General features: G+C 48.1%; 1 protein-coding gene and 1 pseudogene across 1 annotated transcript; both read left to right on the top strand.

The window, feature by feature from the left end:
* Nucleotides 1-40,883: 40,883 nt before the first annotated feature.
* On the top strand, nucleotides 40,884-42,607 carry LOC142570247 (THAP domain-containing protein 2-like). Its single transcript, XM_075678649.1, has 4 exons — nucleotides 40,884-40,986; nucleotides 41,102-41,300; nucleotides 41,947-42,120; nucleotides 42,602-42,607. The coding sequence occupies exons 1-4, from the start codon at nucleotides 40,916-40,918 to the stop codon at nucleotides 42,605-42,607; spliced, it is 450 nt and encodes a 149-aa protein (XP_075534764.1). The 5' UTR covers nucleotides 40,884-40,915.
* An 835-nt stretch (nucleotides 42,608-43,442) lies between these two features.
* LOC142570798 (uncharacterized) lies at nucleotides 43,443-44,287 on the top strand (annotated as a pseudogene).
* The last annotated feature ends 27,802 nt before the right edge of the window (nucleotides 44,288-72,089 follow it).

Here is a 72,089-nt window from a genome sequence, read left to right as displayed (position 1 = left end):
ATCGATCCCAACATAAAGAAAATGCTTGCGACGGACGTGTCCTCTACGCAGGCTGAATACCTTTGCGATGTATTATTGTCCTACCGCGATATTTTCGACTTCGACGATCGCTCTTTAGGCCAGACGCTCGCGGTCAAGCATTGGAATCTTACCGGCGATGCTGCGCCTATTCACCGATGACCGTATCGAGTTTTGGCGTCGGAACACCGAGTAATTCAAGGCGAAGTGAACAAAATGCTAGATAAAAACATCACTGAGCCTTTTTCGAGTCCCTGGGCGTCACCTGTGGTGTTAGTTAAGAAGAAGGACGGCACGTGGCGCTTCTGTGTAGACTACCGCCATCTGAACAAGATTACTAACAAAGACGTCTACCTGCTCCCACGTATAGACGAAGCCCTTGGCTGCCTGCACGGTTCCAGCTATGTCTCGTCTATTGATCTTCGTTCTGGATACTGGCAGGTTGCTGTTGTCGATATGGACAGAGAAAAAACCGCATTCATGACACCTGATGGCCTATACCTATTTGAAGTAATGCCGTTTGGATTATGCAACGCCCCTGCCACCTTTGAGCGTATGATGGACACCTTGCTCCAAGGTTTCGAATGGTCCACATGCCTCTGCTACCTCGACGACGTCATCGTCTTCTCGCCAACGTTCGACACTCACCTTGAGCATCTAACAGCTGTACTTGATGTAAGTCGAAAGGCAAAGCTGCAACTTAACTCGTCCAAATGTCGCTTTGGATACCGGCTAATTACTCTTCTGGGCCATCTCGTTGACGGTGTCAGAGTACAGCCTCATCCCGACAAAACTCGAGCTTTCCGAGACATTCCGGTTCCGGAAACAGCCGCAGACGTCCGAAGATTTGTAGGACTATGCTCGTACTTTCGTCGTTTTGTTCCAGATTTTGCGACAATTGCTAGACTCCTGTCTAGTCTTTTGAAGAAAGGCGTACAATTCTCGTGGGCACTTCAGAAGCCGCCGCTTTCTCTCGTCTCGTCACTCTTTTACCTCACCAGCCATTCTCGCCCACTTCAACCCGGATGCCCCTACAGAATTACGTACAGATGCCAGCGGTCATGGCGTAGGTGCCTTCTTAGCCCAGCGTCAGCGTGGCAAGGATCGCGTTATTGCTTATGCGAGCCGCCTCCTAGCACCATCGGAGCGCAACTATTCCATTACGGAACGAGAATGCCTTGCTGTTGTCTGGGTGGTTGCGAAGTTCCGTCCTTACCTTGACGGTCGCCCTTTTTCCGTAGTCACTGACCATCATGCTCTCCGCTGGCTCTCATCGCTAAAAGATCCTACAGGCCGTCTTGGTCGATGGGCTTTGAGGCTGCAAGAATTTTCATATTCCGTGTTGAACAAGTCTGGCCGCCTGCACCAAGACGCTGACAGTTTGTCGCGTTACCCTGTTGACGACTCTGACTCCTCCATTATTGCCAATGCTTCTTGCGCATTCTCTGTATCCCAGCTGCTTCATTTCGTGGACGAGCAACGCCGTGACGCCTACATCAGAGCACTCATCGAGCGTTTTGAACGCTCTCCGGCCGATGCTGCTCGACGCCTCTTCGTCCTCCACGACGGCACTCGGTATCGTCGTAACCTTCACCCGGACGGCTCTGAGTTCCTACTTGTAATACCTAAACACCTCGGATCCACCGTTCTAGAAGAGCTTCACGATGCACCAACGGCAGGACACCTCGGCGTATCTAGAACCTATGACGGTGTACGTCGCCGTTTTTCCTGGCCAGGCCTTGCCCGTTCCGTACGACGTTACGTCGCCACTTGTGAACATTTCCAACGACGCAAGAAGCCTTCCCAGCTCCCCGCTGGTTACCTGCGGTCGCTCGACATCCCTGTCGAGCCCTTCCATCGTGTTGGCTTGGACATTCTCGGCTCATTTCGGGAATTCACATAAAGAAACAAGTGGGTTGCAGTTGCGGCGGGCTACGCGACCCGCTACGCATAACCCGTGCTCTTCCGAACAGTTGCGCTACTGTTGCTGCGGACTTGCTCCTACATGATATCATTTTGATGCATGGTGCTCCGCGTCAATTGCTTACAGATCGCGGCCGTACGTTTTTGGCCAAAGTCATCGACGACATCATGCGTGCCTGCTCAATACAGTATAAATTTACCCCCTCCTACCACCCCCAAACGAATGGCCTCACTGAGCGTTTGAACCGCACCCTTACAGAAATGCTATCCAAATACGTTTGGATAGCAAATACGTTTGGTAGCATAGAAAACTCTCCAATACTATTCACTGCGTGCTTGGAAGAAGTATTCGAGCTATGAAACTGGGAAGGCTTATGAGTAAGAATCGACGGCGAATATCCCAGCAACCTTCAGTTTGCCGATGACATTGTTCTATTCAGCAACAATGCAGACGAGTCACAACAAATGATTTAGGACCTTAACAGAGTGAGTCTCAGAGTGGGGTTAAAGATTAATATGCAGCAGACAAAGATAACAATAATTAGCCGGGCAAGAGAACGAGAGTTCAAGAACACCAGTCGGCCTCTAGAGTCTGCGAAGGAGTACGTTTATCTCGGTCAATTAATCACAGGGAACCCCGATCATGAGAAGGAAATTCCTATACGAATAAAAGTGGGTTGGATCGGGCATACGGCAGACATGGTCAGCTCCTGACCGGAAGCTTACCATTATCATTGAAAGGAAGTTGCACAATCGGTGCATTTCATCAGTGCTGACATATAGGGCAGAGACTTGGAAACTGACAAAGAAGCTTGAGAACAAGTAAAGGACCACGCAAAGAGCGATGGAATGAAGATTGCTAGGCATAACTTTAAGAGACAGCGGTTTGGATCAGAGAGCAAACGGGTATAGATGATATTCTAATTGATATCAAATGCAAAAAATGAAGCTGGGCCGGTCATGTAATGCGCCGGTTAGATAACTGTTGGACCATTATGGTTACACAGTGGGTAGCAAGCGAAGGGAAACGCAGTCGAGGAATGCAGAAGACTAGGTGGAGCGATGAAATTAGGAAATTCGCAGGCGCTAGTTGGAATCGGTTGGCACAGAACAGGGGTAATGGGAGATCGCAGAGAGAGGCCTTGGTCCTGCAGTGTACATAAAACAGGCTTATGATGCAAAACGAGTTCTTCTTGGGCAAGTTGGTGCTTAGATTTCCTAGGTATACGTTGTGGCGCGAAATTGGCGCGCCACTGTCTCCCTTTCTTCTGTCCCTTTTCAAGAAATGTATTTTGCGCCACAAAGTATACCTAGGAAAGGCTTATGATGATGATCATGATGATGTTGACGTTGATCATGATGCTTGCACGAATGGTTATGTTAACTCTATGCCACTATGATTTCAAACGTTCCCGTGCGAACTCTATGACGTTACGCACGCTCTATATTCCCTGGTACCAGTCGCATAGTCACATAGCTGTTGACGGCTGTAATTTCATGACTGCCATGACGTGGTTTTAGTTGTTGCTGTCGTTTATGACATCAAGAACCATGGTCGTCGAGGTAACCGCCGCTGGGGATGACACTAGGACCCGCGGACTGCTTGCTTCCTTCGAAGGACGCAAAAGCATTGCGTTTAAGAATGGTTAATTCCTGTTACTCAGAGGCAGCTGCTTGAGCCTGTTCAGTTATCCGTCAATGAGAGTCCCGAACCGCCCGAGGCGTTGACTTCTATCTTGAGGGCCAGAAGATCACGGAAGGCAATAAGACTAGGATTCTCGGTTTTTGGATCCAGAGCAACCTGAAAGCCTCCCACACCATCCAAACCCTAAGGTCTGCCGCCAACCAGATCTCGCGGATTATAAAACGAATTACAAGAAGCCGTAAGGGCATGCGAGAAGAGGACACGCTTGGCCTCGTCCAGGCTCTGGTGATCAGCAGAATAAGGTATAGCATGCCCTATCACTATCACTCGCTAAACAAACGCGACCAAGAACAAGTCGATGCCATCATCAGACGCACGTACAAAACGGCCTTGGGTCTCCCCTGTCACCACCTCAAACGAGAAGTTAGTGGCCCTCGGGATCCACAACACCTTCTCTGAGCTGTCGGACGCGGTTATGGCTTCGCAAAAGACCATACAGAAGACGGCGGCAGGCATAGCCATTCTCCACCGGACCGGAACGGGAACGGAGCTCCGTGCCCTCGATGGGCAACGATCAGTCCCGCCTGAGGTCAAAGGCGAGATCAAGGTGAACCCGATACCGAAGCACATGAGCCGTGAACTCCATGAAGGACGACGCAAGGCTCGCGTCGACAGTCAGCGCCGACAATTCAAGGGTGACCCGTACGTAACGTACGTGGACGTGGCGGCGTACCCTGTAGGGGGCCTCTTCGCGGTAGTCGCCGTGAACGGGAGAGACAACTCCTTGACCCTCGCGGCCTCCGTAAGGGCAGAGACCCCAACTGCGGCTGAGACCATAGCCGCGGCGCTGGAAATAAAAGAACAAGACAGGGTAGGCAGGGAAGTTCATGTCGGGACCGACTCGCAACAGGCCTGCCGTAACTTTACCAACGGACGAACACCGCTGCTGGCGGCTCAGATTTTAGTCCCGAGGCTGCAAGTATCCCATCAAATCACGTAGACGCCGGGCCACGCGGGTCTGGAGAGGAACGAAAGGGCGAACGCCCTAGCTCGAGCGCTAATCAACTGAGCAGGGCAAGACGAATCGTCTCATCAATCCCCACCCTTTACCTCCATGCCCCTGACGTCCAATTACTGCGACCGACTCGATATCCAGCGACTCAACCGCAGGATTTATCCTCCGCCTCACAGAAATCTCAGCACTGAAGATGCCGCAGCTCTCCGACTTATTCAGACCAACACGTTTCCAAACCTACACAGATACAGTGAAATGTTCCCACATACATATCGCAGCGTCTGCCCCCTGGTGCGGCGACACACACCCTACACTCTTTCACATCTCGTGGGGGTGCGGGGGCAAACCTCAACACTTAAAGACGCATAGCACGTCATTTCAGCGGTGGGAGGTACAGCTGACCGGCGATACCCTGGCGGGACAAGAAACTCTCGTCCAGCAAGTACGTCGAGCAGCCATGACCAGTGGAGTCCTGGAATGAGGACACCACCCACTCGACCTCAAGAGCAACCACCTCGATGGTTCGAATAAATGTTTTCTCTCTCTCTCTTTATTTCAGGAAACGACCGTTTACGTATGAATCACTGACAATGTGGCGGCTATGATATATTTCCAGCGCATCAATCTGCTTCCGGAGTTTGCAACACACAAAATCGGGGTCTTGACCCGCCGCGGTTGCTCAGTGGCTATGGTGTTACGCTGCCGACAAAAGGTCGCGGGATCGAATCCCGGCCACGGCGGCCGCATATCGATAGGGGCGAAGTGCGAAAACACCTGTGTACTTAGATTTAGGTCCACGTTAAAGAACTCCAGGTGGTCGCAATTTCCGCAGTCCTCCACTACGGCCTGCCTCATAATCAGAAAATGGTTTTGGCACGTAAAACGCAATAATTTTTTCTTTAATTTTTAAAAGCGGGGTCTTGAAGAGCTGACGTTTGGGGCTGTTGCTTCGAGGGGGCCTTCGGGGGGAGTGTGATTCGGCCACTGTCTATAACAACTACCGCTGCCAAAAGTAGCCAGAAAGTAGCCAAGTCGTCAAGCACAATAATATGTCGCAAGAAACCTCTAAAATTAGCCAATTTGGCGAGAAATCGACAAATCTAACAACCCTGCCACCGGCACACATGGAGAGCACCGGTGCGTCAGAGCTTACGCCATCATCAGGTTTAGCCAATCCCATACAACGCGCCTCCTCCGCCTCTTTTTCCCCCTCCCTACTTCGCCGAATGGAGTTTTTTGTTAACGTTTGGCACGTCCACAGCTCAAGCTTGGATAACTTGAGTGTCTCTGGTGCTGGCGGACGCTCAGTTTCCTGATTAGAACTCGGCTCGGACGGTCATCGCTTCTTTTTCGCTGTTCTTGGCCTTCTACCCGTGCACGATAGGAGGCTCTCGCAGCGCAAGATGGTTTTCGCCTCGCCCGTAAAGCGCCCGCCGCGCGTTCGCCACCGTCGCCACGCCAGTTTGAACCTGGTGGCACTCGGCCCCGCGTCCCTCGACGAACTCCGGGCAAGGGAGGACCTGGAACTTCGTGCCACTCGTATGCTGGGCCAGTGGCTCAGTCAACGGGCCACCACCATCGATCTCGCTGTGGATCCCCCCCCCCCCCCCCTGCCTACTACCGCTTCGAAGCCTCTCCAGGACGGCCCCGCCGTACAGGAGCCCCATGCTTCGGTTCCGCACCGCCCCCCCCCCCTCCGACGAAGAGGACATGGATATGTCCAGCTCCCGGAAACGCGCCCGCGAGACGGAGAGCGAGGACGAGGAGCCAACCGGGCGACGCAAGCAGCCGGCGAGCTCTCCCCTTAGCCCGGAGCAGCACACGGCAGCCAGCTGCCACGTGCAGCAACCGGACAACGGCGCCGTCCTATGCCAGCGTGCTGAAGGGCCGCAGCCCTGCACCCAGGCATCCGGTACCAGCCCCTCGTGCCTCTCAACGCCAGCAGACACAGGATATTGTCACGTGGTGGTAACGTTGAATAACACAGTAGCAATACTGTGAACGACAAAACTAACCTTTATTGGGCGAACCGGTGCCCACAAAACAGGCTACACTTATAGCACAACGATAGCGGCGAACACGGTCGGCGATCGTCGAAAATCTGATCAGCGGGTCAAGCGCGTCGGCTTTTATACAATAGTCGTCGAATGTTCGAGACTAATTGTTGGGACCCGCGTGCCTTCCACAGAGTTCTGCACCATTCGCGTCAGGCGATGAAATCAGATAACGCAAGGTTCGGCGAAAGCAGACAGCGGATAGAAGCATCGATAACTTTCCAGAAACTTCGGACACACGTAGGCGCGTCCCACGCCGTGCGACAACACCTATCAAGCCGCGAAACGCGGCCGCCGATAAAGATAAGTACACGTGTCAATACGCCCTTCTTAAATAAAGCATCGACCCGATGCCGCAAACAAACGAAAGTAATGAAGAAGCACTGGTAGCGAAGAAAAAATTATAAGGAAAGTTCATCAGAGTCCGAAACAGGGTTTAAGACGCACCATGTGGACCACTTCAGATCGTGCGCCGCGCCGCTGTGAATGCGAAATGCCGTCTGGCACGACCTCATAGTCCAGTGCGCCAATACGTCGAATGACCTTGTAGGGTCCAAAATAGCGTCGAAGTAGTTTCTCACTGAGTCCTCGTCGGCGTATCGGTGTCCAAACCCAAACACGGTCACCGGGCTGGTACTCGACGAAGCGTCGTCGGAGGTTGTAGTGTCGGCTGTCGGTACGCTGCTGGTTCTTGATCTGTAGGCGGGCGAGCTGTCGGGCTTCTTCGGCGCGCTGGAGATAGCTAGTGACGTCAACATTCTCTTTGTCGGTTACGTGCGGCAGCATGGCGTCGAGCGTCGTCGTGGGGTTCCTGCCGTAAACCAGCTTAAATGGCTTGATCTATGTTGTTTCTTGCACCGCCGTGTTGTAAGCAAAGGTTACGTACGGCAGGACCGCGTCCCTCGTCTTGTGCTCGACGTCGACGTACTAGCATGTCAGCGAGGGTCTTGTTGAGGCGCTCCGTGAGACCATTCGTCTGCGGGTGGTAGGCAGTTGTCCTCCTGTGGCTTGTATGGCTGTACTGCGGAACTGCTTGGGTGAGCTCCGCTGTAAAGGCCGTTCCTCTGTCGGTGATGAGGACTTCTGGGGAGCCATGTCGCAGCAGGATGTTCTCGACGAAAAATTTCGCCACCTCGGCTCCGCTGCTTTTCGGTAGTGCTTTCGTTTCAGCGAAGCGGGTGAGGTAGTCCGTCGCCGCGACGATCCACTTATTTCCGGAAGCTGATGTCGGAAACGGTCCCAACAAGTCCATCCCAATCTGCTGAAAAGGTCGGTAAGGAGACTTGATCGGCTGTAGTAATCCCGCTGGCCTTGTCGGTGGTGTCTTGCGTCGCTGACAGTCGCGGCATGTCTTGGCGTAACGGGCGACATCGGCGGTTAGGCGCGGCCAGTAATGCATTTCTTGTATCTTCGATAGCGTCCGGGAGAAACCGAGGTGCCCAGCGGTCGCATCGTCATATAGGGCGTGCAGTACTTCTGGACGCAGCGCTGACGGAACAAGAAGAAGGTAGTTGGCGCAGACTGGTGAGAAGTTCTTCTTCACGAGTAGGTTGTTTTGAAGCGTGAACGAAGATAATCCACGCTTTAATGCCCTAGGGACAACGTCGGTCAGCCCTTCCAAATACTCGACTAGGGCTTTTAGCTCCGGGTCACCTCGTTGCTGTTAGGCGAAGTGTTCCGCGCTTATTATTCCAAGGAAGGCGTCGTCATCCTCGTCATTTTGCGCCGGCGGGTCAATGGGGGCGCCTTATAGGCAATCGGCATCTGAGTGTTTTCGTCCGGACTTGTATGTTACAGTGATGTCCTATTCTTGTGGCCTGAGGCTCCACCGTGCAGCCGTCCTGAAGGGTCTTTTAACTTAGCTAGCCAACACAACGTGTGCGGATCGCTGACCACTTTGAATGGCCTGCCATATAGGTAAGGGCGAAATTTCGCTCTGGCCCTAACGATGGCGAGACATTCCTTTTCGGTTGTAGAATAATTTCCTTCCACTTGTGACAACGATCGGCTAGCGTAAGCTATCACGTGTTCATGTCCATCTTTTCTGTGAACTAGGACGGCACCGAGGCCTAGACTACTGGCGTCAGTGTGTATTTCGGTATCGGCGTGCTCGTCAAACTGCGATAGTACGGGCGGCGACTGCATGCGTCGTTTGAGTTCTTGATATGCGTCGGCCTGCGGCGTTTCCCACTTGAACTCGACGTCACATTTAGTTAGCTGTGTCAGCGGCTCAGCGATGCGTGAAAAGTCCTTGACAAGTCGCCTGTAGTAGGCAAACATGCCAAGAAATCTACGCACTGCCTTCTTGTCGGTGGGCTGCGGGAACTTTGCGATGGCAGCTGTTATTATGCGTGTCGGGGCGTACTCCGAATTTGCTGATGACGTGGCTTAGGAACAGAAGCTCATCGTAAGCGAAGCGGCACTTTTCCGGCTTCAGAGTGAGCCCTGATGATTTGATGGCCTCTAATACCGCCGCAAGCCGCCTAAGGTGGTCGTCGAAATTTTCGGCGAAGAGAACGACGTCATCCAAGTAAACAAGACACGTCTGCCACTTCAATCCTGCTAACACCGTGTCCATGACGCGCTGAAACGTTGCAGACGCCGAGCACAGTCCGAATGGCATGACCTTGAGCTCGTATAGGCCGTCTGGCGTGATGAAGGCTGTCTTTTCGCGATCTCTCTCGTAGATTTCTATTTGCCAGTAGCCAGACTTGAGGTCCATCGACGAGAAGTATTTAGCGTTGCAGAGCCGATCCAATGCGTCGTCTATCCGCGGAAGAGGGCATACGTCTTTCTTCGTGATCTTGTTTAGTCGACGATAATGGACGTATAAACGTAGGGTTCCGTCCCTTTTCTTCACTAAAACAACTGGAGACGCCTATGGGCTTTTCGACGGCTGGATGATGTCATCGCGCAGCATTTCGTCGACTTGTTGTCTTATAGCTTCGCGTTCTCGCGTCGAAACTCGGTAAGGCCTCTGGCGTAGTGGTCGAGCGCACTCTTCGGTTATTATGCGATGCTTTGCAACTGGTGTTTGTCGAATCCTCGATGACGTCGAAAAGCAGTCTTTGTATCGTCGAAGCACACTTCTGAGCTGTTGTTGCTTAATCATGGGGAGACTTGGATTTATGTCGAAGTCTGGCTCGGGAACTACGGTCGTCGGGGTAGATGCGACAGAATCCGAGAGAACAAACGCATCACTGGTTTCCTGAATTTTCTTAATGTATGCGATCGTCGTGCCGTTGTTGATGTGCTTGAACTCCTGGCTGAAGTTTGTCAGCAACACTTTTGTGTTTCCTCCGTGCAGTCGAGCGATCCCTCTTGCGACGCAAATTTCACGGTCGAGAAGTATACTTTGGTCGCCTTCGATGACGCCTTCGATGACGCCTTTCACGTCGGCGGGTGTTTCGGTGCTGACCGAAATAACAATGCTGGAGCGCGGCGTGATGCTCACTTGATCGTCGAGCACACTCAAGGCGCGGTGACCACGAAAGCTCTCTGATGGTATCGATTGATCTTACGATAGCGGTATCGATTTCATCTTCAGGTCGATGATTGCGCAGTGTTGGTTCAGGAAGTCCATGCCAAGAATGACGTCTCGTGAACACTGTTGGAGGATAACGAAGGTGGCAGGTTAAGTCCGGTCATGAATGGTAATTCTTGCCGTGCAGATTCCAGTCGGCGTAATGAGGTGTCCTCGAGCGGTCCCAATTTGGGGCCCTCCCATGCAGTCTTAATATTCTTCAGCTGAGCGGCGATGTGTCCACTCATTACGGAGTAATCGGCCCCTGTGTCGACTAAGGCAGTGACTGCGTGGCCATAGAGAAGCACGTCGAGGTCGGTGGTTCTTTGTCTGGCGTTGCAGTTGGGTCTTGGCGTCGGATCACGGCTGCGTCGTGTTGAACTGAAGCTGTTACGTCGCGTCGTCAAGTTGTCTTTCGTCAGTGTAGTCTTCGCTTCCTGACTTCGTAGGGACGGCGGCGTGTGGTCATTAGGTCGTCGAGATGGTTTCTTCGTCATCTTGGTCGGTGGCGGAGGATCTTCGTCAGTTCGACGAACAGCAACCGCACCTCCACCGGTTGCTGCTTTTAGTTTTCTGGATATGGGCTCGCTGACCAGCCCCGGGCCGGGCCAGTGTATGGTCGGCGCTGCGGCGACAGGCAGCGGCCTGGTGATGGCGAACGCGGCGGTCGTCAAGAGCTTCATTGAGTAGCGGCGAGGTAGTCGGCGATGTCACGTGGGCGCTCTCCAAGCTGTGGACGCGGCGCGTTGACGGCGAACCCTCTAAGTCCCAAGTCGCGATATGGGCATCGGCGATACATATGGCCGGTTTCTCCGCAGTGATAGCAGAGCGGGCGGGGGTCGGGGGCTAGCCAAATGTCCGTCTTCCTCGCGTATGTTCGCTGGGCGAAGGGTGGGCGTTCTGGCGGCGGCGGCGGACGACGGAATTGCGGCGTTACAGGGCCCTGGCGCGGTCGCGGATGAGGGCCTTGACGGCGTGCGATGGCGGCGTAGGTCATCGCTCCTGGCTAGGGCTGCGATAATTGAGGTTGCACCTCAGGAACTCTAAGCGATCACTGAACCTCATCTTTCACGATGTCGGCGATCGAAGCCACTTGAGGCTGCGACGAAGGCAGGACCTTGTGCAGTTCTTCGCGCACAATGGCCCTGATGGTCTCTTGCAGGTCGTCGGAACCCAATCCTTGGATGGCGTACTGCTGCGTGAGTCCCTCGCGGTTATATTGCCGGGTGCGCATCTCCACAGTTTTCTCGATCGTCGGTGCCTCTGCAGAAAACTCAGCTACGGTCTTTGGCGGGTTACGAATAAGACCGGCGAAAAGCTTTTGCTTGACGCCCCGCATCAGGAAGCGGACTTTTTTCTCCTCCTACATTTCCGGGTCGGCGTGCCGGAAAAGACGGGCCATCTCCTCTGTGAAGATCGCGATCGTCTCGTTTGGCAGCTGCACTCTGGTTTCTAGTAGTGCTTGGGCTCGCTCTTTTCGCACAACGCTTGTAAACGTTTGCAAGAAGCCGCTTCGGAAGAGGTGCCACGTCGTTAAGGTGGTTTCTCGATTCTCGAACCAGGTCCTGGCGGCGTCTTCCAATGCGAAATAGACATGCCGCAGCTTGTCGTCGCTGTCCCAACTGTTAAACGTACCGACCCCCTCATACCTCTCCAGCCAGGTTTCCGGGTCCTCAAATGTGGAACCGCGGAACGTCGGTGGCTCCCTGGGCTGCTGCAGAGCTATTGGGGCTGCTCCGGCTACCATTAGGGCTGTCTTCTTGGTCGCCTCAGCACGAACTTCTCTGACGATCTTCTTGGTCGTCTCTGGTAGAATTCCGTGTTCCGGGGGCAGCTGCTATAGCCGGCGGCTTGCTCGATGTTCCGGGACGGCGCTGGTGTTGTCTTTGCGGTCCGGGCTTGGATTACGGCTTGTCGGGGGCGCCCGGTACATGAACGTAAAGCACCTCCACCAGATGTCACATGGTGGTGACGTTGAATAACACAGTAGCTATACTGTGAACGACAAAACTAACTTTTATTGGGCGAACCTGTGCCCACAAAACAGGCTACACTTATATCACAACGATAGCGGCGAACACGGTCGGCGATCGTCGAAAATCTGATCAGCGGGTCAAGCGCGTAGGCTTTTATACAATAGTCGTCGAATGTTCCAGATTATTTGTTTGGACCCGCGTGCCTTCCACAGAGTTCTACACCGTTCGCGTCAGGCGATGAAATCAGATAACACAAGGTTCGGCGGCAAGAGACAGCGGATAGAAGCATCGACAACTTTCCAGGAACTTCGGACATACGTAGGCTCGTCGCGCGCCGTGCGACAACACCTGTCAGGCCGCGAAACGCGGTCGCCCGATAAAGATAAGTACACGTGTCAATATTGCTGCTCCGTCCGCCCGAACTACTATGGATCAGCTGGCAGAAAAACCTGCTGATCACCATGCAAGCAGTCAGCGCCATGCTGCCAGCTGGCTATCCGGTCCGGGCCATCTGCCTGCAGGCAGTGGCATGTCAACAGCGACACAATCACCACGGCTAGTCGCACAGCAAAACGTCGGCCGCGCATCCTGCAATGGGCCGTGCGCTCGCTGCGCCGTCGACACACCGAACTGTCCGAACTCCTTCTCCTGCACGAGTACGACTTCCTCGAGTTGCAAGAGACATACACGCGCGATGGGGAGTGCAACCTTCCGGGATTCGTGGAATACCACAGTACGACCACCTGCGAGTTACGGACTTGCGCCCACGTGCCGTGCTGTGATCCGCTCCATCTACCCGGTCGCTCCCGCGCGTCTATTTACGTCCGTGCGCGCCTTGCACAAACCGTCGTTCGTGTGGCCGACATCGTTCCCACCTCCGCAGAGTGCGTGGCTGTGACTGTGCGCGTTGGGGGGGCCGACACTTGTGTCGCCAGCGTGTACGTGCAATCCGTACGACGGTGGGATACGACCTTCATCGAGAGCCTCACCGCGCGCATCGGTGGTGACTGTGACGTGTGAGGTGATTTCAACTCCCACCACACGGCGTGGGGCAGCGCCCACAGTGAGCGGAACGGCAGGGAACTGCTGAATTCCATCCATGCTTCGGGCCTGCTAATCATCAACACCGGAAGTCCCACTTTTGTGCGTCGTAACGTACACGGGAGTGCGATAGACTTGTCGCTCGTGAGTGAGCGATGCCACTACGAGTGGGTTCGCAGCCCTGGCACGCAAGGATCGGATCACTGTCCGATCTCCCTCGACCCGCTCAGCCTGTACCGCACGAGGACATGTATGTATCGCGTCATGGACTGGTCCCAGTTGCGGTCCCTCTGTGCCATACCCCCTCCGGCAAATACAAACTTTCTTACGCATCTTACGAGGTGTTTGGATGCCGCTACAAAACCGTGCACGATACCTGCTGGAACGCCGGTCCCCGATATCAAGCTTCTCAATCTGCTCGCTGTCCGTCGTCGCGCGGAATGCCGTGTCATCAAGAGCGACAAGGTGGAGCCTTGGACTTTATATAACCGCCTTGACGTTGTGTGCCGCCGTCACACCAGGCAGCGCCGCAACCAGAGCTGGCAAAGTCTCTGCGTGTCGTTGGAGGACACTCGCGACAAGTCGCACCCTTGGCGCATTCTCGCTTCCCTCCTCCGTCCCAGGATCACCGCCATCCTGCACTCTCCATCGCGGTGGCTACGGGCTTGAGCACAGAGCAACTGGCCGAACTCTTCGCCGATGCCTTCGCTCCACCGGCACCGTCTGTGCACCTCGTCAATGCGACCTGCGAACTACCGCCGCACAACAAGGCTGAACTCCTCGCTCCCCTGCGTTACTTTCCTACGAGTGCAATCTTGGAGCACGTTGAGGTGCTTTGCTCGGCCGAGTTTACCCTCAGTGAGTTGCGCATTGTTTTGAACACGCGTAAACGACGTTCAGCGCCTGGTGCCGACGGACTAACACATCAGGTCCTCAGGAACGTTGTTTCAGCGCAGCTCCCTTCCCTATTCGAGGTCTTCAACGGCGTCTGGCGCAGTGGCGTCTGGCGCAGTGGCATTATTCCTGGAGACTGGAAAGAGGCGATCGTCGTCCCTATCCTCAAGCGCCGCAAAGCTGCCACGAGCGTCATCTCCTATCGCCCAGTGTCGCTTACTTCGGTAGTCGCCAAGAAGCCGCATATCTCGTGCTGTTCGATGTGCAACGTGCATTTGATGGTCTCCCTCACACCACCATTATTCATGCACTTCGTGAGCTACGTGTCACCAGCCGCCTCTTTGACTACATCGCGGCCTTCCTCAGTGACCGCACGCTCAGAGTGCGAGTTGGCGACACGCTCAGTGCCCCTCGCAGCGTGACTTCCAGGGTTCTCCAGGGGAGTGTGATCTGCCCATTCCTATTTAACTTGGCTCTGGCAAGACTACCCTACTACATCCCCAAGATGACAGCCCACGAAGTCCGCGTGGCGATCCACGCCGATGACATTGCACTGTTCGCGTGCAGGCCCACGGACCTCGGCTTCCAAGTTCGAGAATCCCTGCAGTCGGCGATCAACGGCGTCGATGAATATCTCGCCAGCATAGGGCTCCAGCTCTCGGCGTCAAAAACTGAGGCGTTGTTAGTACACCCCCGTGCTCGTGCGCGCTTCGAAAGGCCTTGTCTCATGCTGCGCGGAAGCCCCCTCCTGTGGCCGAGAAAAGTGCGTTATCTCGGACTTGACATCGACTGCCGGTTCAACTGTAGCGCCGCCGTCTCTCAGCTATGCAAGAATTCTAAGAAGGTGGCTGGCGCCGCACGCTCCCTGCTCGCCCGTGGTCGTGGTTGTACACCGCAACTTGCGCTTCGAGTTTACAATTCGGTCGCCACAACGCGAGCACTCTATGCGCTTCCCCTCACGAACGCCAGAACCACCAACTGGAACGGCATCGACATGGAGCGCCGCACCGTAATCCGCCAACTCTACGGGCTTCCTCGCAGTTCGCAAGTGGGAGCAACTCTCGCCGAAGCCGGAGACTGGCCGCACTCACTACGCGCGCGGAAGCAAGCGTTGCACCACATCGAGCGCCTCCAGCGTTTGCCACGGCCAGCGCTTCGTGACGGACTGCCTCTCCTGTGGCAAAAGCCATGCGGCGAACATCTCCTGCTAGACTGTACGCTGCAGGAACTGCCGGGGCTCCCACAGGGCGGACACTTCTGCGTGCCCCAAATGGCAGGAAGAACGCAAGGCGGTTACAATCATGGCTTCCTCCACCTCGCCATTGTCGAGGCGCAATGTCAGTGCAGCAATCCGCGAGGAGCAGCGGCCGCACCAGTCCTCACCTCCGGCACGGTCCTATGCCAGCGCGCTGAAGGGTCCCAGCCTGGCACCCAGGCCTGCGGTACCAGCCCCTCGTGCTTCCCGCCGCCAGTAGGCACAGGGCACTGCTGCGCCTCCTGCCCAGACTACCGTGGACCAGCTGGTAGCGAACCTGCTGCTCATTATGGAAGCAGTTAGCACCATGCTGCCAGCTGACCATCCGCTCCGGTTCATCTGCCTGCAGGAAGTAGCTTGCCATCAGCCAGCCAACCACCATGGCTGATCAGCCAACAGCAAGGAAGGGCCGCCGCCGCCCGCGTGTTCTCCAGTGGCACACTAACTCACTGCGGCGGCGACATGCATACCTTTCCCTGCATCTTTTGCAGACCGACTACGAAGCGCTTGCTCTACAGGAAGTGTACGTGATGGCCGAGGACCTGCGACTCCTGGCATACACCAGTTACTGAGGCGCGAACACCTGCGCGACACGCGGCTGCACGGACACATCATGCCTTAACGACGCCCACCAGCCCGGCAAGCCGCGGGCAGCCATCTACGTTCGGTGCAACCTGGCGAACGCTGTGGTTCCAGTGGCCGACGTCGTAGGAGGCCCCTGGAGTGTTGTGCTGTCATGGTACGTCTGGGCAGCCAAGACACGACCGTGGCGAGCATATAAATACAACCAGGAAAGCGATGGGACACCTCCATCCTTGTCCAGCTGGCTCTACGCATCGGGAGGCAGGCAGTCCTGTGTGGCAACTTCAACGTCCACCACACAGAATGCAGAAGCCGCCGCTGCTCCAGCGGAGGTCGAAGCCTCTGCGACGCCATCAGCAGAGCCGGACTGGTGATCCTGAACAGCGGAGGACCCACCTATATCTGGCGAGGGGTGAACTCACCCATCGATCTGTCCCTCAGCACAGAACAGTGCTCCTACTCCTGGGACACAACTCCGGACACTTGGGGTTCGGACCACTTCCCCATTGTGATCACCTCTCTGCACGGAAGGAAGAGTACCCGAACTTTCCACGTCATATAGTGGTCTCTGTTTAGAAAGCACTGCAGTGAGGTGGCCGATCGCTGTAAATTCCTTGACGCCATCGCGGAGTGCGCCCAGGCGGCTACCGGTCATTGCTTTGCCCCACCGGTCCACCCCTGTCCCGGATCTCCGCCTACTCAATCTCCGTGCCTCCAGGCACCACACGGAGCGCAGAGCAATTCTGACAGGGAAGGCAGAGCACTGGACTGAATACAGAAGAGTGAACGCCTGCTGTAGAAGAAAGGCCCGGGGCAGGAGGAACCAGAGCTGGGTGAGCATGTGCTCTAGCTATCAAGGACCCTTCAAGGGGCCCCCTAGCCTGCCGACTACTCAAGTCACGCACCGACAAGAGGACGAGCAGTCAACCCGTCCTCGCTGTGGCCATCTCGCTAGGAATCAGCGAAGAGGACCACGCGGAACTCCTGGCGGACCGGTTCGCCCCTCTAGTGCCACAGAGCGCACCCATTTTTTACGGTCGGACATCTTCCTAGCCAGCTGCCCACCTGTCTACACAGGCTCCACCCTGCTTGGACGTCCAGCCAGCTCGCTGCCCTCTCCCAAGACCCACTTGCCCTGCACGAGCTCCAGGCGGCTCTAAGTCGTGGGAAATGCCACAGTGCACCAGGAGGAGACGGTGTAATGCCAGAGATGCTCCGCAACCTGGCCGCCAGTGAGCAACAACGCCTGTGCGAGTGTTTCAATGACATCTGGCAGTCAGGGTAGGTGCCAGAGACATGGCGCACAGCCATTGTGGCACCCATTCTCAAGGCCAGAAAACCCGCTGGGAAACTCATCCTATCGAACGGTCTCCCTCACCTCCGCTGTCTGCAAGGTGGTGGAGGCTATGGCCCAGGCACGACTGGACTGGGTGGCCCGCACTCGCGGCTTCTTGGCAGACCAATAGACGGGCGTCCGGTGGCGGCGGTGCACTGCGGACTCCATGGCTGTCATGGCGTCCATCCTGGAGGACACCAAGGCCGGCAGGGACCTCGTAATCCTCTTGCTGATCAACGTACCGGGTGCCTTCGACAGCCTCCCTCACGCATTCATCCGGCAGGGCCTGGACCTCCTCAGCATCTGTGACAACCTGCGGGAGTTCCTCTCGTCGTTCCTGCACAAGCGCACCCTCAGAGTACGTGTAATCATCATCATCAGCCTGGTTACGCCCACTGCAGGGCAAAGGCCTATCCCATACTTTTCCAACTAATCCGGTCATGTACAAACTGTGGCCATGCCGTCCCTGCAAACTTCCTAATCTCCTCCGCCCACTTAACTTTCTGCCGCCTCCCGCTACGCTTCCCTTCTCTTGGAATCCACACCGTAACCTTAATAACTATTGATTATCTTCCATCCTCGTTACATGCCTTGCCCGTGCCCCATTTCTTTTTTCTTGACCCCGCAGGGGCGTCTGCGTGAGCAGGCGTTTGGTGTGTTGCGACACCACGGACCCGAGCACACGAGGGTCGGACCCTCCCGCGTGTAGCCGTGCGCGGCTTAGCCGTGTCCGGGGAAAGGGGGATCCTGGGGGTTGAGCCGATGCCGGGTGTTCGGACCTTTAAGGCCCCCCGGCGGAGGCAACACACCTCTTTGGCCTGTGCTTCACGTAGACGGCACCCCCGGACTGACCCACCCGGGGGAAACCGGTAGTCGCCTTTTCCTGTCTCTCTCTTCTCAAACCTTCGCCTTTATCTCTAACTTTACATCTTTCCTGTCTTCTTCTCTCTTCCATTTACTTCCTTTCTCCACGGCGGCAAGGGTTAACCTTGTGTGGATATCCTACCTCGGGTACACCATATTGGGTTATAGTGATGGCGTACGGCTGGCGTCGTGCAGGCTTGTACACAAGCTGTGCCGCGTCCCCTCGTTGGGATCCGTGGTGGGCGGTCGGCGCTGTTGCCGAACATACACATTTTCCTATGGCAGCGCAAGCCTCTGTTGTTTATGATCGGCGTCTGAAGAGATGCCGCACCGAAGTACCATTTCAATTTTCCTTTCAAAGCAACGCCCCAACATTTCCAAAGTACTATGTAGTGCATAGTGAAAGCAACGTTCCGGTAAGGAAACTCTCTCCTTTCCTGGTAGCGAAGTGTCTGAAAGACAAAATCGGACCTACATACAAAGCATCCAAAATGTCTAGCGGGGACCTTCTCCTAGAACTGAATAACAAAGATCAAGCAGATAAGCTCTCTGAACTTACCAGTATTGGCGAAGCGACAGTGACTGTTTCAGCCCACAGAACACTTAATACAAGCAGGGGAGTAATATCTGAAGAAGACGTCATTGGTTTAAGCGACGAGGAACTGCTGGAAGGCTTCCAGGAACAAAATGTCACCAAAGTACAAAGAATAGTAATCCGAAGAAACGATCAAGAAATCCCCACCAAACATGTTATACTCACCTTCGGAACAAGCGTAATGCCTACCTCGCTCGATGCAGGTTATGTTAAAGTCAATGTAAGACCATATATTCCAAACCCCAGACGATGTTTCAAGTGCCAAAGGTTTGGACACGCTTCACATGCATGTCGAGGACAAACAACTTGTGCTAAATGCAGCTCCAACGAACACCAATCTGAGAATTGCACTTCTTCCCCACATTGTGTTAACTGCAAGGGAGATCACGCAGCTTATTCACGGTCCTGCCCTTGCTGGAAAAAAGAAAAAGAAGTCATTGCTCTAACTGTAAAAGAAAAAATTTCGTTCTTTGAAGCCCGAAAGCGGCTTTCGTATCTTCCGCGAAGAAGTTATGCCGAAGTGACGCAGGCGGGGGCAGCGTCACAGAGGCCTCCGGAGTCCTCCGAGCCCACGCGCAGTGGTGCCGCAGTGACTCCTCCCGCCCCCGTGGTGGAAGCAGTCAGTACTGCACCACCCTCTTCGACGGCCCTGCAGACACCAGTCCCGCAGGGCCCTAAGATCAAGCGAACCCCAAGGCCCGAGACGCGTGTCTCGGCGCCTAACTCTCGATCCTCCAGCGCCTCAGAGAGAGCGATGGAGGTCGACGCAAAAATCCCGGTGTCATTGACACCGAAGGACAAGCGCTCTCTTGAGCGCGGTAAGAGGGACAAGATCCCAATAACCACCCAAAATAAGAAAGCGATAACCTGAAGGTTATCGCTCATTTGTAGCCTTTTTATCCATGTCACCTATAACCCTACCTCTTAGTTTTTCGTAGTGCCATTTTTTACCTTTCAATTTCAAGATGGCTTTTATTATTCATTGGAATTGTAGAGGCCTTTTAAACAACTTAGGTGACATCAAAGACTTGTTAAGTAACTTCTCTCCTGTGGCCTTGTGCTTACAAGAAACAAACTTAGGCGAAAAGCACAAAAACATTTTAAAAGGATTCACTCTTGTACGGCGCGATCGCACTCAGGCGAACCGGCTTTCGGGTGGCGTAGCTATAGTTCTACGGAACGGCATTGCAGCTAGAGAAGTTACCATTAATACTCACTTGGAAGCCGTTGCTGTCACGGTTTTAGCACATCAAACCATTACCATTTGTTCAATGTACATTCCACCACATTCCCATTTTACTGTAGGAGACCTGGAGTTAGTTTTAAACCAGCTACCCAAACCTTTTTAATAGCAGGTGATTTTAACGCTCATAACATATTATGGGGTAGCAAAACAACTGACACCAGGGGACAAACACTTGAAGATTTTATCCTGACTAACGAAGTATGCCTTTTAAACACTGGTGCGCCAACCTACTGCTCCCCAAGCACAGGAGCCATGAGCTGTCTTGATCTGGCGCTGTGCACTCCATCTCTGTTGATCGACTTTAAATGGAGTGTTATCAACAATCCTTATGGTAGTGATCATATGCCCGGCATTATTAAAAACACATCTCCTTTCCCTACAGTACCATTAAGACCACCCCGTTGGAAACTCCATCTAGCAGACTGGCCTCTCTTCAGCGAGAAGGCCAGTCTTGATCACATATCAGATCATCAAACAATAGACGAAATGAATGAAAAGATTGTTGCCTCCGTACTTGCTGCAGCAGAACAGACGATCCCGCAATCCTCCGGCTTCTTAAGGAAAAAACTAAAACCCTGGTGGACGAATGAATGCACTCAAACCAAAAAAGCACAAAACAAAGCATGGGGTATCTTTCGGCGATATCCAACACATGACAACCTCCTGTATTTCAAAAAAGCTAAGGCGAAAGCCAGGTACACGCGTAGGCAAGCCGAAAGACAGTCTTGGCAAACATATGTATCCTCCATCAATAGCTCAATAACATCCAAAAGAATGTGGGATCAGCTTCGAAAGTTTAGAAGCGAGTACGCTCCCTATACGATCCCCATACTCTCACCTCCAGGTACACAAACGAATCTAAAAGAACAAGCAGATATATTAGGACAGCATTTCCATAACATATCAAGCTCACTAAACTACTCCACTGAATTTCAAAAGTATAAACAATCAGCAGAAAAACAAAAGCTTCCGACAGCAGGAAGTTCCGAGAAACCATATAATGCCCCCCTAACACTTTCCGAAATTAACAGAGTACTCAGTACTGGCAAAAAAACAGCGCCAGGTCCGGACAGAATACATTACACAATGCTCGCACACCTTTCCTCAAAAGCAGTTAAGACATTGCTCCGCTTCTTTAACATAATCTGGGAAACAGGAAAAATGCCGAATGCGTGGAAAAAAGCCATTATAATCCCTTTCTTGAAAGCTGGAAAGCATCCTACAACAGCTACCAGCTACCGACCTATAGCACTCACAAGCTGTCTCGCCAAGTCATATGAATCCATTATAAACATCAGATTGGCATACGTCCTCGAAACTGAGAACCTGCTCGATAATCATCAGTGTGGGTACAAGAAAGGCTGCTCCACAACAGATCATCTAGTTCGGTTAGAACACGAGATACGTGCGGCCTTTCTACAAAAGCAATATTGTCTCACAGTTTTCTTTGATCTTGAAAAAGCGTACGACACAACATGGAGGTTCGGTATTTTAAGGGATTTAGCGGATTTAGGGATCTGCGGCAGAATGCTTAAATGTCTAGCTGATTTCATGTCCGATCGAACATTCCAGGTGCGTTTAGGAACGATGCTGTCCAGCGTATTTATTCAGGAAAACGGAGTACCTCAGGGATGCGTATTGAGCACAACACTGTTTGTGGTAAAAATGAACTCGCTCAATAATGTAATTCCATCTTCTATAATGCATTCACTATATGTGGATGATCTTCAAATTGCATGTCGTGCATCGAACATGGCAACCTGCGAACGACAAATTCAAATTACACTAAACAAACTAACGCAGTGGGCATCTGAAAACGGCTTTCGCTTCTCAAGTGAAAAAACGATTAGTGTTGTCTTCACACAAAAAAGAGGCCTACAACCAGATCCCATCCTTAAACTACAGGATGCCACACTACCCGTGAAACAAGAACACAAGTTTCTGGGTGTTCTGTTTGATAAAAAGTTGAACTTTCTCACACACATCAATAGTATTAAAATCAAAGCGAACAATGCACTTAACATTCTAAAAATCCTCTCCCGGAAACGGTGGGGCTCTGACCGTAAATGCCTCCTACACATCTACCGCACTTTGGTGCGTAGCATATTAGACTATGGTAGCATTACATATGGTTCAGCCAGACTATCTTACGTCCGACGACTTGATCCAGTCCACAACTTAGGACTACGACTAGCATGCGGTGCTTACAGAACATCACCTATACAGAGCTTGCATGTTGAATGTAATGAACCTCCTTTACAGCATCGCAGAGCGCTACTAACTTTTTCCTACATACTCAGAATCCGATCCTCACCACAACACATATGCTACAACATCGTCACAAAGTGCAGCTTACGCTTACATTACACAAATAAACCAAACATGATTAGGCCGCTTATCTTGCGATACGAGGAATACTGTCGGGATTATGACATCCCTCGGGAAGTCCTCCAGGTTGCCAGAAAGCCAGAACGTTTACCCCCGTGGTGTGATTTCACAGCGTTATGTGACTGGACACTAACACATCTAAAGAAAAGAGACACACCACATCAACACATTATACAAGATTTCCGCTCTCTTCAAGACAAGTATATAAACTACATAGAATTTTATACTGATGGCTCTAAAACGGAAAAACACGTGGGTGTAGGGGCTGTAACAGAAAATTGGGAAACATGTATTCGATTACCTCAGCATGCCTCTGTCTACACAGCCGAAGTGTATGCGATATGGACGGTAGTTCAAAAGATCATTGCTGACAAACTTGAAAACACTGTCATATACACAGATTCATTAAGCGTACTGAAGGCTCTACACATGAAATTCCAAAGTGAACCCTTGTTAGGCGATATTTTGAATGCATTAACGTCAAACAAATATGGCAGATCAATTAAGTTATGCTGGGTACCAAGCCATGTTGGAATATTGGGTAACGAAGCGGCGGATAGATGCGCATCAATGGCAGCGTACAAAAACATTCAAAATACAGCACTTCCATATAAAGACAGTGTCAATGCAATTCGGAAGGCCTTGATGTCAAAATGGCAACGCGATTGGGACACTTGTTTAAGCAACAAGCTTCATCTAATTAAACCTGTCATTGGAGAGTGGAAATCATGCAGTCACCGGCAACGATTCTACGAGGTGATCTTGTGTCGACTTCGAATTGGACACACACATCTGACGCACAATTTTCTTCTCCGAAAAGAAAACCCGCCAACTTGCGAAAAATGTAATGAAGTTCTTACAGTCATGCACATCTTAATAACATGTCCACACATCGATACACTGAGACGGAGGCTTTTACACAGCCTGTATAAATTGCACATCCCATTACACCCTACCCTATTACTAGCAGATGACCCCCTAGTGCCATTTCCTAACCTCTTCGAGTTTTTAGAAAAAACTGGTTATTTACACCAACTATAATGTAATGCAGGTTTACCTGCCATAACGGTTCTCTTTATTTGGTCTTGTGACTGGCGCAGCATGGCCTTAGTTGCCTTTGTGCCACTAAACCCAAACTAACTAACTAACTAACTTTTTTCTTGATTTCAACTAAGATGTCATTAACTCGCGTTTGTTCCCTCACCCAACCTGCTCTGTTGTTATAGCTTAACATCACACCCATCGTTCTTCTTTCCACAGCAGGTTGCGTCGTCCTCAATTTAAGTAGAACCCCTTTCGTAAGCCTCCAGGCTTCTGCCCCGTACGTAAGTACTGGTAAGACACAGCTGTTATAAACTTTTCTCTTGAGGGATAATGACAACCTGCTGTTCATGATCTAAGAATGCCTGCAAAACGCACCCCAGCCCATTCTTATTCTTCTGATTATTTCAGTCTCATGATCCGGATCCGCGGTCACCACCTGCCCCAGGTAGATGTATTCCCTTACCACTTCCAGTGCCTCGCTACCTATTGTAAACTGCTGTTCTCTTCCCGAGACTGTTAAGCATAACTTTAGTTTCCTGCAGATTAATTTTTTGACCCACCCTTATGCTTTGCCTCTCCAGGTCAATGAGCATGCATTGCAATTGGTCCCCTGAGTTACTAAGGAAGGCAATATCATCAGCGAATCTCAAGTTACTAAGGAATTCTCCATTAACTGTTATCCCTAATTCTGCCCAATCCAGGTCTCTGAATACCTCCTGTAAGCACGCTGTCAACAGCATTGGAGAGATCATACCTCCCTGCCTGACGCCTTTCTTCATTGGGATTTTTCTGCTTTTCCTATGGAGGACTACGGTGGCTGTGGAGCCGCTGTTTATATCTTTCAGTATTTTTACATTCGGCTCTACACCCTGATTCCCTAAAGCCTCCATGACTGCTGAGGTTTCGACAGAATCAAACGCTTTCTCGTAATCAATGAAAGCTATATATAAGGGTTGGTTATATTCCGCACATTTCTCTATCGCCTGATTGATAGTGTGAATCTGGTCTATTGTTGAGTAGCTTTTACAGAATCCTGCCTGGTCCTTTGTTTGACAGAAGTCTAAGGTGTTCCTGATTCTGTTTGCGAATACCTTATTAAATACTTTGTAGGCAACGGACAGTAAGCTGATCAGTCTATAATTTTTCAAGTCTTTGTCGTCCCCTTTCTTATGGATTAGGATTATGTTAGCGTTCTTCCAAGATTCCGGTACGCTCGAGGTCATGAGGCATTGTGTGTAGAGGGTGGCCACAATTTCTAGAACAATCTGCCCACCTTTCTTCAATAAATCCGCTGTTACCTGATCCTCCCCAGCTGCCTTCCTCTTTGCATGGCTCCCAATGCCTTCGTTACTTCTTCCGGCGTTACTTGTGGGATTTCAAGTCCCTCTAGACTATTCTCTCCCATTATCGTCGTGGGTGCGACTCGTGCTGTATAAATCTCTATAGAACCCCTCAGCCACTTGAACTATCTCATCCACATTGGTAATAATATTGCTGGCTTTGTCTCTTAACGCATACACTCATTCTTGCGACTTGGTGTCTTCTTCAGTGATTTTCGGCTTCCTCCGTTCCTGAGAGCATGTTTGATTCTATTCATATTATACTTCCTTATGTCAGCTGTCTTACGCTTGTTGATTAACTTCGAAAGTTCTGCCAGTTCTATTCTAGCTGTAGAGTTAGAGGGTTTCATACATTGGCGTTTGTTGATCAGATCTTTCACCTCCTGCGATAGCTTACTGGTATCCTGTCTAAGGGAGTTACCACCGAGTTCTATTGCACACTCCTTAATGATGCCCATAAGATTGTCATTCATTGTTTCAACACTAAGATCCTCTTCCTGAGTTGAAGCCGAATACCTGTTCTGTAGCTTGATCCGGAATTCCTCTATTTTCCCTCTTACCGCTAACTCATTGATCGGCTTCTTATGCACCAATTACAAGGGTACGTGTTGGTTGATTGTAAAGCACCCCCCGTCCAGTCACTGTAGGTGTGCCACAGTGGTCAGTGTTGAGCCCCTTCCATTTCAACCTGGCCTTGGCACGGTTGCCTGCTGCCCTGCCGATCGACCCTCACTTCACCGTGCAGTCCTCAGTCTACGCAAATGACATCGCCCTATGGGTGCGGGGACCACCACAACACATCCGCAAGGCACGTGCTGCGCTACAGAGATCCCTGGACACTGCGGCTGCCTACTTGTGATGCATCGGCCTTTTTTTAATATTTGGGGTTTTACGTGCCAAAACCACTTTGTGATTATGAGGCACGCCGTTGTGGAGGACTCCGGAAATTTTGACCACCTGGGGTTCTTTAACGTGCACCTAAATCTAAGCACACGGGTGTTTTCGCATTTCGCCCCCATCGAAATGCGGCCGCCGTGGCCGGGATTCGATCCCGCGACGTCGTGCTCAGCAGCCTAACACTTTTGCGTCGGCCTTACCATCTTGGCCAGGAAGACGAGACCTTGTTGCTGCATCCTAGAGCAGTAGCCCACCGCTCAGCTGCCCGGCATCTCTTGGAGGGTCTCTAGATCCCATGGAGCAAGGGAGTCACCTACCTTGGACCGCGCATTGACCATCGGCTGACCTGGCTGCCGGCTACCAAGGCCCTGTGCGCCCAGACGCTTCGGGTCCGCAAGGCGATCTCACAGCTCCTTCCGTGTAGACAGGGCTGTACGACAAGGTGGGCCCGGCAGCTCTTTGAAGCTGCAGCCACTTCACGGCTACTGTACGCCTTCCCTGGCGCTGCCCCCACCGCGCCTGCGGATAGTGGAGCTGCAGTACCGGTCAGCAATAAGGCTCTGTGTTGACGTTCCCCGCACCTCACAAGTGGCCGCCACTTTTGCTGAGGCAGGTGCCTGGCCCCTGTCACTACTCTTCCTGCAACAGGGGCTACGACACATTGATCACCTACACCATGCCGCAGATGGTCAGGCACTCTTGACCCGCCTATGCTCCCGGTCAGCATCACACAAGGGACGGCTGTGTGGGCTCTATAAGGAAGTCATAGGGACCGCGCCTGCAAACGCTGTACAGCCTCGCCCACAACAGCGACCACCAGTCCCTATCTCAACGGAACTGCCAGGTGTCTCGAAGAACCGTTCCCCATCATGTGCCCTACAGCGGGCGGCAGCCTCTCTCCTCCAAGAGAGACTTGGGTACCACCTTCACATCTTCGTCGATGGATCCGTGATACTGGAGAAGGGCTCATCCACAGCAGCCTGCGTTGCACCAGCCCTACAAAAGAGCATGCTGTGCCGTCTCAGGGTACATGCAAGCTCTACCGCAGCTGAGCTAGCAGGTCTCCACCTTGCTATGGACCTACTGGCAGAGGAACTACCAGCGACCTCAGCAGTAATCATCTGTGACTACAAGGCGGCGCTGCTCTGCCTGCAGAGGCCTGACGCGGCTAGCGTTGGGGTGCCCTGCTCTCTTGAAGACCGCGTGCCCTTCAGGACGCAGGATGCTCACTATCGCTGCCTTGGCTACCGGCACACGTGGGGATCCCGGGCAATGAAGAGGCGGGATGCTCTTGCAAAGACTGCCCGCCACTCAAACGTCCCCCTCAGCCCTTCTGCAACGGCCGCAGACTTCTCGAGACACAGGCTGCGCCGGCACATCATCGCCTGCCAACCGGACAAACAGGTATCCTGGGCCGGCCTCCACGCCCAGGCAGCACACCAGCAATGGTCCAACCATGGCCCAATTCTGGCAGAAATTGGTACCAATATTGGACCAATGTTGGCATGGCAAAGTGCAACCCAATCCAATGCTGACCCAGCGTTAAAGCCATGATTGGACCAATGTTATGCCAATGCAGCTGCCATTGTGCTGCCAGCGTAGGACCAGCGTTAAAGCCAAGATTGGACCAATGTTATGCCAATGAAGCTGTCATTGTGCTGCCAGCGTAGGACCAGCGTTAAAGCCAAGATTGGACCAATGTTATGCCAATGCAGCTGCCATTGTGCTGCCAGCGTAGGACCAGCGTTAAAGCCAAGATTGGACCAATGTTATGCCAATGCAGCTGCCATTGTGCTGCCAGCGTAGGACCAGCGTAGGACCAGCGTTAAAGCCAAGATTGGACCAATGTTATGCCAATGCAGCAGCCATCGTGCTGCCAGTGTAGGACCAGCGTTGAGCCATATCGTTGCCGTTAATAATGCCAGCTTTGGGCCAATGTAGCAGCCGTTGCGCTGCCAGCGTAGGACCAGTGTTGAACTATATCGTTGCCATTATTAATGCCAGCTTTGAGCCAATGACCTTTGCATGACGAATATTTTATACACGTTGGCTCTAAAGCACGCAGGCTTTCTTACCGCAAACCTTTTGCTAGCGGCATTTATAGCAATTGTCCCCCCCATACCGTCTTCCTCAATAATAGCTAGGAAAGCTCGACAAAAAGATGTCAAGAAGCAGAAGTCACCTATACTTACAAATAAGAATAAAATACTGAAATTGACTTTTATGACAGTTTATTTCGAATAAATTTTCACAAACAGGCATTTTCCGTGGACCTAGATGGGTGACGCTCGGTTATATTCAAATAGTTTATTTACAGGCACTGCCCTCAGGATAGGAATAGGGCAAGGTGCCGAGGACCGTGGGCTGGCCAGGGGTTTCAGGGCAGGGAGCTGACGTTGCAGGTTGGTCACTGCTTGGATGACGGCGGGCTGATCAGGCCCCCGAGGACCATGATAACGCGGTGGTTCCATTGAAATTGCTACCACTTCCCATAGCGACTTCACCATTACTTGGAGGAGATTCTTGCACTGTAAAATAAAAAGAAATATCAGAGATGTTGGTATGATAAATGTATGTGGCAGTTTTTTGATTTGAAAAATCGCCATATCGCAACAATATTATAAGTCTGAGCAGAGAGTTCGAAGGGGTGAATCAAGAAACTTTCGTGCAAGAGATTTGTCAGGTAACACTTTTTAATATTTCGACATATATGGCTTATTTTGTAGAAGGTGTAACAGAATATTTAGAACAAACATAAAATGCGCAGGATCCGTGCGCCTTGTTTACACCCCACACCTAGTCAGCGTAGCACTTTATAATTAAAAATTGCAGCAAAACCTGCTACATCACAAAAAGCCTAGTATCAGACTGTCTAGACACAATGCGGCCTTAGTGCGAAATTCTTAATGTGAAAACCGAGTAGTTCCGTCAGGAAACACTAGCAAAAGAGGCATTTATTATACAAAAAGAAAGAAATACTGCCGGCTGGAAATGATGCTTGACCTAGAACAGTGAGAAGAAGCGCGGTTCCTCGGTATGACTAGCAGAATCAGGCCGCACGCATGGCTTGATAAAGTCATAGTCCTGGCATTTGGGTGAAATTCAAGAGATTTACACGTGTTCTACTCCGGCCACTATTCAAAGGCTGCGAATAAAAAAGAGCTATGTGACATAAAAGAGCTATGTAAGATCCATGCTTTTGTGTATCCGAGTTCATCCCACTTCGAAGACGGTAGACACGAGCGCCAACTTTTTTTCTAGTTGTTGTTTCGCGTATATTAATTCTAACACTCGCAAAAATTCGTGCCCACTTTGCTGCGTATTTCAATATGTAGGCTTCTCAGTAGGAATGACGACCGCAAGAGAGCATTTTTTCACGATAGCAGTGCGCTGACAAAAACGGACAAGACGGCAAGGACTCAGGGGGTGTTATTGCAACCAGTCGGCGTGCTAGCGATGCATAGAAGGAAAGAGTGAAAGGGAAGGGTGAATGGAGAAAACGACGTAAACGCCACTTTCCCCTCCTGGACCTAGCCCGACCATGTTCTTTGGGTGGCAGCGACGGAGGTAGTCAAGGAAGACAATAGTGACCTCGCCGCTTTCCCCCGTGCTTCCGAGAGCAGCCAATTCGACACAGCAGCTCATAGCTGTCTGAGCGCTTGACTGATAGCATTGACCAGGGTCACGTGGGTGCGTGGGGGAGAGGCAAGTGGGGGCTGAAGGACGGAAAGTTAGGCCGAAAAAAGGAATCCGGAATGCGCCCTGCCAAATAAAGGCAAAGACAAGAGGTTGTTGACACGGAAAAGCCAAAACCTCAATTATTTCTTTTTGTCAGGGGCATTCATACAAGGAGCTTACTACACATGCACGAACAAAGAAATATATTGCAATAGGAGCATGATGATTATTTCACCGCATCCTGCCATGCATGCTAAACAAATAAACAAAAGTGTCACTAATACATATACGCTCCATCTCGATGCAATATAAAATGGCTCCATCAGCTCTGTGGCACTGCAATTCTCGATTCTCCCCAGAATCCTGATCCTCTAAAGCCGCGGAACGTACATGCGAAATATACAATGCGCAGGCAAATTTGGAATACCGTTGCTTCTTATGGAAAGCTCATGTTCCCATGCACGATCAATAAAGCAGCGGCTAATTTTATGCGACTTCGCCTGCTTGCTACGTGCACGGTGCACTGGCTTTTCTCTTTAGGGGGCGCATTTCGGTGAAGTCCAAATGCAAAAATGGCGGTTTGCCATGCATGCATTCCACAGGTGGTCGCATCTTGCAAACATATTTCTGGTTCCTGGGCAGTGTGCCTGTGATCAGTGCGTTAGTTTTGAAAACACGTTGTTCAGTCTCAGCAAGTCGTAGAGGACTAAAAACCGACAAGGCAGAAATTGGATTATTACGGGCCAATGTCCTCCACTGAAAGCAAACTAGTAACCCATATTGGCAAATCCGTACGAAAGTCGGTCCAATAATTCCCGCCTTGTTGAACGGCAGCGCGAATATTGTTTACTGACTGTGGAATGTGGGCCAACGTTGGATCACTATCAGAATGGCACAGCCAATATTCGCGCCACGCTGTTAACCTTAGGCCAACATTGGGCCAGGAATCAGAATGGCACTGCCAATATTGGAACCACGCTGTTAATCTTCGGTTGTCATTGGGCCAGCAAGTGCCAATACGTTTCCAACGTTGGCCCGACCTGACGTGCCGCCTGGGCGGCTTCTCCCACAGCATGGCCTCCCACGAAGGGATGCCTCGTTGGTGCTCCGACGGCGAGTTGGCTGCTACTGGACGACAGCCCGCCGGCACCGCCTTGGGAAAGCCACCTCGCCATCATGTGCCCCCTGCGGTGAACCAGACATTCTGGAGCACCTCATGCTGGCCTACCCTGCTCCCGTGTAGCACCGCGGCCGACTTCTGCAGGAGTTCCAGCGCCTGGGGCTCCCATGTCCACGACAGGAAGATATCCTCTTCCCCTGCCGTAATCAGCTACCAGCCTTCTTAAGTGTCCGGGTACCTCGACTCAACGGGGCTCTCGGCGAGACTATAGAAAATTTCTTCAAAGGCGGATAGCTTAACGGCCATCCCACCACCCCGGACTTCCTGATCCGCCACAACTTCGCTTCTACTGGGCCACCTCCTATACGGTCTATCACCAAACCTCCGGTCGAACCCACTGGGCCCTCCCGGCCGCGCTGCTCTGATGCTGCTAGGACGACCCTCTACCTTTCTCCCTCCTACCCTCTGCCTCCTTTACTCCCATCTCTCCCACCCTGCTGTCGCTGAGCCGTGCTCGCGCATGGGTTGCAGAAGATAGTGCTAGCCTATCCTCCTTTCCCCACAAGAAGCACTTCTCTCTCTCAAGCTTAAACAGCTTTGCTCTTAAAACATGTCGTTCACGTATGACAGCAGAAAGAAGCTGACATGTCCTTCAACAAGTACGACTCGAGGTAACAATAAAACCCCAAGCATGCACAAAGGGAACGAGCGCGCGCAGCAGCCGAGCCAGCCGGAGTGACCGGCGTTCTGTCCGTGACGTCACTCGTGACAGGGCGCCACTCCAAGTTCTCGCCGCTAATACGCGTAGAAGGCGGAGGGCTCGCAGCCTCCGATCGGTGGACGCCGGCGACACGCCGCAGCCTCTGATTGTTGCACGCGTCGCCTTTATTCGATCATCGGCAGTCTGCCAAATATGAGCGCGTGGGGACGCGTCATCCTGTTCGCGACCGACGAATTGGCGCGGGCCGACGCCTACCGACGCATGCCACTGGTTGAGCCTTGAGAGCTCCGCCCAAAAACGTTGACGGTGCTTAGTTTTGAACCTACGAACCCACGCTCAGAGGCCGATTGTATAGACTGGGCTGAAAACACGCGTGCAGAATGTGAATATATCTGAACCATACGATTGTGTTGGACCGGCGATACAATACAAACGTCAAAGAAGAACATTTTCTATAAGGCATTGTTGAAATATTTGGTGATGGTGGAATAAGAGCCTCCTCTAGGGCCATATGTACAGTCGACTTGGAGAGTGGTAGACATCAGGAAGATTCCGACTTCGAAAATTTAATGCGACACACTACACATTCCCCGTGCGTGTGGGGGGTAGCGGGATTCCGCTTCCGTTAGGGCGTTCCTTCACCGACCGAAATGCTACCGGTTTCTGATGCGTTTCACGTCGCGCAACACAGAGAGATAAGCAGTCATTGAACTAATAAGGATGATAAGGAGTGATGAGGTGTTGTATGGGTATTGTCACGGTTAATTCTGCGACGCGGATGGATAAGGTGCTAAGAGGGATGAGAGGTTATCATAGGAGCAATTCTAATAGTTTGTAAGGAAGAATAAGAGCTGAAAAGGGTCGGATCGAGTCTGATAAGGTTGAGGAGGACCGATACTAGATGATAAGGGCCAGGTCATGTCCGATAAAGTTGATAAGACAGATAGTAGTTGATAAGGATCGGATCAATTGCGATAAGGTTGATAACGACTGATAATGATTGATAAGGGTTGGATAGAGCCCGATAAGGTTGATATCAATCGATAAGGATTGATAAGGGTCGGATCAGGTCCGCTAAGATTGATAATGACCGATGTGGGTTCATAAATGTTCATTATACTTATTGGATCAAGTTTGATAGGATTGAGAATGAGACCGGGCTGCCTGGAGATGATCAACTGGCGCAATACTTACTCTAGTGGAGATTCTGCATCAATTTACAGCGAAGCTGCTAGCCTCTTTTGGTCGGGATTTTTCGTGTCCGCTTGCGCGAGCTTTGCCCACACAAAAATGTGGTACGATCCAAGAGAAAGCGCAAAGAAGAGGTAAGTGTGCTGCTTCTCCAACAGGCGTCACATGACGTCATCAGGCGACATCATCAGTTGACAAATACGTCATGTTTAACGTCATGACGTCATCAGGCGACATCGTCACGTGGCATGGCCATTATCACGTAACGTTTCTCGCGCGATTTCATCACGTGACACGACGTGACCTCAAACGTGACGTCACCACTTGGTGACATCCGTTTCGGTAACATGAGACGTTAACGCTGGATTATTTTTTGCTTCATGGGACATATAACGATTTCTTATTTATAAAGAATACCCCCTTCAGCAGTTGTGATGGAGGTTTTCCACAGCTTTTCTGGACATCAACTTTCGGATGGCTGGGATGGTGTGATGTGGGTAGTGCGCGACACGATGCGGTAGTTGGAGAGGACAAGAAGCAGACAAGTATTTACTTAATGAAAAAAGAGAGCGCTACGAAAACAAGGACGAAAGAACAACGAGTACGACAGACAAGGCGCGACAGACAAGTATTGCGCGCGCCGAGGAGAATTCCGCGCTGGATGGAAAACGACAACCCCGAAGAGCGCCCCGAACGTGAACGCGCGGTGCAACAAAGCAAACAAAAGAGATAAGGCCAATCCAATCAGAAGAGACAACGGAGCTTCAAGCAGCCAGTGAGAAAACGACAAATTGGCCAGAGCGGTAGAAAAGTGAGGCGCGCTGGCAGGAGACGCGGAGAGACGCAGGGAGAGTTCCAGGAAGCGACACCAGAAGTTCGGCCACCGGACCGGGAGCTGAACACAGGCCTTCGGGTTCCGGACCCGAGACACCGGGACTTCATCCAACCGGGGCTAGCTCCCAACCCGTTGCTGCATGTCGCCACTTTACCCGATCGTGCCGCCAGCTGCCCAAAGCCGGCGAGCTTCTGCGCCCGTGGGCAGGACGAGAGCAGTGAGGCTACGGGCCCGAGTTCTACGCCCAGCTGCCTGGCCAGAACGCCCCCGCCCTCTGCTCATGCCGCCTGCTGCCCGAGGCCGGCGATTGAGCTTCTGCGCCCGTGGGCAGGACGAGAGCAGTCGGGCTACGGGCCCGAGTTCTACGCCCAGCTGCCTGGCCAGAACGCCCCCGCCCTCTGCTCATGCCGCCTGCTGCCCGAGGCCGGCGATTGAGCTTCTGCGCCCGTGGGCAGGACGAGAGCAGTCGGGCTACGGGCCCGAGTTCTACGCCCAGCTGCCTGGCCAGAACGCCCCCGCCCTCTGCTCATGCCGCCTGCTACCCGAGGCCGGCGATTGAGCTTCTGCGCCCGGGGGCAGGACGAGAGCATTCGGGCGCCGGGCCCGAATCTACGCCCAGCAGCACGGTCAGAACGCCGCCTCCATCTGCTCTTGCGGCCAAGCCGCCTGCCTTCCCTCTCCAAGCCAGAGCTGGCGCACTCTGGTCGCCCGATCAACGGGCCAACACTGACCTTTGGTGAGACCGGCGCCACTTCTCCCGTCATTTGGTCGTCGCGTCTCCACGTCGAGACTATTAGGCACCCCTGCCATCGTGGTCAGCCCCTACTCACGTACTGGTTAACGCCAGTACGTGAGTGTATTTCTTACGGTGGTGTCTCTGATTGTTTCGTTTTATCCTCTTTCTAGTTTTCTTAAAAGCGTGTGTGCGTTTTTGAAACCAACGGCTTTGTCCTCAATTGGGTTCTCGGAGGCTCCGCCTCAAAGAACCGTCAGAACTTTTGAACACAAGAACCTGCATCACAGATGGTGAGTCACTTTATTAAATGACATCCCTCGTGTGTGTTCTGCTCCTATGAACTTCGTTTTGGCAATGAACAGCCAAACATTCACGTAGGTGCAACCACCACTAGCGGCGTGATGCACTGCTACAAAACACTCCATTCCCATTACCGACTCGGTGTTTTGACGGCTCACAGAAGCGCCTGTAGACAAGCACAATATTTCTCGCCGTCCATCCGCCTATGCCTGCATTCTGCTTTCAGTTGGGCTCGCCGGACAGCGTGGTATTCTTCCTGTGCCATCTCATTTCCTACTTTTAAACACTCCCCATTGCACTGAGAGATCGCAGTTGAAGTGCTCTTTGATATTGTGCCTTGTCGTCAGAAGTGCAGGAGCAATCGATCAAGCAGCGGCAGCCGGAAAGCTTTTCTTTCCTTGAGCGCAATCGTAGAATCCGTAAACAAAACTGTCAAAGCAACAATAGAGGAAACACGATTGTTCGCAGCTCCAATTCGCTCTCACGCTTACAAAATCTTGGAAGCTCAAGGACGAGAAAAAGTTCTGGTGATATTACTGAAAAGTGTACGCGAGAAACCGCTCTTGCGAAATCCAATGTCGGTGGGATATGGGACACCGTCAGTGCAGCCTTTTTGTATCATGTGCTCGATTCTGGACATACAGCTGTAATTCTGCTCTAAAACTATCGCTCGGCTCTCCCTGCACTATGTGAACTCGTTTGCTGCCCCTTACAGGCTGCACTAGTTTGTAGATCAGTCAATTATGATCTATTTCAAGAAATGTAGTTGAGTTTAATGATCCTGGACTTACACTGGTCTCCTAACCCATTCGGTGATAGACCTGGAAAACAGCAATGTCCGCGGTCGTGCGGGAGGCCTAATCAGTGCTGTTGAGCTTACAGCCGCTCACGAAAGTTTATGGGACACGTGTCCCAGGGCAAATTCGAATTTCTTCCTTTTTCAGGCATGGTGCTCTATACTTTAACGGATCCCTACATTGGTTGCAAAACTCCGACAGCTTAAATATTTAAGCACGATGCTATTAGCCCAGACTATGAGGGAACTCTCTTTATTTTCGCATATGCCCTATGCAGCAAACTTCTGTTACCGCTCCCCGCACCTGGTTTCGTGAGCCCTGTTATTGTTTACATGCCTCGCTCATAGGACCTGCTGATAGCCTAGGAGTTCCAAGAGCGGAAGCGCTGCTGCGACGAAGCCATTCGGAGCCCCTATGTGCTTCAGAGGCTGAGGATGCTCGCGTGGTAAAACAATGGAGACATCCTCTTAAAGTGTGCACATACATATGTAACATAGAAAAAATATACACCTGTAAAAATGTTTCTTGAAAAAACAAGTTTTCTGACAGCTGGCCTATCACAAAATTTCTGCTTTCTTTTGTTTTCGGTTATCAGATTTTCTGTACATTTACATGGGCTGTTCTGTTTTAAGTGCAGGAAATTACTGTACTTTCAAAGTCTTTCCTGTTTTCGGTAACAGAACATTTCCGTACTAGTATTGTTTTCTTGTTTCCAGTAACGGAAAATTTCTGGATCTCTACGTAGTTTTTCTGTTCTTAGCAACACATCAGTTTTCAAACCTTCTGTAATTTTACACAGTTTTTCTGTTTTGAGGACCATTAGAATTGTGTAACATCGCGGTATATGTAAAGCAAAAAAGAGAAAATCTCACGAAGAGATACCGCGACTTTGCTGTGTTTTTTTCTCTTTATCCCACATGCTAGACCCTCTGGCACACATATCCTTTGTCATAAATGCTTTGACTTCAGAGATCCATGGAGTAAAACACAAACAATTTAAATGTAATAAGAAAGTTGAAAAGTCGTATTCTTTAAGAGCGGTTATTAATGAAGCCACTTTAGGGTTCCAGTCGGGCTCTTTGGCATTGGCCCCATCTCCATGTTCACAGTGGCAATCGTCCTAAACAAAAATAAAGATGCTCCTGTTTAGCACCGTACAAATATCTGAATACTGTTAGATACGTTGTTACTACAACGGCACCCACTTGCTCATCATTAAAAACAAGTACACCCATGTCTACTAAAGCTACTTTCACTTTAATGAAAAAAGTTATCCGCATGATGCAAATAAAATATCGCCACATAAGTATGACGCAAAAAAAGTAGCCTGTCGAACACTAAACTTGAATGCAGGCCATCTAATGTGTAGGCACTGACAGCCAGTATACTATTCGCCGGTGCATAATTAATTAAATCAGTCACTACCTGTCGCGCTCGCTTGCTGCAAAGTTGGTCTCGCTCATTGTTAGTTCGCGGCGACGTTGTGAAAGAAAGAGCAAGCAATTCTTGGCCGTTTATGACATAAAAATATAATTTCCATGCGGTATGCAATACACCCTTTTTTTAATTCGCAAGTGTACTTCACTGCACAATTGCCCGAATTATGGTGCCACTTATCATGGTTCAAGCAGAGACAATGTTGTAGCTGCAGATACTGGGGCGTGTTTTTTTTGGTGTTTATCTCATGTGCCGAGTTTACATTTCCCACATCATAGTGCAAGCAAACGAAAAGAAACCTCGTACAAAATTGACTACACCGGCATCAGTTGAGGAAACTGCACCGCCGGAAAGCCATCTTTACAATTATAAGTATAATTATGATTACATGTTTACAGGAGCCTTGACCACAGGTCAGAAACATTTTTCTGACTATGGTAACAAAGTGTGCCTGGGCCCACTTAATAGAAGGTTTGCAATTGTGTCCGTTGCAATTTGCTTAGGTATGAGAGAAGCATTCTCTTGAAGGTGTAGTTCTGACGTGGATGCTTGTTTACATAGTTGCATGTGCCTTGCATGACAAAAAACTTAGATTTTACAAAAGTATAGTCCTATATGCCACAGTCTAAAAAATAAAATGAGGATGGAGGCATTTTTCCTGCATTATCAATGGCATAAGCTGTGCGACTGCATCAAGCGAATGCGCGTAAACCACACTACAAACGCAGCCGGTGCCTCGGTGCTGTTTGGCGCGTGTTGCCATCCGCAGAGCGCGCGGGCGGCCCGCTGTGCTCCGCGGTATACGACACGTGGCTGTGGCTGCTGGGACCGAAGCTGTGCGTCAATGGGCATGTACAGCCTAACAGGCGCGCATAACTGTTTTTCACGTGTGCCGACATTGAAAATAGCGTTCGTTTAACCAAACATGCACCTTATGGCGCTGACGGCGTCGACGCACAGCGATTTGATGCGGATGAGGTTAATCTGTACGAGATAACACGCATCCGGTCTTTTGGCAACAAATGGTGCATCCTTTGTTCGTTTTTAAGGTACCATTCATACCTTTCCCTTTCATTCTCTTTCGAGGAGCCATGGCGAAACCAGGAATTCGGTGAAGGTGTTTGGAATGTGTGCACTTATTCTACCCACTACACGAGTTACGTAGCCAATTCATTGGCTGCTGACATGACCTGAACTTGCTGAACATAGATGTACCTCTTTTATACATGTGAGAAGTTGAACTCGGTATTAACCTACATGCGTCCTTCTATTGATCCATTGTGAAGTAAAGTATAAACCCCATGTAGGGGACCTTGCGCGACGGCGGCAAGCGAGGCGATCAACTTGGCTTTCGCGCTCGCTCGTCGCCTACAAGTCGTACTCGGTGCGCGTGACGACGTTGAGCGACGTCTTCCCGGTGTTGCCGGTGTTAGGGCAGCAAATACGCGCCGAAAGTAGCGTGACGCGTACCTTATTCATTTAAGTTAATCTGTTTTATTGTAATGATCATAATAAAACACTGCTGAAGGTCTTGCAGTAGGTTTATATCCTTGCAAGTATCAAAATTTAGTCGTTTGCTCGTTCCGTGCGACAATGGGTCGCGCTTGAGTGATGCACAGTGCTCAGCGATTGAACCGCGATACTCAGACAGCATGGTGGCCGGCGCTTTTGGGGCACCGGTGAGCGCCGGGTGCTTGCTGAAGAGCCCGAATGCAGTTACAATACATAAAAAGATTCTCGCTTTCATGTGTCACAAAAATGCATCATCTCAGCCTCACCAGAGCCCGAAGGTAGCGCAAGAAAGTGCCGGCCGCCATGTTGTCCAAGTATGGCGTTTCAATCGCTGAGCCCTAAACATGCAGTTACGGCTTCGCACTATTGGCTAGCCGCTCATAGCGCTTGCGTGAGACGAGCAAAGAATTATGGGTTTCCAGAACCGAGCGATCGAGCAACAAAAACGAGCGATCTGTTCCAGCGACGGCCCGTTCGGTCGCTCGAAGGCGTCGCGCAAAAACAAAATCGCTCTCGTGGGGTTTGGGCTTAAAACAACGCCTCCAGACCATGAGCACAACGGGAAAAACAAAAACGGTTACCAACATCGCCACTGGTTTAAAGCAATGCGCACAGGTTCGCATGCTTGTTAGATCGCGCATGCTCCTATACGCAATATCTGATTCAGCAATCACCGCAACATGTCGGCCCGTGAGCCGCGCTCCCTCAAGGGCTGCAAAAGATAGCGGCAACCTTTCTTTTTAACATCAAACCACTTCTCTGGACCGAAGCAGGCAGCTCGCACGCGCTGTACACAGCAGTAGATGTCACCGCGAGATACGCTGTTTTCCATACAACATGGCGAGGCACTGTGTTCGCGAGTTTGCTAGAGATCTCTTCGCTAATGTTCAACTATCGGACAACCTTAGCCGCTTCGCGCGTTTCAAGTCGCAATGGCAGTACCGATTCCATTGCCCCGCCGGCCAAAAATACACGTGAACGAATGTAGTGCACTCTTTGCAATAAAAGCTGGGCACACTGCGCAGACCACGCGAGCCGCTTCTCATATTACGAGTCTAGATGACACCACTGCTTTCTTTGCAACTTAGGGCGAAATACACACGCACGAATGTGTGTTCCTCGCGGTAAAGACAGAGCACGCAGCAACAAGGACGTACAGATGCTGCTCCGGAACTTGCGCACTGCACACTTCATGAGCGCCGCACCTGGCTAGGAGCAGCAGCACAGCAAAAGGGGGCGCGTATTGGCAACGGCCATGCTGTATATCGCGACACAGACAGTTCTCTCTTGAGCGTTATGGGAACAACATAGACTCGCAACTACACTTCAGTAATGCGGAATACAGTTCAATAACTACATAAAGTTGTTAGGAAACTGTGTCACTCACCAACAGAAATGTCACAAAAAGCAGGAGTTGCTGTGGTGACATCACATCACCACCAACGCCAGCCAAAAGCGAACTATAGAGAAAGCAGCACTCAAAAAGCAAGGACTGCAACATGTACAAAAGTGCCCTGCACTTAGATTAGAGTAATTACCATTGATAGTTCGCTTTGAAAAAATATGAATCTTTCAATACCTAATAGCATATGTTTTCAAGGCCGTTGTTTATATAAAAAAAATACACTTGATCCACCATCTGTACGGAGCGCTGACTTCAAAAACGTAAATTGCCATGCTTCTTTTTTCATCCACAGATTTCTGATAAAGGAAAATAACAGATATTTTGTATATGACCCTCGAATATTTCTGTAGAAATGCTTGTACTTTTACTTATATTTCTCGCAGTGTAGACATACCAAATAAAGATAGCACGTCAAGCTTGTTAATCAACCCAATGACTTGTACTGTCGGCCAAAAGAATGCACGTACCACGGCTTAAGGCACAACAACTGGCACGCGTCGGAAAGCTTCGGCACGCGCCTAGAAGCGAACGCTAAGCTTCGCGTTGGTCGGAGGAAGAGGGCACGCAACCGCTGGACAGAAGCTCTGAGGCGCACCGAAGATCGCTCCTCGGCTGCGCGGCACTGTTGCTTGACTATTGTGTGTTAACCGTCAAAGCCCGGCCTAAAACAGCCTGCTGTAAACAAAGCTTGAAAGAATAAGTTAGCCATCTGTATGGTCTTTCAGATATGAAAAAAAAAACGTTTGAATAATGAATGTACGCCTGCGCAACAGTTTGTTTTTTATTTTTGAAGTAACAATACTGCACAAAATAATGACATCAGCGCTCGCGCGCGAGCGTCGTGTGTATGCAAGATCGCTTTGCGAACACTTGCAGGATGATGCCACATTTTTTTATTACTCATTGCACAGCTAACTATGTAAGCATTAGGCGGCAAATTATCATTGAAAAAATCTGTGTTCGAAATATTGTCACATAGTAGTGACGGTGAAAAATGATGCAGACTCAATCGCAGCGATAGCAGCGAGCAAGGTCGGCAATCATCGAAAATCTCATCTGCGGGTCAAGCGCGTCAGCTTGCATGCATCAGTCGTCGAAAGTTCCAGCGCATTCACTGGTGCCCGCGCGCCTTCCAGAAACTACTACACAATTCGTGCAGCGTATGCAATCAGATTATACAAGGTTTGTCGACAACAGACAGCGGACAGAACCATCGATAGCAGTCGCGGAAACTTGAGATACGTTCAGGCGCATCCTGTGCCGAGCGATAATGTTTAACATCTTTTAGCCGGTGAAATACGGTAACCGGATACAGATAAGGTATCCATGTCAATATATTATTGTTTGTTGGTGCATGAAAGAAACGTCAGAAGGTGCGTTCTTGCTGGAGTGGAAAGGGCGCGCTCCGACCGAAGCCTCCGTCCGCCATCTTACCAGAGGCAGAAAGCGCGCTCGGCTCCGGCGGCACCGGCTCGCGCTGCTGTTTTCGTGAGTTGGTCTACAGTGCAAGTTGATGTGAGGGGCATGTAAACACCATCGATTTGATTATGGTTGCCTCTTGCGTTGCCTACGGATGTGCGAACAGGCTGAAGAAGGGTTGTGGCCTCACGTTTCACCTGTAAGTACACGAGAACACGTTCATTGAGCCACTACGCTCGCGTTGCCGATGGATGTCAACTGATAAGTTGTGTGTATGTGTGTGCAACGACTAATAGTCCTGGAATTGCCGACAGGTTTCCAAAAGATCCCGAGCTGCGGAGCCTGTGGGAGCGGGCTGTTCGCCGTGAAAGGTGGCATGCGAAAGATGGAGATCGCCTTTGCTCTGTGCATTTCGCGCCGGAGTGCTTCGACCGCACCGGACAGACAACGCGACTGCGTGCGGGTAGTGTTCCTTCTGTGTTCCCTGCGTTTCCGGAGCATCTACAGAAGCCTGTGAGTATGTCAGAACGTCGCGCGATGTATTTGTGGCGGTCTCGTTTTCGTTGAGAAGTGACCGTGATAAGCCGGATAAAAATCAACACTGTGTGCCCTGCCAGCTGCAAAAGCGAGAAATGCGACTGAGTTTCTCGAGCTCATTAGACCGCGGATGTCGTTTTCAACTAATGTCATTAAATTTACCATTGTCACAGCTAATGAAGGGCATTATCTTTGAATGACATTCCATGAAAATTACATCAAATTTGCCGTCTGGCAGGGTCGCCTCAGCTAGGCTGTAACCATGACATTGGATAGAGACCGATTGCGCCTAGATTTTGCACAGCTTCAATTTTTTTTTCACTTTCATAGGATAAAAAGTACGAAAACTGCTACTCATAACCGTAGGCTGCAGATGCGGCTTCAGTCTGCAAATCTGTTCAGTAAGCGCGCGTCGGTGGTGACGTGAAGAGATCTAATTAATATGCAAGTTCAGATGCTAAAGAAAATAAACAAGCTAATGATTTGAAAAGATGCTTAAGCGAAATTTGAAAATAACATACATCCACCTTTATGAAGGAGCAAGTTTTGGTAGCAAACGAGGCATAGCTTTACAACTGCTCTTATTTTCTCTGACTTGAGACTCATCAGATGTACATTTCAGGTGAAAAGGAAGCGTCCAGGCCGCAAGCATGAAGACACCCCAGCCAGTAACTGCTCACCGCAGCATGAAAAGTCTGAAGCTGAAGAAGAGCCACCTGTATCTTCACCCACCAAACAATGGTACAAAGAAAAAGTAAGTGCCTCTGAGGAAGAAATAACTCAGCTGAAAAAGAAAGTTAAAACTTTGCATCAAACGAAGCGAAGACTCACAAAGAGAAATGAGACAGCGCAAGAAATTATCAAGGAAATCAGAGATCAAAAACTCCTTTCAGAAGAAGGATCACAGGTGTTCACGTCTTCATTTTCAAGTGATATTCAGCAGCTTCTGAACAGAGCGGGCAACAAGCAAAAGGGTGTATACACACCCGAGCTCCGCGCGTTCGCGCTGACTTTGCATTTTTATTCCCCGGCCGCGTATGACCACGTCAGGTCCAAATTCAATGATGCCCTTCCTTCACAGCGGACACTTAGGCAATGGTATCGCTCAGTCCACGGAGCTCCTGGCTTTACAGATGAAGCATTTTGCTTCCTTCAAAAATTTACACAATCACGGAATGAGCCATTCTACTGCGGTCTGATCGTGGACGACATGGCCATAAGAAAACATGTAGAACTTGTTGGAAACAAAATAGTCGGGTATGTGGACTTTGGAACAGGGCTAGATGACGACAGTCTCCCTGAAGCGAGAAATGTGTGTGTGTACATGATTGTTGGTGTAAATGTCAGAATCAAGATGCCTGTCGCTTACTTTTTGATCGACACACTCACTGGTGCCGAGAGGGCGGAGCTGACTAAGCAGTGCATTGACAAGCTTGAGTCAGTGCATGCTAATGTCATCTCTCTTACATTTGATGGTGCCTCCTCTAACTTCACTATGGCGAAATGTTTAGGCGCTGAGCTTCTACTGTGTTCTCACCGGTTTTCTACAAGCTTTCTCAACCCTGCTGACTGCACCAAAAACATTCAGTTTATCTTAGATGCCTGTCACATGATTAAGCTTGTGCGGAACTCATTGGCAACTGTAAGCCACCTTATTGACATGGAAGGAAATCATGTGAAGTGGGCTTACATACTGGCATTGGAGGCATTGCAACGTGGAGAAGGGTTGCGGCTTGGACACAAGCTCACAAATGTGCATGTCCATTGGGAAAAGCAAAAAATGAAAGTACGATATGCAGTACAAGCGTTGAGTGCTTCAGTTGCTGACGCCTTGGACTTCTGCGAACAAGTGCTCAAGCTGCCACAGTTCAAGGGTGCCACTGCAACAGCTAAGTTCATTAGGCTTTTTGATCGCTTGTTCGACATCATGAACTCTCGAAACCCACTTGCAAGGTCCTATAAGGCACCTCTTCGCAAGCAGAATGAAGCCCACTGGAAGCTATTCTTTTCCGAGGCCCCTGCCTACATACAAGGGCTAAGAGACCCTGCAGGGCGTCCAGTAATAGAAGGGCTGAAGAAAACTGGGTTCGTTGGATTTTTGGTGTGCATAACCAGCACAGAAAAATTGTTCGATGAGCTTGTTCGCAAGGATAAGCTGAAATACTTGCTGACGCACAAGCTTAGCCAAGATCACGCCGAAAACTTCTTCGGGTCCATACGTGCACGAGGTGGTCATAACAACAACCCAACCGCTGCGCAGTTCATGGCTGCATACAAGCGTCTGTTGGTTCAGACAGAAGTGACTTCATCAAGCTCTGGAAACTGCTCCCAAGACATAGTCTCAATTCTAAATCCAACAACTACAGGAGCTTTGGTAGGTGAAAGCAGCATGCTTACTGATATGCGCAGGTCATCAATCCTGCAGGCCGACGACCACGATACCCATCGCATTGACTGCCCAGAAAGCCTGTCAGCTTTTGTCGGTGCTGTAGTGCCGTACATTGCAGGTTTCGTCGTTCGGAAAGTTCGTTCAACGGTAACATGTGAACTGTGCATCGCAGCCCTGCACTCGGATGAACTGGCACCTTTAATTAGGTAAAAGAGCCGAGGTGGACTCATTTCACCGTAACAAGACGTCGTTGGCCTGTGTGAAGCAGTTGAAAAGGGGCTGCGACGGCTACAGGCAGAATATGATACTATTAAAATGGTGACGGTAAGATCAAAACACCTCATCCTTGAAGTCCTGGGCACCTGCACAGAGAAAAACTGGTTCCAGAAACTGGAGGACCACATCCTTGATCTTGATCCACTTGATAACCATATTTATATTTTGTGCAAAAAAATCGCTGAAGAATATATAAAAGTGAGAATACACCACATGACGAAAGAACGAAACCGTGAACTGATCAAAAACAAAGTGAGACCACTTTTGTCGAGGGTGATTATTTTCAATCACCAGTAGGGTGTTTGTCATGGTGTTCTTCCCTGTATGTGAGATTTTCTCCTTAATATCTGCTCATTTGAACTGCCTTCTGCATATCAGTTGGCTGTTGGTTGATGGTAAATAAACGACTACAACTAGAACCGTACATTTGCATTCCTTTCTAAATGGGAGCAGCTGCATCAGCAAAGCGAAAAAGCGCGAGCGCAGCTGCATTACGCTTTTATCCTTAATATTTGTACAGTTATACTGCCTTTTACATGCCAGTTTTCTGCTAGCTGATGGAAAATAAATGTATATAACTATAGAACCACTCGTTTTTGTTGCTCTGTAAATGCGAGCAACGTCATCCGCAGCGCGGAAAAGCACGAGCGCGGCAGTGCTAAGCTTTTCTGCTTAATATTTGAGCTGGCAAACTGCCTTGTACATGCCAGTTTCCCTCTGCTAGCCGAAAAATAGACGTTTAATACTAGAACCGCTCGTTAGCGTTGCTTTGCAAACGCGGAAAAGCGCGGCTGCGCTATGCTTTTCTCCTTAATATTTCCGCAGTTAAATAGCCTTCTTCACGCCAGTTGGCTGCTACAGTTGATGGGAGATAACGTTCACAACCAGAAGCACTTGTTTTCATTGGTTTCTGAATGCGAGCGCCTTCATGAGCAGCGCGAAAAAGTAGAAGCGCGGACAGGCGCGGCTGCGCCGCTGCTTTTTGCCTCTGGTAAGATGGCCGCCGGCCGTTCGGCGCGGCTTCACCCTTGCCCATAGGCGCGTATAGGCGGCTTCCACTCCAGGAAAAAACTATTATAACACCTGTAGCACTCACAAAAAGAACATCTAGAATAGCGAAAATTTACTTATTTCGTAGCTTGCCTCCTCCCGATTCTTGATTCTGTCAAATCTTGCCCATGGAGCACCTCATTTATTATTCTAGGGTGTTTTCACGCATCAATGCCGCATAGGGAGGCCTTCACATTGAGTGTATAGGTAGTGTATTGGTGTATTGAGTGTACATTTTCACACTGTAAAGGCAACGTTCTATTGTAACGAGTTTCAACATGTCAAGTTTGTCTTTCTGGACGTTAATGAAATGACATACCGCCAGATAATACAAGCTTGAGAATTGGAGCGTTTTAATAGGGGCCTTTTGTTGCTCTTTGCCAAGTCGTACTATTGAAGCGCTCATTCGGATGTATGGGGACAGTTCATTTGAATAATATCAGAAATAAACAGGTTATTTTCACAATTTATACAATTCGTCATCACACACAGAAAAAAAGTCCAAAAACCAGAAAGGGGCTGACAGATGGAGTAGCACACTGTGGTATAAAGTTTGTAAACAGGGATAAGGTGCCTCAGAAAGGCTGGCCAACGTTTCGATAGGAGGACCTATCTTCGTCAAAGGCGGCCTCGTCATCCTCGGCGTGTTAGTTTCAAAGGGTTAGTGCAGTGACGTCACGTCCGGGTGTTGTCGCTGGCGGCTGGTTTTAAAGAGAGAGATTACCAGAGGAAACAAGCGCTGTCGTCCGACGTCTGTGAGCTTCATTCCCAAGACGAGGGGACAAGAACGTGAGAGTGGGCACGCAGGGAGAAAAGAAAAGAAATAGAAGCTGAAAAATAGAAAAAAAAGGAAAAATGGGGGGGAAGCCAGGGCGGCACCAAGACAGACAAAAAATGGGGGAGAGTGAAAGAAAAAGAAAGAGAAAAATGAAATTTTTTAAGGAATACGGGGGCTTGGGAGCGTGTTTGGGATGCGAAAGGTTAGGAGGTATTCAGGGGGAGTCGCTGGCGGCATGTTTTTGAGGCATTAGAACGGCCGGATATTCCTTAACCACTACCTTGGTGACTTGCCAAAAGCACTTTCGTCATTTGTACAAGATAAGCCCCACCTGCTGAGAATTATAGAGGACATTAATGCTACAGGCACACTACCCCACAACACAATTCTCACAACACGAGACGTCACGGCGCTGTACACCAACATTCCAATCCCTGATGGTTTATCTTCGATCAAACAAACAAACGCGATCAAAAGGTGCAGCGGTGGCGTAGAGGTAGAACACCCGCCTCGCGTGCAAGAGGTCCGTGGTTCGAATCCCGGTGCCGGCAATTTTCCACCGGATTTTAAAAAAAATCCGCGTGTTGATAAAATTGCACAAACAGGCCTGGAGTGTGGCCTGATCCCGGTGACCAGAACCGGTAACACACTCCCTCACCAGACCAGGATTGGCCACCCTGGTGCAGTACTTGGCCACAACCTCCTATGAACACAACAATCAAACCCCGGCCCTCAGTCCCCAGCAGCTGCGAAGCAACTGACCACGGCGGCGGTCAGACCTGCGACGCTGCAGAGGGTGCTAAGAATCACTGGCTCCGGACAGGCCGCCATTGGAATATGAACCTGGCAACGTTTAACGCTAGAACGTTATCTAGTGAGGCGAGTCTAGCAGTGCTATTGGAGGAATTAGAGGGCAGTAAATGGGATATAATAGGGCTCAGTGAAATTAGCAGGCCAAAAGAAGCATATACAGTGCTAAATCGCGGGCACGTTCTGTGCTACCGGGGCTTAGCGGAGAGAAGAGAACTAGGAGTCGGATTCCTGGTTAATAAGAATATAGCTGGTAACATACAGGAATTCTATAGCATTAACGAGAGGGTGGCAGGTCTTGTTGTGAAACTTAATAAGAGGTACAAAATGAAGATTGTACAGGTCTACGCCCCTACATCCAGTCATGATGACCAGGAAGTCGAAAGCTTCTATGAAGACGTGGAATCGGCGATGGGCAGAGTGAAAACTACATACACTATACTAATGGGCGACTTTAATGCCAAGGTAGGCAAGAAGCAGGCTGGAGACAAGGCAGTGGGTGAATATGGCATAGGCACTAGGAATAGCAGGGGAGAGTTATTAGTAGAGTTTGCGGAACAGAATAATATGAGGATAATGAATACCTTCTTCCGCAAGCGGGATAGTCGAAAGTGGACGTGGAGGAGCCCGAACGGCGAGACTAGAAATGAAATAGACTTCATACTCTGCGCTAACCCTGGCATCATACAAGATGTGGACGTGCTCGGCAAGGTGCGCTGCAGTGACCACAGGATGGTAAGAACTCGAATTAGCCTAGACCTGAGGAGGGAACGGATGAATCTGGTACATAAGAAGCCGATCAATGAGTTAGCGGTAAGAGGGAAAATAGAGGAATTCCAGATCAAGCTACAGAACAGGTATTCAGCTTTAACTCAGGAAGAGGACCTTAGTGTTGAAGCAATAAACGACAATCTTGTGGGCATCATTAAGGAGTGCGCAATGGAAGTCGGTGGTAACTCCGTTAGGCAGGATACCAGCAAACTATCGCAGGAGACGAAAGATCTGATCAAGAAACGCCAATGTATGAAAGCATCTAACCCTACAGCTAGAATAGAACTTGCAGAACTTTCGAAGTTAATCAACAAGCGTAAGACAGCTGACATAAGGAAGTATAATATGGACAGAATTGAACATGCTCTCAGGAACGGAGGAAGCCTAAAAACAGTGAAGAAGAAACTTGGAATTGGCAAGAATCAGATGTATGCGTTAAGAGACAAAGCCGGCAATATCATTACTAATATGGATGAGATAGTTCAAGTGGCTGAGGAGTTGCATAGAGATTTATACGGTACCAGTGGCATCCACGACGATAATGGAAGAGAAAATAGTCTAGAGGAATTCGAAATCCCGAAGGTAACGCCGGAAGAAGTAAAGAAAGCCTTAGGAGATATGCAAAGGGGGAAGGCAGCTGGGGAGGATCAGGTAACAGCAGATTTGTTGAAGGATGGTGGACAGATTGTTCTAGAGAAACTGGCCACCCTGTATACGCAATGCCTCATGACCTCGAGCGTACCGGAATCTTGGAAGAACGCTAACATAATCCTAATCCATAAGAAAGGGGACGCCAAAGACTTGAAAAATTATAGACCGACCAGCTTACTGTCCGTTGCCTACAAAGTATTTACTAAGGTAATTGCAAATAGAATCAGGAGCACCTTAGACTTCTGTCAACCAAAGGACCAGGCAGCATTCCGTAAAGGCTACTCAACAATAGACCATATTCACACTATCAATCAAGTGATAGAGAAATGTGCAGAATATAACCAACCCTTATATATAGCTTTCATTGATTACGAGAAAGCGTTTGATTCAGTCGAAACCTCAGCAGTCATGGAGGCATTACGGAATCAGGGTGTAGATGAGCCATATGTAAAAATACTGGAAGATATCTATAGCGGCTCCACAGCCACCGTAGTCCTCCATAAAGCAAGCAACAAAATCCCAATAAAGAAAGGAGTCAGGCAGGGAGATACGATATCTCCAATGCTATTCACAGCGTGTTTACAGGAGGTATTCAGAGACCTGGATTGGGAAGAATTGGGGATAAAAGTTAATGGAGAATACCTTAGTAACTTGCGATTCGCTGATGATATTGCCTTGCTTAGTAACTCAGGGGACCAATTGCAATACATGCTCACTGACCTGGAGAGGCAAAGCAGAAGAGTGGGTCTAAAAATTAATCTGCAGAAAACTAAAGTAATGCTTAACAGTCTCGGGAGAGAACAGCAATTTACAATAGCAGCGAGGCACTAGAAGTCGTAAGGGAATACATCTACTTAGGGCAGGTAGTGACGGCGGATCCGGATCATGAGACGGAAATAATCCGAAGAATAAGAATGGGCTGGGGTGCGTTTGGCAGGCATTCCCAAATCATGAACAGCAGGTTGCCATCATCCCTCAAGAGAAAAGTATATAATAGCTGTGTCTTACCAGTACTCACCTACGGGGCAGAAACCTGGAGGCTTACTAAAAGGGTTCTACTCAAATTGAGGACGACACAACGAGCTATGGAAAGAAGAATGATAGGTGTAACGTTAAGGGTTAAGAAAAGAGCAGATTGGGTGAGGGAACAAACGCGAGTTAATGAGATCTTAGTTGAAATCAAGAAAAAGAAATGGGCATGGGCAGGACATGTAATGAGGAGGGAAGATAACCGATGGTCATTAAGGGTTACGGACTGGATCCCTAGGGAAGGGAAGCGTAGGAGGGGGCGGCAGAAAGTTAGGTGGGCGGATGAGATTAAGAAGTTTGCAGGGACGACATGGCCACAATTAGTACATGACCGGGGTTGTTGGAGAAGTATGGGAGAGGCCTTTGCCCTGCAGTGGGCGTAACCAGGCTGATGATGATGATGATGATGAAACAAACGCTGTCTAAACACAATGCACAACACTCTACTGAAGTCTACTTGTCTCTCCTTGAATTAGTTCTAACACATAACTACTTCGAATTTGAAGAGAGTTACTACCTACAGATACATGGTACAAGCATGGGTACGCCTTTTGCACCAACCTACGCGAACATATTTATGGGGATTCTAGAAACAGATTTCCTATCGCGCTGCACTACCAAGCCCCACACATACCTACGATACATGGACGACATACTCATAATCTGGGGACATGGTCAAGACAGTCTAGATAAATATGTAGCCCTTCTAAATTCTGTTCACCCAACAATAAAATTCACATCAGAATCCTCAACTGAGCGCATAAACTTTCTGGACACAACAATATACATTGACAATGGTGAGCTAAAGACAACGCTTTATAGGAAACCTTTCGACAAACAACAGTACCTAGAATATACCAGCCACCATCCCAGACATTGCAAACAAGGCATCTTTAATGGCCAAGCCACATGACTACGTCGCATTTCCGTTGAAAACCAAGACTACATAGATAGACTCGATCACCTTAAAGAAACGCTATCAAACAGGAGCCACCCAAACAGTGACCTTCAAACAGCCTACATCGCTGCAACCAAACTTGATCGAGCCGAGGTCCTCAAGCCCCGCCCGAGGATCACAAGAAAAACAGCGCCTCTTCTTACTACTAAATTCTCAAACGCACTCCCAAACGTGAATAACATCCTAAGTAAATACTACCCAATTCTCACCAGCAACCAGAAACTTAAGAAGATTTTTCCAGACCCTCCCATAGTAGCCTACAGACGCAACACTAATTTTAAAGATGTTCTTGTGCACTCCAAAGTACAGAAAAAGAGAAAGTTGGGAACCAATCCCTGTGGCCGCCCCAGGTGCTCTACATGCAAACACATTCAATCTACTACTACAGTAAAAAGTACAGCGTCGAATTACACACACAAGGTAACTTCGGCTTTCACCTGCACATCAAGCAACGTAGTCTACGGTCCAGAATGCGCCGCTTGTAGTAAACAATACATAGGTGAGACTGGGCAACAAATTAACACAAGTCTCAATGGTCACCGCGCGGACACAAAACACAATTTACCCAAAGCAGTAGCCAGCCACTTTAATGAACATGGTCATATATTTGACAAAGCAAGGCTATATATACTACAAACAAATTTCCGTTCCCCTCGCGAAAGGAAGTATACGGAATCATACCTCATACACAAGTTTAATTGCCTAAACTCGACAGGAATTAATTTGGCACGCGGCAACTTAGAATCTTTAAAAGCGGTAACTTAAATCTGAAACTCTCATATCATCAACCAAGACACAAAACACATTAGGCCACCAGCTAAGTTTAATTCTTAACCTCACCTACTCTTCCATTTCGAAAAAAAATTTTTCCTGCCTACTACTCAATTTTATGTACTCTTTCAGGTTTTTACGTCTATGCGAACTGTACAACCCCCTTCTTCCATGTACACTTGCCCCCGCCCGCTTCTGCGCGCGTCACCCTCCTGTTTGTTATTCTGGTTTCGGTCCCCCTCTCCCTTCCCTTCCCCCCCTTTTTTAAATCTATTCTTTTTGAAACCCCCTCATCAACACATCCCGAAGTCAATATGCCTTTTTCGGCGCCTCAACCCTGAGCATCACCATTTCTGAATGCCGCCGTAACGACACCTACGATGAGCGACTGGGGCAGTGCCCCTTGAAAGACCATGCCTCTACCTTTCAGTCACCCCATACTTTGCACCGCAGACTTCTCGTCGCCATCTTAAGTATTTCAAGATTACTCGACGTATGCTGCTATGCTACTCAAGTCACTTTCAACTCATGGTTTTTTTTTTTTGGTGTGTGTGCGTGTCTGTTTTTCTTTTTTTTTGTCTTTTGTGTTACTCGCGCACTGATAGCTTGACCGGCCGTTCTAATGCCTCAAAAACATGCCGCCAACGACTCCCCCTGAATACCTCCTAACCTTTCGCATACCCAACACGCTCCCAAGCCCCCGTATTTCTTAAAAAATTTCAGTTTTATCTTTCTTTTTCTTTCGCTCTCCCCCCCCCCCCTTTTTTTTTGTCTGTCTTGGTGCCGCCCTGGCTTCCCCCCCTTTTTTCTTTTTTTTTCCTTTTTTTTCTGCTTCTATTTCTCTTCTTTTCTCCCCGAGTGCCCACTCTCACGTTCTTGTCCCTTCGTCTTGGGAATGAAGCTCACAGACGTCGGACGACAGCGCTTGTTTCCTCTAGTAATCTCTCCCTTTAAAACCAGCCGCCAGCGACAACACCCGCACGTGACGTCACTGCACTAACCCTTTGAAACTAACACGCCGAGGATGACGAGGCCGCCTTTGACGAATATAGGTCCTCCTATCGAAACGTTGGCCATCCTTTCTGAGGCACCTTATCCCTGTTTACAAACTTTATAACACAGAAAAAAAGACAGTTTATTGTTTTCAGCCTGCGATGATGTTTTGACTGACAAAGATATATTCAATTTGTTCTGTTATAGGCACGCAATCATTGCTGTGGCACCTTATTTTATTGCACAGCACTGGATACAGTAGCCAACCATTATGAAAACTCAGAAGATATTAACGGCATAATGCATATGATCAGGCACATAGCCTATTATTGCACTTTAATTCATGCCTTTTTTAATTGCAGAAAAGCTACTGCACTGAAATAATAAAGTAGTACATACTTAAAAAGCACGATTTTCTACTACGATTATAATCAATCATTCAAATGTTTATTATAGTGCCCAGGAACAACTGCAGAGCCTTCGTACTAGTGCACTTTACGAGCAATATCGCGACAATATATACAGAAAACATGAATATGATAGACAAACAAATGCAAGATCGAGAAACAAATAGGGAAAAAAGAAAATGAGGAAGAGCAAAAGGGAGTTAATCATACATTATCTACCGATACACAAAACACAGGAAACGAACTCTGAAGTAAGTCAATACACGCACAGCTCTAATGTGTTTTGGTGTCGAGTCATATATAGCAGTTTTGAAACAAGTCCAGGCAAAGAATGCGAAATGCTGCCTAGTATACTGTTCCGGCACGAACAAATGCATATGATCAAGAAGCTTTGGTGAATGTATAATGTCATGAACCACCTTATGCAGGAACAAAAGGCGTGAAGTCTAGAGTCAAGGGGTGCGAGTTCAGGTATATTTGAGAAGACTGAACTGTGGTCGCCAGAATGGCAAAAGGGGTACCTTAATATAAATATCATTTAATTCTTGACGTGTTCAGTGAGGTCCGAATTAGATATACATGTTGCACCCCCTCCTACAGAGGCATATTCTAGTAATATATCTTAAAACCACTTCTTGTTGGGCTAGTTGGTAGCTATTCATGGTGTGTTTTCAGCGGTTAACTTAATGCCATAGTAATAGAAGCATTCAAGAGTACCTATTGTTGCTGCACCAGTTTCAGAGTGAAAAAAATGTCTTTTTGGAGGTTGACGCAGTTGTGAACACTGTTGACCGTCTCAAATAGTTTTAAGTCGGCGGCATACAAAGCAATGCTGTTCATTTATTATAATGCTCTTAGCACTAGCACAAAGCAAGGAATCGAATAGCGATTCAGTGGACAGATATAGGCCGGCAGTAAATAACTGCACATTTAGCACCTGATTTGTGCACGGGAATGTCTGTGCTACCTTCCGAGTGCTAGAAAACGTACTAGACTTTAGGGAACTATTGAAGATGCTTGTGGGAACAGGGAACGAGTATGCTTCCATACGTCTTAACCCTTTCAGATGCCACTTTATCCCGTTGTTAGAAAAGTTGCTTTCACCACATCTCTTGCATCTTCAGAATCATAGACAGTGTACAGCTGCAGAAAAGAATAATAAAAATTTTCAGTTGTTTTGCGAGTTTTGTCAAGTTTACAAAATTTCGACTCCATGCGAAACCTCACTACAGGAACAGAAAATATGAGAACATAAACTATTTTTTGTTATGAAAAGCTTGAAAGGCAGTTATCCAACCATATCAAAATTATGCCTGGTGCATGACATTGTGAAAAACAATGAAAGAAATGAACCCGCTACATACAACATATCGACACAGTAAAAACATCAAGCCATCTACCTTTCCACTCATTTTGCTAAAACAGTCTGCACGCTATTCAAAATTGCAGCACAGTTCCGATAATAAGTGGTTCAAAATGTATGAAACACATTTTAAATACCCATACTTTCATCAGTGCATTTGCTATCGATGCACTCTCCTCTGTGCACAATTGTGTAGACAGCGTCTCAAAGGATTAAGCTCTGGGGAAGAAATACCACCAGCACCACAAGAAAGTGAAGGTTTGAGGCACTTTATACACTAGAAAACAAGGTTTTCATTGACCGATAGCGTACACACCATGCCAGACTGAGAAGGTTACTTGAAGCATATTTCACCCCATATAGCGAACAGAAATGTTCTGCAAGGGCATCAGCAGTGTTCGAGACATCACCATTTTCATCAAGACGTACAGTCATGGTCAAAAAAGTTGAACCGGCTGTGAAAGGCCGGCGAGCGGCTGCGCTCCGCTATCGCGGCGCTGGCGCCGCCTGCGCGCGCCCCTGCTCGCTTGAGCCGAGGATAAAGAGGGCGAAGGAAGCAAGTCTCTTAAGCCTGTTTCACATGATGCGATTTTCGTCGCACCGGAAGTGCGATTTCCGTCATTTGCGATGAAAATCGCAGTCGCAGTGCCGACCACCCGACTTTCGGCTGCGACCAACCGGTTGGTCGCACCGTCGCAGCGATCCCTGCGATTTTCCGTCGAAATTGCGCGGAGAGCTATCACGGAGCTATTTGGCCGGTTTGTTTTGGAAATGGCGTCTCCCACAACAAGTGCGCGGAAACGTGGATTGCAGAATTGGGTATGTACGGGAACGGAGAATAAAAAACTTGTACTGCAGATTCCGTTCTCCTGTTTCTATGCATTTGTTGACATGCCACGCAGCAAATGAAATGCACTTTAAAGTTTGCTTCGTACGCCTTTGCGAGTTGTCAGTACTAGGTGTTCAATCCCCACCAGATGACGAGGTCGTCACAGTTTTCTTTTCTTCAGTAGCATGCAAAAATCGCGCTTAAGGAGCAGCTTGGATTATTTCAACTTCGGTAAGGGGAACTGACAAGACAGCAAAGTACCCGAAGTTTCAACGTTGTGCTGAACGCGGTACCGTTCAGTTGCATTTTCCTGTCGGTTTTCAGGCGTAAATTTCCAGATGCATCTTGTAAGCTTATCTTAACTCTTATTAAATTTGACAGAGCAAAAGTGTAGGCTATCGTAATGAATTTGCTACGATAGCATTAAATCCGTGGCTTGAATAAAATATTACATGCACGTTAAGTTGCACCTCTTCTCTGGAGAATTTTTTTTTCTTGCAGAGAAACCAATAAACATTGGCTATGTTGCGGACTTTGTATCCTTACTGCATCTGTATTAACACTTGCTTTGAAAGGTAATTAACTCAAGAGCTAGTAGATTAAGTAAATTGCTTGCTATAGTGGCAAAGTGACAACGTACCCTCGTGCACAATTATGTAGAACTCGTGCCACAATGCGAAAACCAGGCAAACGGCCTGTGGTTGTGGGGATAATACAGTATAAAACGACACGCTGAAGAAAAGTAAATCAAAACTGTGCAGTGAAGTCAGCCAGTGCAAGCAGTTCTTGCACGTTCACAGCGGATCAAGTGTGCAGAAACATTCATGCCTTACATGTTTCTAGTAAGTTTCTAATAAGTTTGTGATCACATATATTAGTGTGTAAACCCATATAACGATATCCGCTGCGATTATTATCTTTATAAGTAATGAAATACCATGCTACTTGCAAGAACATATATCACCCGAGGATTTTAGAACAAATTTCTGCATTTCAACTATACACAATATATGGTTTATTCAATAAAGGACCACAAACTGGGCTTTTTTGCAATGACAAACTTATTCCAAATTTTACTTACATACAGGCAAGGAAAAAACATCTATAGACAAAAATATTATTCAATTTATTCACCTGCCACTGTGCTTATAACATTCCGCTGCTAACACAAGGCGAGGGGTTGATTTGCCAGCCATGGAAGTCGCATTTCGATGGGAGTCATAGGTAAAAAAAAGCTCTTGCACTTCAATTTAGTTCATCACCTTTTATTGAACCCTTAAACTTCAAAATCCTATTGCATAGGGGGGCATGCGTATACAAAATCTAACACCAATAGAAAGCAAGGAGGATAATTGTAAAATAGCCATCTTTCATGATAATTCGAGTGTGTATATATTGATTGCATCAATATGTATTGTTCAACAGCACTGCACAAATAAGCATAATCAGGTATAGCAAGTACTCTGTCAGGAAGCTGGTTCTGCAGATGCATAAATGTCAAGGCATGAATGCTCATACTACGTCGCACACATAGCACAAAGAAAACCTTTTTCAAGAGTTGACCCTTCTGGCAGATATGAGTGGGCCATAAGCAGCATACACTTTATTGCAGGGCATTGTGTAACACTGCTTATGAAAGAATGAAGAGAGTGATGAGGCTTTTAACAGCAGTACCTCACGCTACTCTAATAAAAAAAATTTCTGGTAGATCACTTAAGTTATACAGTAACATTCTGAAAAACAGTTCACCAGCTGTGAACCACCAAGATTGACGGCAGCCTAACGTATCAACAGAGCACTTGCTTTGACTTGACTGATTTCCAAGCACTTTGCTCTGTGCACAGACAGTGTTCCCTCTATCCCACTTTCCTCTTTCTGTCCCACCTTTCCCTTCGCCCAGTGTAGGGTAGAAAACCGGACGCTCGTCTGGTTGACCTCCCTGGCTTCCCTCTCTTTGCTATCTCTCTCTCTCTCTCTTCTGAAAAACAGAAAATTGCAGGTGAGAGTTGGAGGTACATTTGGCCCACCCACACCAACAACACAGGCATACTACAAGGAACACTACAGCCTATGGTGTATTACAGTCTATGGGAAAGCTATATTGTACAGAAATCAAGAATGATGCAAAAAGCCCTGCACAACACTGTTGACTTTCTTGGCCAGTCTGGCCTCTCGCTTTCTGATAAGACGGCTTACATCGACGTCGGAAAAAAGACTAGAATGAAGAGCTACTCCAGATTGCCCATTGTGCTCGTAATAGCTGAAGAAACATACCCGCAAGTCAACATCCACAAATCCTCAGCTAGTGTAAACCATGACAGCAGAGCCAGCATGTGGGTGAAACAATTATGCCATGCCTGGATGTAAATTCTACACCTGGTGAAAAGAATAATCTTGAAATTATGGGGGGCGGATGAGTGGATACTATGAAAAATTGCAGATGCTGTGCTTGTGTCCAAAGTATGGTACGGCATGAATTACCAGCAATACACAAAAAAGACAACTCATCAAATACAGGCATCGGGTAACAACAGGCATTTCCGGCTTTACCATGCTTTAAGACCTCTATCAGAAAGAGCAAACGAACAAGTACCTAGACAGAGTAGAGTTGCAGCACAAATTCTTTGCCTCAAGCGCTCAGAACCTGGTCCCAAGATACTATGCCAGCTTGCATATGAGATGCAAGGACGACTACCCGTCCCTTCAGAAACACAACCTCGGGAGTACCTGAACTTGAAACACAACAGGCCCACACCGTGAAATATGGGGGCAAACAATTAGGCCAGGAGACTATATGCAACTGCCAAACACACAGAGGAGGTTGCTAATCATGAAGATGCAAGCAAACATAAGGCACATATAGTACACTGATCTGGCAATAGCAGTGTAACAGTAGTATGACACTACATAAAACTAAACCCCATTTAAGCGAGTACCATTCCAGGTCATCCTACACCTAGAAAAGTTGAACTGAAAGCAATCAAAGCAGCACTTGTAGTGCAGATTATACCCTGCACAACACCCTGCATGGATTCACCAGAAACTGTCTGGGCCTGCACATCACACAAGATTGTCAGGAAAATCAGGATATTGACACGCGACTTGTAAGCACATGGCCAGAAATTAAATTACAGGATACATAGCCAAGCAGATATTCCAGAACACAAGCGGGCTTATAAGCTCGAAATAATTTCTGAAAACTGGATGAGTTTGTGTGCATTGATTATTAACTAAAGTGCAACAGATAGACAACAGACAAGAACGAAGCACTCTGTGTGTTCACTTCGTTCTTGTCCATCGTATTCCTGTTGCACTATCGTTAATGAATTGATAAGGCTGCACAGCAGAAGAATAATACCTCTGCCCAAGGGCTCGATTTCACATCCAAATCTACGCGTGCACACACACACACACACACACACACACACACACACACACACACACACACACACACACACACGCACACACGCACACACGCGCACACACACACACACACACACACACACACACACACACACACACACACACACACACACACACACACACACACACACACACACACGCACGCACGCACGCACGCACGCACGCACACACACACACACACACACACACGCACACACAAAGATGTTGCAAGAGTGCATAGCATGAAGCAGTATCAACAGGATGACAACAGGATGAGGACTAACTTTCAATTGAGGTTCATTTGTAAAAATGTGGCGAGTTGTACAAATTAGCAGAAAAAAAAGACGACGAGCAAAATGAGAACAAGGTGAAAGCAGGAGCCAACGTTTCGACAAGTGGACTTGTCTTCTTCAAGGTCCACTTGTGGAAACGTTGGCTCCTGCTTTCACCTTGTTCTTGTGTTGCTCATCGTCTTGAATTTCCATCTCCCGCCTTCCCCTTGATTTCCCCAGAACAAGAAAGACTGCTTTGAAGGATAGATAAAAATTGGTGTTTGATGCAGCCAAACATAAATAAAAATGCTACAGAAAGAAAATACAGAAAAATTCCAAGTGCAGGAAAAGAATCATTACAATTGCCAATCCTGCATGCCAGCACCTTTCAAGAAACACTGTTGTTATTCCAGTAGACAGACTGACAGCTTGCTTATGCAAGCACATTCTTCCAGTTCCATGCCATTGGAAAAAAATGAGTTTCCTGGAATGTAGCCACATGCACACTTGGTTATCACAATGCTTTTTTCCCTGCACTTGTATATGTATATGTATTTTTTCCCTTTCTCACTTTTATGTTTGGTTTCATCAAGCACTAGTATTTATCAGGTTTTATTGCTGTACTACTTTCTGGTACCCTTTATACATCACTGCATTTTCACAATAAACCTTTTAAATAGAAGGCAGCGTACCCTGTTCTTACTGCTTCACACTATACATTCTGCCTACATTGGCCAAATAAAAGATTTTATAAGGTACACAGAAGCATCATAAGGGCCATTAAAGTGACTTGTTGCAGTCTAAAAAAAATGATGAATAGCCTGGCTGAAAATGGCACCAGAGAACACATAGGACGAACAAGAAAACCTAGGTGATCTAACAACCAGAAGTTTAATGTACACACCGAGTAAATGCTTGCTGACAAGCAATAGACCAAACATACACAAGAAGGCGAATAAAAATTCATGTTCATTTCCTGCCAAGAAATGCATCCATTTCTAACGGAGGCCGTGCCGACAAGATTGTCCCAGCATTTTTAGATCTACAGCATCCGTAATTTCTCTAGGCAGCCGATCTGCACAGAATGCTAGCTTCTTTCCCTACAATGCACGCTCAGATGTGGAGATTGCATTGTAGAGGAAGAAGCTAGCATTCTGTGGAGATCGGCTGCGTAGAGAAATTATGGATGCTGTAGATGCAAATACACTGGGAGAATCTTGTCAGCATGGTCTCTGTTACACTTTCAGAGATGGATGCGTTTTCTGTTGGCATCTGTATGAACGCACATCAGTTTTTGCTTCTGCTTTTTGTGTAACTTCGATTTATTGCTTGTCAACCAGCATTTACTCGGCATGTTCACCAAACTTTCATTTGTTAGTACGCCTTGGTCTCTAGCAGAAAGGTGTTCATTCTTTTTACAGTGAAGCTGTATATGCCTAGGCAAAACACTCATGGTCCGATCGCAAATTCCCTAGTGTAGGGGTATGAGCCATTGTTTAAGGGGGTGTGAGCCATTGCATTCGTCTTGCATGATGGACGGAGAAATTTCTTGTTGGGTAGACATAGAAATGCTTATGTATTTAAAACATACATTTATCTACATATTACTGCAGGGAAGGGACACAGAGGGGGATGGGGTTAAGACAAGATCATGATGTCATTATTATCTTGCAGCAAAGGTGTGGTGGGCCATTCGCTAGACCGACAGTGACGTCGTTTCTCTCTACCAGCAGAGCGCGCGTGCAGCAGTCTCTCTCCGACTTCCCAATAGGTTCAAAAATGTGTCCCTGTATTTAATTAAATAAAATGTGCAGCCACGGTGTGTCCCTTGGTAACTACAGTGCATAGCTAAGCCATAAACATTATGATTAACGCATTACAAAACACAAGTGCGTAACATAATTCAGACAGACTTTGATGGACCCGCTGGATAAACACAATGAACCACTCAATGCACTTTCGATGATGGTGATCTTGCAAAGTGCGATGTGTGGCATTCCAAATAAACAATGCGATAAACCCAAGCCAAACATGTGCAGAACCTCATTAATGAACACAGACATAACCAATAATATAGAAAGACTTCAATAAACCATAGGAATTAACCCAGTGATAAACACCGGGGCCGCACATTTCAGCTTCGCTGGTTTACCGTCTGTACAGGGTGCATGGGCAGTAATTTTTTCTGTTATTGTTTAACTATTTCATAATGTTGTGTCAGTAACACACATTAGGCTGGTTGGTGCAATGTATTGGTACTGCTTTCTGTGCTGTTTTTTTTCTTAATGTTGTGCCTTTCTTCCTTTTGTAACAACTTTTTTATTCCCCCTCGCATAACACTGCAACCTTGCAGCCTGCGAGGTGTATAAATAAATGAGTACATAAGCATGTCATTCATTCATTTGCATACACCTCGCACCATTCCTTGCTCAACAAACGTCACTGTGTTGATGTCTCGCAGCATGCATCTACATTAACTGCCGTTTGCGTTTCAGTATGGCTTGTGAACAGTGTAATGCATAAAGATTACATGACATTAAGGTTGTGACCTATGCTGCGTATAAGCAAACCATGTAAAAGATGACAAGTTGGATTGTTGAAAATAAGACAAAGTGCATACATCGCAGTTACTTTAACGGCATTTAATTGACCACTTGACAAAAACTTCACTTTGCATAGATTCCAACATGTACACTGAATCTGCAGTTCTTTTTGGGCTTACTAATGTAGTCGTTACTGCATGGCCACATTGTAGATTTGAAAACAAAGTTAAATAAGTTCGTTTGTTCCAATATAACAATACGTGTAGATCACTGTGATTGTAACACCAGAACTTGATACAAACATGCACACTATAGGATGCAGACAAATGCTCAGAACCAACTTCAGTATGTTTGCATCCTGATACTTATGAAAGTGAACGGTTTCATTCCATGGCTGTCAATGAGCGGGAGAGAGAAAACTTAATTGTGTTCGTGGAACAAAAACGCATTGATAAGCTTAGACATATAGTCATTGCTTAACACTTTCGAAATGAATAATTATAGCTTGCTATCGACATTGAAGCTGCCTTTCGACAGCAAGAACAGGCATCAGTTTTTCCAGCTCTGAACATTGAATTGCAGGAAATGCAAGCAGGCATAAAATTCTGCCGATATAATCTGTGTAAGAATATCAAATCGGAATAAACATTGAGACTTGTATTTGCGCCTTGTCTGGCTGAGCAATCTAGCTTGAAATGACTCCTATAAGCATGTCGTAACAATGTTGGTCTAAATCAGGTTAAATGCATGGCTAGCTTAAGAAATCTGGATGATCGCTCTAAATTACAGTGAAGAAACTATAATATCTAATAACATTAATAATATAATAATAATATTTATTTCCACAAAACAGGCTAACCATGAGAGGCGTGCGAGGCTGAGCAGAAAGCTGAAAAATTCTGCGGCAAGTGCGCCTGCCGTAGGCCTACGATCCTGCATTATGAATAGCGCGTATTGATATGGTCTTCTTGTTAGAAGTTCCGAGTATACTACTAGCGCGAGACACGGCACAACAAAGTGGACGAGAAGCGTGTCTTTCAGAATGCTATGTTACAACGTACAGGTTTCTATAAATGTGACGGTAACTGCTCGAAACATTTGATGCGTCGGCTTTTGCTCCTTTGGAAACATTTAGAGAGGGCTCCCATATATACATTCGCAGCACAAGCGCGGCGACGGACGAACCAGGCTAGCGCTAAGCTTGAATTTTACAACACAATTTTCATTCCACGCCGTAATCACACAGATCGTTTGAGGCTTCGTTCAGGGGCACACTGGGGCGTTCGGAATGGTGCTTCTTGTTACGTTTGGCGTAAGAATATGGCTAGGAGCAGGCGCCACATATGCGAAATCATGGGCAATATACACGCATTATTTCTCTAGAAGCTGACGCCGAGCACGGGTAGCGCGAGGATCTTGTTGGGCTGGACACTACGACTTCGTGGCAGCCGAATTCCGAATGCTGCATAGGCGGTGAGGGTAGCTATATGAACTTGTAGATAGGTCATCTTATAGATTGTTGTAGCGCAGGCATCGGTCATCGAAGGTAGATAAGACAACACAGAGCGCTGAACTATAGAATAAAGAACCGCTGAACCACCTGCGAACAGCTGTTTACGTGCGAGATGTCGCACTGAACTACACAAACCGCCGTCGCGCACTCCAAGACAAATCATAACTAACGTATTTAAATTAATAAACGTACATATTATTTGCTTCTAATCAAGAGAAGTAAATAATATTATAGTGTAAACGTTTTATTCATTACAATACAAGAATTATGCTGCGTGTGCCACGAAACCTGGCAGTAAGCAACCCTGGGCGTCGCACCAGTCGCATTGTTGAAATCGCAATCATGTGAAATGAGCCCTCTAAAAGTCGCATTGCGAAGCGTGCGACAGCACCGATTTTCGTCGTTGCAGTCGCAGTATGTGAAACAGGCTTTACTCTCAAGCATCCTTTGAAAACAGCGATCGCGAAAAACTAGTGCCGCGTTCGTTCTGCCAGATGCGAGGTCGTCTTGCGGCTTCCGTGGTGCGGCGCTTCGTGCGAGTAAATACGCTCACCTGGACAAAACTGCCCGGCTTCCATGCAGCGCATTACACTATAAAATTGTCCTAATCATCGAAATTTCCTATTACAATTTTATCCTACACCTTCAAAGGCGAGAACATTCACATTATGCTTTCAGATAAACCTTTTGAATGTGTTTCGGAGTGCGATGAAAACAAAAGATAAAATATAAACTGACATCTCTCAGTCCTGTCAACCGTTGTACCGGGCTTTAGTGTAATATGCGGGCAATTCAATCATCGTTCGTTTAGAAAAGGCCAGAAGCAGTAATTTCGACTACAAAGGCTCTCTTCAGAAAGGGCCTGTAACCGCCATTACAATATTTGAAAGACGCTGACCGCCCTTCTCCACTAAGGAACGACAACACGATTGCGTTTGGCTTTCAAGTTCTTTAAATAAACCCACAGTGAGATTATCAAAAATTTTCGGGGCTAGAAGACGTTTGCCCTGCCTGAGTAGCCAGTCTCTCGGCATTTAGGAAAGTGCCCACTACCTTGCCTTTTTGATATCTTCGTGCACACTGACTCATTGTCGTTAGGGCCCACTTTCATGCACAGATGCGGCCACTGTAAGTTCGTCCCGTTTGCATTGGGCATCACGCGTTTGAATCGCGTAAAATAGACTACGGCCACGAGATAATAGGATTCTCGCACAGTGAATGCCTCACACCGGCTATGCTGTCGATGTCACGGATTCACTGGAAGTTTTTCGGATATAGATTACCGAGGCATCGTTCGTCTGTACGAGAACGGGATTCACAGGTAGTTTAAATAATGGGCTATACGTAGCTGCTTTCAACCAGGGACCTTGGCTAGTTTACAGTCAAACACGTGGGAGGATGCAGTGGGCGTAACCAGGCTGATGATGATGATTCTACAGGGTGCTTGACGGATCTCTGGACAGCACTCATTTTTCTTCTTCAGTTCGCCTGAACAAGTGGTCAGCACAGCTTGAGCCCCATCACGCCTGTATGGCCCGATACCACAACTCCATGATTATATCTGGCTTACAGATATTTCTACACAGACCCTCTGGCCATTCAGACTCCCCTTCCTTGCAACCAGACTGAATTGGCACTCCTGGGTGCTGTGCACCCACCGACTACGTGCATGTGTGCCATACTGTGTGAATGAGAAAGTGTGTGTTTGTGTGCATGTGTGTGCACGTGGAGGGGAAGGGGGTTTCTCCTGCACCCAGCAAATTCCTGCTCCAGATGGCTGGCTATCAGATGCTCTAACATACAGGCATCAGTCTTTTTTTTTTAGTCTAGGGTGCCATGTTACCGCTAAGATTATTATTATTATTATTATTATTATTATTATTATTATTATCACTAAGACTACATTGACTTTGTTGACGCCAGCGTGACACATAATTCAACATATTTCTGGAGCTTTGTGTGCACTCACTCTTCTAAAGAGTGTGCCAAAGATGTATGTATGTCTTCCTGATGAAAATGGTGATGGCTCGAACACTGCCGATGCCTTTGCAAAACATTTGTGTGCGCTATATGGTGTGAGATATGCTTCAAGTAACCTTGCTTCTTAGTCTGGCACAGTATGTAGAATATAAGTCAATGAAAACTTTGTATTCAAGCATATGAAGTGCCTCAAACCTTCCCTTTCTCAAAGAACTTCTTCTTGGGCAAGTTGGTGCTTAGATTTTCTAGGTATACTTTGTGGCGCAAAATACATTTCTTGAAAAGGGACAGGAGAAAGGCGCTTTGGCGCTTCACTGTGTTCCTTTCTTCTGTGCCCTTTCAAGAAATGTAGTTTGCGCCATAAAGTATACCTAGGAAATCTTCCCTTTCTTGTCGCGCTGATAGCATTTCTTCCGCTGAGCTCAACCCTTTGAGACGCTGTCTACACAATTTTGCACAGCAGCAGAGTTCATCAATAGCAAAAGCACTGAACTAAGTAATAGTACTTTAATTGTGTTTCATACATCTTGAACACTTATTATTGGAACTGTGCTGCAATTTTCAACAATGTGGAGAACGTTTTAACGAAGTGCGTGGGAAGGTGGACGGCTGGGTGTTTTTAGCATGTGTCAGCATCTTGTGTGTAGCGGCTTCACCGTTTTCATTGTTTTTCACCATTTCGTGCACCTGGCATAATTTTCAAGTGGCTGGAAGTGCTTTTCAAGCTCTTAAAAACACAAAATAGTATAACTTCTCATATTTGATGTTCCTGTAGTGAGTTTCCGTGTCGAGTAAAAATTATGTAAACTTGACAAAACTCGCTAAGCTATTGATCATTCTTAAACTTTTCTGCAGCTGTACAGTTTCTATGATTCTGAAGATTCAAGAGAGGTGGTGAAAGCATGTTTTCAGTCAACGGGATGAAGTGGCGTCTGAAAGGGTGAAGACTTATGGAAGCGCACTTGTTCCCTATTCTCACAAGCATCTTGAATGGTTCCCTAATGTCTAGTACATTTTCTAGCACTCGGAAGGTAGCATGGAGACTGCCCGTGCAAAAATCAGGTGCTAAATGTGCAGTTACTAATTGCCGGCCTATATTTGTCCTCTGCAGAGGGTCAAACTTGCTTGAATGCGTATTGGATTCTTTGCTGTTAGTGCTAAGAGAATTTTAATAAGTGAACAGCATGGCTTTGTGTGCCGACGACTTAAAACTGTTTGAGACTGTCAACAGTGTTCACCACTGCATCAACCTCCGAAAAGACATTTTTTCCCTCTCAGACTGGTTCAGACAAAATACGTACTCCTAACTGCTTCCGATATTATGGCATTATGTTATATGCGGAAAACACACCATGCGAAATTTTCGTACACCCTACGGTATGCTGCGCTCCTTAGGGTCGATTAAATGAAAGATCTTGGTGTGCACGTCGGCAAAATGCTAAGCATCTCTTCACAGACATAATTACACATGCCCTTCACGCTCTTGGAATTGCATGCCGTATATTGCACGATTTCCACTCATCTGTTGTGTTTCTGAAATTCTCCTGTATGCCTCCAATTACTAGAGTATGCCTCTGCAGGAGGGGGTGGAACGTGCAAGTCTAATTCTGACCTCATTGAACGCGTCCAGGATCATCATCATCATCATCAGCCTGCTTACGCCCACTGCAGGGCAAAGGCCTCTCCCATACTTCTCCACAACCCCGGTGATGTACTAATTGTGGCCATGTTGTCCCTGCAAACTTCTTAATCTCATCCACCCACCTAAATTTCTGCCACCCCCTGCTACGCTTCCCTTCCCTTGGAATCCAGTCCGTAACCCTTAATGACCATCGGTTATCTTCTTTCCGCATTACATGTCCTACCCATGCCCCATTTCTCTTTCTTGATTTCAACTAAGATGTCGTTAACTCGCGTTTGTTGCCTCACCGAATCTGCTCTTTTCTTATCCCTTAACGTTACACCCATCATTCTTCTTTGCATAGCTCGTTGCGTCGTCCTCAATTTAAGCAGAACCCTTTTCGTAGGCCTCCAGGTTTCTGCCCCGTAGGTGAGTACTGGTAAGACAGCTATTATCTTGCTTGCTTATCTTGCGTATCTTGCTATTATTAGCTTATCTTGCTATTAATAGCTTTTCTCTTGAGGGATAATGGCAACCTGCTGTTCATGATCTTAGAATGCCTGCCAAACGCACCCCAGCCCATTCTTATTCTTCTGATTATTTCCGTCTCATGATCCGGATCCGCCGTCACTACCTGCCCTAAGTAGATCTATTCCCTTACGACTTCCAGTGCCTCGCTGCCTATTGTAAATTGCTGTTATCTTCGAAGACTGTTAAGCATTGCTTTAGTTTTCTGCAGATTAATTTTTAGACCCACTCTTCTGCTTTCCCTCTCCAGGTCAGCGAGCATGCATTGCAATTGGTCCCTTCAGTTACTAAGCAAGGCAATATCATCAGCAAATCGCAAGTTACTAAGGTATTCTCCGTTACCATTTATCCCCAATTATTCCCAATCCAAGTCTCTGAATACCTCCTGTAAACACGCTGTGAATAGCATTGGAGAGATCGTATCTCCCTGCCTGACGCCTTTCTTTATTGGGATTTTGTTGCTTTTTGCTGCGTTCAGGATAAATTGATATCTATCTTCGAGCACCACTTTTGCCATTCTGGTGACCACATTTGAGCCTTCTCAAATATACCTCAACTCGCACCTCTCGATTCACGACTAAATTATTTAATCGCACGTTTTGTTCCTTTATAGCGTGGTCCATGATATTATACATTCCCTAAAGCTTCTTGATCAGAAGGATTTGTTCGTATCGGAACAGTATAGCAGGCAGAATTTCACATTCGTTCCCTGGCCTTGTTGCAATACTGTGCTATATATGGCTCGATTCCAAAACACATACAATAAGGGCTGTGCCTGTGTTGACATACTTCAGAGCTCATTTCCGGTGTTTTGTGTATCTGTAGATAATCACGTGTGATTAACTCCCTTTTACTCTTCCTCGGTTTCTTTTTCCCTATTTGTTTCTCTATCTCGCATAATTTTTGTCTACCATAGTTATCTTTTTTGTACATTTTGACTCATATATTGCTCTTTAAGTGCACCAGTGCGAAGGTTCTCCAGCTGTTCCTGGGCACTGTAATAAACATTCGACTGATTATTATTGTTGTATAAAATGGTGCTTTTAATGTATGCGCTAGTATATTATTTCAGTGCTGTAGTTCTAGCGCAATTAAAGAAAGGCATGAATTAAGAAAGAGGAATAACAATATGATATGTGCCTGATAATATGCATTGTGCTATTAACTTCTGCTGAGTTTTCATAATGGTTGTCTACTGTATCCAGTGCTGCGCAATAAAATAAGGTGCCACAGCATATATTGCGTGCCTATAACAGAACAAATTGAATATATCTTTCTCAGTCAAAACGTCAACGCAGGCTGAAAACAATAAACTGTTTTTTTTCTGTGTGTGATGACGAACTGTATAAATTGTGAAAATACCCTGTTTATTTCTGATATTTCAATGAGCGCTTCAAACATACATTTGAATGAGCGCTTCAATAGTAAGACTTGGCAAAGAGCAATGAAAGGCCCCTATTAAAACGCTCCAATTTTCAAGCTTGTATTACCTGGCGGTATGTCATTTCATGAATATCCAGAAAGACAAACTTGACATTTGAAACTCGTTAGAATAGAACGTTGCTTTTACACTGTGAAAAGGTTTTCTACCAATACACTCAATGTGAAGGCCTCTCGATACGGCATTGATGCATGAAAACACATTATAATAATAAATGAGGTGCCCCATGGGCAAGATTTGACAGAATCAAGAATAGGGAGGAGGCAAGCTACAAAACAAATAAATTTTAGCTATTCTAGACGTTTCTTTGTTGTCAGTGCTACAGGTGTTTTAATAATTTCTTGCTGGTTTTCTCAGAACCCACTTTTTCACGTTTCTTTCATGCACCAGCAAACATAGATATATTGACACAGATACTTTATCTGTATCCGGTTACCGTATTTCACCGGCTAAAAAATATTAAACGTTATCGCTCGGCAGAGGATGCGCCTGAAAGTATCTCAAGTTTCGCGACTGCTATTGATGGTTCTGCGGGTGTCTGTTGTCGACAAACTTTGTATAATCTTATTGCATACGCTACACGAATTGTGTAGTAGTTTCTGGAAGGGGCGCGGGCTCCAGCGACTGCGCTGGAACATTCGACAAATGATGTATGCAAACCAACGCGCTTGACCCAAAGATGAGATTTTCGACGATTGCCGACATTGCTCGCCGCTATCGTTGCGATTGAGTCTGCATCCTTTTTCAACTTCTCTCCTGCGTGACAATATTTCCAACACAGATTTTACATCGAACACAGAATTCTTACATAGCTGGTTGTGCAATGAGCTACCACAATTGAAATGCTACCAAAGTTTTTTCATATTATATGGCATCGTCGTGCAGGTGTTCGCAAAGCGATCTAGCATGCACAGGACGTGCGAGCGCGAGCGCTGATGTCGATATTTTGTGTACTATTGTTACTTCAAAAATGCAAAGAAACGATTGTGGCAGGCGTACATTCATTATTCAAGCGTGTTTTTCATATCTGAAAGAGCATACAGATCGCAAACTTTTTGTTTCAAGCTTTGTTTACAGCAGGCTGTTTTAGGCCGGGCTTTGACGGATGAAGACAATAGTCGAGTAAGAGTGCGCTGCAGCCGAGGAGCGGGCTTCGGCGCGCGTCAGAGCTTCTGTACAGTGGCTGCGTGCCCTCTTCCTCCGACCAAAGCGAAGCGAAGCGTTCGCTTGTCGGCGCGTGCGGAAGCTTTCCGACGCGTGCCAGTGGCTGGGCCTTAACTGGATTGGACCGGAGACGCGCTTCGCAGCATATTCAGCGTAATTTCGCTGCGGGCCCCGCGACCGATTGCGTGCGTACGCTACTGTAAAAGTGTTTTATTTCCACTGCATATATACATTGACACCTTTTTGCTACGGATACATATTTGAGGCATGGATTATACAACATGACGTCTTCCATTATGCTTTCGTTGTCAAGTGCCTCGTCCGGTAACGAGTGCGCGTTCGTTGCGCGGATGGTGGCGGACGCGCACTTTTTCGCGCAGGAAGTCTCTGCAGTAATATTTTTTTATGGTTTTACTTGCATTGGTGCGCGCGCTACTCTTGTCGGCTGGCACCAATTGTAGATTTAGCCACGTGAACTGATATTAGAGCGAAAGCTTTACTGGCCGCGACCTTGCGATTTCGCCGTGGCTGTGCTCAGAGGAGGCCCATGACGTCACAGCGCGCTCCTCGGCGCGGATATTTCTCTCTCTCTCTCCCTAGACCCTACTGCACATGCGCCACTAGTAGTACCGAGCCACAGGTGTTCAGCCGCTGCGCAGAGCCGCGCCTTTCCGTTAACGCCGCTCGGTGTGACGTCACACCGCGTTCATCGTCGTTGTGCTCGCCTCCGCTCGCTTCGCCAGCTGCGTCGAATGCCTGATAACATGTCAGATTGAAAAGGAGAGCTCGCGTGCGCCGCAACCACAGTTGAGGCGGCAGCATGGACGGCGACAATTCTGATAAGCAGGAGGAGGCCTGGAATCAACATCGGAACGAGATGAAGAGGAAACGAATCGCCCAGGAAACAGACGAACAGCGCACCGAACGACTGGCTACACGCCGCAACACAGCTAGACAACCAGACTAAACTGGACTTGCAATTAAGATTAACCAAGGCTAACCCCGCTATGCCTTAGCTTTCGCTAAGTATATCCTTGCATAGCTGAGCTAAGCCACTGCCATTTTTTTAACGTTGTTTTCTAAAGGTAACAAATAAATTTTGCAACCGAAGCCGCCTATCTGCAACAGGAAGCTACGTAAGAAAATTTTATTGATAACGTGTCGTTTGACGTCCGCTTCTTGTTCATGAAATATTGATCAGGGACAACGATTAAAGAAAATAATATTACCGTGAAATAAAGCAGGCTCATTAACTGCATGGCACGAAGAGATGCAGATGACCAATGCACTTCTAGGTAAATTTAAGGGCACATAGACATATATATCCACGGCATATATTCAAGAGAAGCAATATCAAATATTCTAAAGGCACTGATTGAGAAAAGTGACAACTCCCTAGCAGAACAAAACTGTCTCTTGTAAAGGGCCTTCATCATCATCATCATCATCATCATCATCATCAGCCTGGTTACGCCCACTGCAGGGCAAAGGCCTCTCCCATACTTCTCCAACAACCCCGGTCATGTACTAATTGTGGCCATGCCATGCCTGCAAACTTCTTAATCTCATCCGCCCACCTAACCTTCTGCCGCCCCCTGCTACGCTTCCCTTCCCTTGGGATCCAGTCCGTAACCCTTAATGACCATCGGTTATCTTCCCTCCTCATTACATGTCCTGCCCATGCCCATTTCTTTTTCTTGATTTCAACTAAGATGTCATTAACTCGCGTTTGCCTCTCCAGCTCGGAGAGCATGCATTGCAATTGGTCCCCTGAGTTACTAAGCAAGGCAATATCATCAGCGAATCGCAAGTTACTAAGGTATTCTCCATTAACTTTTATCCCCAATTCTTCCCAATCCAGGTCTCTGAATACCTCCTGTAAACACGCTGGCATTGGAGATATCGTATCTCCCTGCCTGACGCCTTTCTGTTTTGGGATTTTGTTGCTTGCTTTATGGAGGACTACGGTGGCTGTGGAGCCGCTATAGATATCTTTCAGTATTTTTACATACGGATCGTCTACTCAACAATAGATCATATTCACACTATCAATCAGGTGATAGATAAATGTGCGGAATATAACCAACCCTTATATATAGCTTTCATTGATTACGAGAAAGCGTTTGATTCTGTCGAAACCTCAGCAGTCATAGAGGCATTACGGAATCAGGGTGTAGACGAGCTGTATGTAAAAGGGCCTTCACCAGGACCCATATCAAGTTTTCGTTATGCGCTGGAAGTTCTTACGTTTTCTCTAGGGAATGTTCAGCCGCAAGGATTTTTCAAGTCGGCTCATTTAATAGCAGACAGAGACAGAAGAAACTTTATTAATGAATGGTCCGGCAGTTTTGTTGTGGCCTCAGGTGGCGGCTCGAAGTCCTTGGACTTGGACGGCATCTTGGGCTTGCCGGACGGTCCAGAGCAGGTCTGCCAACTCTGAACTTTTGAGAGCCGTCTCCCAGCGGCGGCGACGCCGATGGAGAAGGTCCCCGGCGGCCCCCGCAGCCGGGGCGGTGTCGGGAAGAAGCGAGCTCGAGGCTTCTCGCACTCTGGCAACGGCCGCGATTGTGGACGCGTCGCGAACGGAGGTGGTCTCATTACCGTGGTTGCCGGCACATTCCCAGAGCATGTGTCGCAGCGTTGCTCTTTCTCCGCAAGCTTTACAGGCATCCGTTATATATAAACCCGGATAGCAGTGATGTAGGACGGCGGGGCTAGGGTAGGTGTGTGTCTGGAGCAAGCGTAACGAGTCGGCCCCATTCCTGCATAATTTAGCGTGTGGTGGCGGGAATGTGCGTCTTTGGAGACTGGAAAGTTGGGTGAGGTCTCTAAACGGTGTCAGGCGATCGCCTGACCACGATAAACCAGGGTCGAGCAGGTCCTTCTGAAACCATGTGTGCCATCATTCTATATGTTCACGGGATATGTCACAATCGCAAAAAAGTAGGTAAACGAGCTGGTGTTCGTGTTATATTTTCGGCTCCGAAACGTGTTGGTTTGATGTGTGCCAAAGTGAACGCAGGAAATCGGGAAAACAAACAGGTGTGCGCAAAAAAACATGGGCAGAAACATGTCGGATGTGTAAGAAAAGTAGTTTATTCGTTTCCCTTGTCATGTGGTTCATCATATGTAGGCGAAACGGGCAGATCTCTGGATGACAGATTGCATGAGCATACATATAAGATAGAAAACCAGCTCTCCGGTCATATAAGTGCGCATTGTAAGG

This window comes from Dermacentor variabilis, chromosome 2, assembly GCF_050947875.1.
Source record: "Dermacentor variabilis isolate Ectoservices chromosome 2, ASM5094787v1, whole genome shotgun sequence".
NCBI classification, from domain to species: Eukaryota; Metazoa; Arthropoda; class Arachnida; order Ixodida; family Ixodidae; genus Dermacentor; species Dermacentor variabilis.
The sequence above is the reverse complement of the archived record's forward strand: the minus strand, read 5'-3'. Positions and strand labels throughout refer to the sequence as shown.

Coding starts and splice junctions, on each gene's coding strand:
- LOC142570247 (XM_075678649.1), top strand. CDS start 40,916: ATGGTTGCCTCTTGCGTTGCCTACGGATGTGCGAACAGGCTGAAGAAG. Junction 40,987..41,101: donor TGTGGCCTCACGTTTCACCT/GTAAGTACACGA, acceptor AATTGCCGACAG/GTTTCCAAAAGATCCCGAGC. Junction 41,301..41,946: donor CGGAGCATCTACAGAAGCCT/GTGAGTATGTCA, acceptor TGTACATTTCAG/GTGAAAAGGAAGCGTCCAGG.